The sequence below is a fragment of the Micropterus dolomieu genome, linkage group LG08, assembly GCF_021292245.1.
Source record: "Micropterus dolomieu isolate WLL.071019.BEF.003 ecotype Adirondacks linkage group LG08, ASM2129224v1, whole genome shotgun sequence".
Classification (NCBI taxonomy): Eukaryota; Metazoa; Chordata; class Actinopteri; order Centrarchiformes; family Centrarchidae; genus Micropterus; species Micropterus dolomieu.
This window is the reverse complement of record NC_060157.1, coordinates 26,212,029-26,281,656: the sequence shown is the minus strand read 5'-3', so window position 1 is coordinate 26,281,656 and position 69,628 is coordinate 26,212,029. Positions and strand designations below refer to the sequence as shown.

At 41.0% G+C, this 69,628-nt stretch overlaps 1 protein-coding gene, 1 long non-coding RNA gene and 1 other non-coding gene across 5 annotated transcripts; 2 read left to right on the top strand and 1 right to left on the bottom strand.

Annotated features, from left to right (window-relative positions):
- The first annotated feature begins 8,974 nt into the window (after positions 1 to 8,974).
- Positions 8,975 to 31,491, top strand: wu:fa11c10 (protein FAM110A). Of its 3 annotated transcripts, XM_046057026.1 has the most exons (4): positions 8,975 to 9,299; positions 19,314 to 19,381; positions 27,637 to 28,054; positions 28,406 to 31,491. In XM_046057026.1, exon 4 carries the CDS (start codon positions 28,416 to 28,418, stop codon positions 29,817 to 29,819), a length of 1,404 nt encoding a protein of 467 aa, XP_045912982.1. In that variant the 5' UTR covers positions 8,975 to 9,299; positions 19,314 to 19,381; positions 27,637 to 28,054; positions 28,406 to 28,415; the 3' UTR covers positions 29,820 to 31,491. The 3 variants fall into 3 exon arrangements, with proteins under 3 accessions (XP_045912982.1, XP_045912980.1, XP_045912981.1); XM_046057024.1 differs by lacking the exon at positions 19,314 to 19,381; XM_046057025.1 differs by lacking the exons at positions 8,975 to 9,299; positions 19,314 to 19,381 and adding an exon at positions 19,396 to 19,550.
- Positions 31,492 to 47,051: 15,560 nt separating this feature from the next.
- On the bottom strand, positions 47,052 to 47,122 carry trnag-ccc. The gene has a single exon. It is a non-coding gene; the product is annotated as a tRNA-Gly (tRNA).
- A 6,721-nt stretch (positions 47,123 to 53,843) lies between these two features.
- LOC123975451 lies at positions 53,844 to 55,816 on the top strand. The gene is made up of 4 exons (XR_006826060.1): positions 53,844 to 54,049; positions 54,190 to 54,314; positions 55,359 to 55,519; positions 55,734 to 55,816. It is a non-coding gene; the product is annotated as an uncharacterized LOC123975451 (long non-coding RNA).
- Positions 55,817 to 69,628: the final 13,812 nt, after the last annotated feature.

The following is a 69,628-nucleotide window of genomic DNA, read 5'->3' as shown; positions in this document are numbered from 1 at the left end:
TTTTTTTATGGAGAACTTTTATGGAGAACTATGCACTTCTCCCCCTAAGTTTAAAGGTTTGATTCTCCCAAATAAAAAAAAAGGTTTTGAGAGAGCACAATAACGTCAGAACTTCTTCAACTAGCCTAAAAAAAATGAAATGAAACAGTTATTTCCTGCAGTTATATATATTTATTTCAAACTATCAGGTAACAAATTATGATCAATGTGTGCCTTCCATAATTATGGTAGCATCACAAAATAATTATGCTTTCTAATGTAAATTGCTTCATTATTATTGCACTTAAGTCTATAACCATGTTTAGATTCCTTGTTGGAGTCTTGATAAGAATTAATGTATATTTCCATCTTCGCTACAAAGAACACAAACCCTTTTCTGCTTTATAGTTGATTGATTTTCAATTCCAGTATATTTGGGAAAATATTAATTGCAAATATAAGCATAGATAAATTTATTTCTTCTTTCTTTTACCCCGGAAAAATTGCAGGTGTGATGGATGTTGTTTTAGCCCTGAGTTCTTAAGCCTTCCTCTCAGGTTACATACAACCTCAACAATGTCCAGCAAGAAGATAGGTCAGCTTGTATGATGCCTGAGAGGCAAAAAAGTGACTGCCATTGCTTCTTGCAGAGAGTTCGTGGTAATAATTGAATTAGTGACTCAGGTGATTGTATCAACACTTTTATTATTTTAAACATTTTGACAGCTGGATAGCAAGAAGTTTAGAGGGGTTGTACATGCCTCCCCCCAAACTCTGGGCAGATAAAGCCAGAACTATCTGCATGACTAGATACCACAAAGACTAAGAGGGAACCTGTTTTTCTTGTGATTTTGGGTGAACTGACCCTTTAAAGAGCTTATCTTGAAGAAACAGATTGAAGGAAGTCCAAAGGGACAGAGATGTGTGAGACTTCTGTCCATAGTGTGCATTTTTACTATACAGTATATTAAGCTGTAATGATGTCTTCAAAAAAAATGTGTTTTATACCCAGTAAATAATAGGAACCACGTGAGCATGTCCATGTCTTTGTGGTTGTTGCCACATGTGAGTAGAAATTTGTTGACTTTATTGGGAGCTCATGGAGGAGATGAATGTAGTTATTTAGCAATGGCCTTTTTATATGTGTGTGTCAGTTTTTCCGTTTTTCTCACATTCCAGTGAGTGGAGGTAACGCAGCTGTACACTACCATTATAAAACCCAGAGGAACGCTGTGGTTGGCTCCGCTGGAAGTCTCGTCTGCTGCCCGGGCAATTGCTCTGTCCGCAACTGAAACTCACGTTTTAACTGGAGCGCCAACGCAAACCAGACTTATCCTGCTGCTCGAGACTTCACCCGATTGTGTTTCTCTGACTGTTTGTCTCATTTTGCTGTAATGCTTGTGATATTTTCTCCACTTTCTGAGATCCCTGGTTACTGTGTTTGTGCATTTTCTAGTTTGTGCTGTTCTTCTCTCAGTTTTTAATTTAAATATTCGTACATTGTGCCTCAATACTTGGCTTGAAGTTAATTAGCATTCTCAAAACAATAGAAAATAGTAAATCTTGAAGGTCACTCTTGTCAGTGCTTTATTTATGACGTGTCAAATGAGCAAAAACAACAGAACAGTATCCAGGAAAAATCATTCACACACAATAACATGATTACATGAATTCCAATAAGAAGTCATCAAAAGACGCCGTGTTATTTTTGAACTCCTACTTCCAAAGAAGTTACATAAATAGTTCTATGAAGGACTGAAGAGTGTTGATGAGGAGTGAAAGACCAATGGCTGGATGAGTCAAGCAGGAAGACTTTAGAGTGGAGCTGTCAGCTGTGATGGACTACCTGCATCCAGGCCAGGTCTTTCTCCAACAGAAGCCTCACGGCCCCTGAATAGCAGGAAGCCAGCTGTATAAATAGCTCTATGGTCTTATGCCTGATGGAAAAAGCTGATAAAAACAACACAAATCAACATAAATGGTCAAGACGAGAGGGAAACGATACATTTCCAGAAAAAAAGCTGACTGAACATTGTAATCCATGCTTATTTTCATTCACCATTCTTTTTAAATATAACTTGAGAGCAATGAAAAGGTGAGGTGAAAAGAGTGCATGGTTTTTCCTTTTCACAAAAAAATCCTGTAGGACCTATATCATAAAAACGTCGGCTCGTGGTCTATCCTTTGTTAATGATTTCTTGTGCTGGTCATTCAAGACTGGTCAGATGCTTCAACTTGATGTGTCGTTTTGAATTTGTTGCCGATGTAGCTAACGTTTGTGTCACATTCTGCCTTTCTGCTCTGTTTAGTTTAGGTCTCTGTGAGTTTTGTTTATTGGTCAGTTCGGTATCTGTTATTTAGTCTGTGTTTTGGGTTTCAGTCCTGTCTGTTGTCTTGTGTCCAGTTTACTCAGTGTGTTTTTGCATTTTGGTCTGATCCTGTCTGTCTTGTTGTGGAGTTTGTCTGCGTTGTTATCTTGTCTACTTTATCCACTCTGTGTTATTAGTTCGGTCCATGTTTTCTGTTTTTGGGCTTTGTTCCTTGTCTTGTGTTTCCTCTGTTTAGCCTTGTTTATTTCATTGTTCATTTGCATGTTCAGTTTAGCTCACTTAGTACCTGTTCTGTCTAGTATCTTAGTCCTGCGTTTTAGTTCTGTGTATTTACTCCTGGTTTGTATTATATATACCTTGTCTGCTTTGTGTTCTGTTTAATCCTAGTTTCAGTCTGTTTTCCCTGTTGGTTGTAGTTTATTTGTATTTTTTGTGTTCTGGATTAGCTCGTTATTTATATTATTCTGATCTGTTCCATCTTATTTTGATATGGTCTGTGTTTAGTAACGTGTTCTGTCTGTTTGCCCAGTAATCACTCGGTCTGTGTGATCGATTGTTCTGATTGTCTCTCACCTGTGTAGTGCCCTGTGTATACATTGTCTGTGTTTCCCTCAGTCTTTGTCCGGTCATCATTGCTTGTCATGCCCTGCCTGTTCCCTGTTTGTTCTGTGGATTTATGGATTATACCCGTTTTGGATAGCCTTGTTTGCTTGGACAGTGATTATTTTGGATTTCTTTGAACTCTGAAGTCTGTACTGATTTGTTGATAAAACTTCTTCAACTGTTCATATTAACCCAAGACTGTGGAATAAACTTCCCACTTTCATTAGATCATCTCCGACTACTAAGACAAGTCTCGTCTTAAAGCATATAAAACATTTTTATACTTTGGCGTTCAAGTCAGTCTAGGGACATTCATATTACCTGTCCTGGTTGCTTTATATTTCTATTGTTTTATTATTTCTGTATATTTCTTGTTGGTCTGTATTTGGTTTATTTGCATTACTTTTACAGCAGTTTGTTCAACAGTGGTGGTTTTAAAATGTGCTTTATAAAATTTTTTACTTGCACTGGCTTCAGCTCTACCGTTAGTTGTGTCTGCATTGCCACTTTCCCTCTGACTGCACTATCACTGACATCCGTTCAGTTAGGGAATGATAAATATATTGTTATTACATAAGAAAGCTCTGTATTTACTCAGATTGTGGTACAATACACAGTATTGCTGTTTCTCGTGGGATGCGTTGATTGGCTGTGAAGAATTTTCTGGTGAACTTTTGAAGAATTTCCAGGGAACTTCAAGAACAAGTTGTATGGTGTATGCTTTGATGGTGTCCTCCTCCCCCACACTTCTGAAAAACAAGGAAGAACTCTGAGGGAAAAGAGTGTTTACCCTAAATTTCTTTTGTTGGCACACACTGTTTCCATTTGGAAATGCATTATAGAGAAAACCCTTCGACATATACTCTAAAGCCCACTTCAGAGTATAATTCACATCTCATTTGCATCAAAGAGACAGCATCCTATGTAAGAACTTTTCCATTTACTCTGCCCCCACTGCTTTACTGTATGTAACACCCCATGTGACCAAAAACAACCACAGCAAAACAAATGACGTTGTGTCTTCCAAGGGACCCTGAATGATTTCCTCCTCTCTGAAGTCCAGCCGACCAAGGGGCAGAGTCTGAGCCCTCATCAGCTTCCTCCTCCTTAACTGGAAGTCATTGAAAGGACAATCCACCAGCACAGGTGGAGCTGGAAACAATAGCCAGCCTGCTGTTTAACTGGCTCTGTAATGACTGTGAAGCTGTGGAAAATATGTTAATTGGTTGGGAAATATTTGTTGTCTTACAAAAGAAGGGGAACTACGAGCTTTCTGGAAAATGCTCAAGTAGTTTAACTTTAATTTCTAAGTTAAGTGCCCTGATACAGTTTATGAATTCTTGCATGTGTTTTTTTAAGGTATGGTGTGTAGAGGGGGGGGGGGTGATTTGATGCCCAGGGCTCAGGTAACAGATACAAGAGATAAGACAGTTACATAACCATAGAAATGAGGACTGGCCAACCCTCACCGTACTAAGTTAGAAGGTGCAGTGCTCCAGACTTACTAAATAAAGGCACAATCACAGTCAGACACCAAAGAGTCAAGAAAACTCTTTTCCATGTCTGATTTCAAGCTTTCTCTCAACACTCCTGCTGTTGCTGCTTCAGAAAGATGAATTCATTTCTGAGGCTTCAGTTTTAGCACCAGACAATGTTCATACGTGTAAAACACTGAAGGCAACTTTACCTACTTTTTGATTCTTTTTATGGGTGCTATTTAGGTTTTGTGTTTCCAGACATCAGACAACACCTCTAGACTTCACTGAGGAGAGGTTCTTTTACCAAAAACACAGCCAGCAAAACAAAGAAAAGGCAGGATCATTTTAAACTCGTCTGCATGTATGAGTATAAAATGAGTAATACAACAGTGGAGGGGTAGTAGAGCATAATCTCACTACCTGCATGTGATAGGGTGAAGTTTTCACCTCTGTTGGGTGACAGCAGGGCAAAAGTCAACTACCTTACACCTCATCTGAGGGCTGAGAGGTGATGTTGGAGGGTTGTGTGGTGGTGTGACACACGGACTAAAGGTATACATGGTCACATTAGCCTTCCAAAGTGCCCTGCATTCAAACCTGAAAAAGGATGTCACTGTTCCAGTGTAGGTCAGAAATAAATATTGAAGTGCTCACAAGCAACAGTGAGAACAATGCAGTAGTCTGGCAGAGTAATAATGTGCTAAACAGGGTGATGACGCACTGAAATGACAACTTCTACATTATGAAACAAAGAACATTAGTGTTTATGAAAGAGATACGAGCCAGCACACATTTCTAGTAGATCACTTTGTAATGTGATAACTTTGTAACGTGAATGCTGTTATTTCTTGTGATCGCTGCAACGAAAGATAACATGACTGCGGTTGTGATAACTTTCCAGAGTTGCAAAAGCCTACCTGATAATATTATAAGATGCACTGATTTGGCATCTGATAATCCTTCAAAATCATGGATCTGTTTGTTCTTTTATTGGGATCCCCATCGGATGGGACCTTGGTAACTACTCTTCCTGGGGTCCATATAAAACCAACAAATGCATTGAACAATAACATTACATCATAACCATACATATATAAAATACTGAAACATTTGGAACAATTTAAATCATTTGGTAGGCAGACCAAAACAATAATCTCAGTTCATCTTAACTGTCTTCAAGAACCTCTTAAGTTGCTTCTTAAAACCTTCTCTTCTTGAGACGTAAAGTCAAACTGTTCCATTGAGATACGGATCATTACATTACTGTTTTGTTTTTTGTTTTAGTATTAGCCTTTCGTTGGGGTAGTGTAATGTGATCCATCTGCCTCGTTTAATAATGTGTGTATTTCCTCTAAATAATACTTTTGAATACAAATAATATGGTTGTATCAAAACTATTAGATTTTTTAACAAAGTTAACAAACTACATCTGAACCTTTCCAGCACATTTTATCTCTACTACAGTGGGGTGCTAATCGTGCTGCTCTCTTCTACACTGAGGCTACATCCACACTACTGCAGTGTTGTACAACAATTTTGCTACGTTTATGCCTACATTCCACACCAAAATAGAGAATCCGAACACTTAAAACGGAAAAATGTACGCGTTTTTGTTTCAAAATGTGAAAACACTGATGTTTGGCTTCCTCATTGGATCTTATCAATCATGACGTATACTTCCCTGATTCATCAGGCTCCTGTCACATGACGACGCCTCCTTTGTTTTCAAAGAGCATCTCTGTTGTCTGTCTGAACATGGCCTGATGCCTTGGGCATTGAGGAAGGTTAAGGTGGTGTTATGCTATATTCACATACAACGCAAAATTAATCTGTGTTCACACACAACGCGATAAGCAAATAAACGCAACCCGCGAATACTACACCTAAATGAACCCAAAGTAAACATTTTGCTGATTTGATTTAATTGCAATAAACGGATCAAACTGATGCCGAAATAACTACAATATGATGCCGATTCATTAGATATATGAATTCATACTTTGTCAGGTCTGTCAGCAAGTCAGCAGGACAACAACTTTTTAAATGTTTTTTTTTCTGAATGGAGTTCTGATCGATCAGGGCTATGTTATGCTAATTTGTTCACAGTAAAGTACAACGATAGCTGGAATAAAGTTCTCACCAGGTACTTCAACTTCCTCGCTTTCTTTTCTCCAAGCAATGTCCGGTTTTGTCCGGTTTTTATATAAATATGAAGTAGTAGTCCAGCAGAACTCTGGTACCATCTGACACTAACAACAACAGAGGAACCGGATGTGCACGGAAGCTAGTTGCTGAGAAGCATGAGTGAAGATAAATCAAGTTGTAATCCCAAAAACTAAAGTAAAAAGTTAATTTAATAAAAGCAGTTACCTCTGAACTCCTCGTAAACGTTGTTGTTGTCAGAGCATAATCCAGACCGACTACGGGGGTTTATTTGTCCAAAAGCTGCAGTGCTGCTCCCCGTATACTTCCCCATTCTTTAGCAGCCCTCCCTCGGCCAATGGCATTTCAATTCCCCCTCTCCCTGGTCCTCTCCAAACAACGCTCTGAAGCTGCCTGTGATGTTCGGACAGTCTCACCGCTGATAGGCTTTTGCAACATGGCGTCAAGCGAATTTCTCTCTCAAGTTGAAAAATCTGAACCAGTGAATATCGCCACAAACGCATCTTTGGCACCGCCCGCAGCGAATTCCCAACTTTGCATTGACTTTGTATGTAATCAAGCCGCCCAAAACGTTGGATTGGCTTTCAGTGTGAACACAGCTTATTTAACTTATTTTGTTTACCCGATTTTTAAACAGAGCTTGGTGTAATGTTCTTTCCATCCTAACAAGTATAGTGGGCTCCAGGAAAGGAAGGCGATGCTGTACTGCTTTTACTATCAACTCTTTCATCCCCTATTTCTTTTCAGCCCTACACATGTTTGTTTTGTCAAGATGTTTAGATGTGGGCATAGCACCATAAAATAAAGGGTTAAAGGTCACATGGCAGGTGTTTTATTGTTCTTTTTCCATAAAGTGAACAAAATCCTGTTTCTCACATGAAAGCCTGTCTGTTAAATCCACAGAAACTAAACATCCAACACCAAACACCTTCAATTATGATGTAATTGTACTATGATCGCCTCACACGCAGCTCCTGGCTGCTCTTTGATGTGTGGCAAGTACACTAATTGCATCACTCTCACTCTTATCAACACTTATCCAGACACTTAGCCTCTCCTCTTTAATTCAAAGGATGATGTGCAGAGGAATAACATATTTTTTGGGTTTGTGAAGAGGAGAAAACAACAATTGTCCTCGTGGGAACAGTGCGGTAAGTGTTGGATTCTCCTGTGCACGCACATGGAGAAAGAGGGGAAAACACACTCCTCTCTCCTTAAAGTTGAGGTAATCCTGAATTAGTTAATTAAAGCAGGCTGTTGCCAAAACATTAGTTCATCCCCCAGCTTGTTTTGTCATTAGATGAACCCAAGCCCCTCCACTGGCCCCCTGTCTTTGAGAAGGAGAACACGAAGGAGGCGGATCATGCCTTCATTTTGGAATAACTGCAGTAGAGCTCAAACCTCACTAACTTTCATCATTCAGCTCTACATCCTGTAATAAGTCTGTTTGATTCCTTACTGGTATATAGGATTATGCATATTATCCCTACAGATATAAGAACAGTACGGCGGAAGTTATGTAGGATTATGTAGTTATACAGAAGATTATAAAGGATGATAGGATCCACAGATTTTCCACTCACTGGGTTCATTTCATTGACTAATTCAGAACAGCCTGTGTGTCTGTGCTACAATAAGATAAGATAATACTGTGGTTAAAAACACACTCACTCAATAGTGTAATTCCACATAATACCCCACAATCCCTTTAAAAAACAAAGAAATGTTTACTTTCATTCACATCCAACAGTCAGCATAGAAAATAAGTTTTATGTTGTGTTTGATGATTTAGAGTCTAAATCATCAAACACAACATTAAACTTATGCTGACTGTTGGACAAAGATTTGCTTGTGGGGTATTATGTAACACAACATATTCTCAATAATATCACAAATCACAATTTGCCTTGAGGGGCTTTACAATCTATACAGCATTTAATCGATTAAATGAATGAATAGATTGTAGCCTGCTAGTTAATTCCCCCCTTGTTTGGGAGGAGTTTTTCTTCATTTGAATCTAGAGTCTAAGGACAGAGTTGTCATATGCTGCAGGCCTACAGATTGTAAAGCCCCCTGAGGCAAATTGTGATATTATACATTAGTGCTTTGGGGAATATTTTCTTTTGGTAGACTGACAAATAATGTAGGCCTACTAGTTCATTCCCCATGCTTTAAAAATGTAAATGCATTTTATGATTCCATAAAGGAACATTAAGGGGTGAAATTGTTTTGGTAAAGCTTCACAATGCCCATTACATCTGTGTAAGTCGGAGGGCTGCACCTGGAGCACGAGGGAAAAACAGGTCAACCTACCTGATGTTCTCGCGAGAAGACGTGGTTACCAAGGTACCGAGCACGCAGCGTCCTCCAAATCTGTAAATGTCCCTGGCTGACCAATGAGACGAACCCCGACCGTACCAAAGAGGGGACCGTTTTAGGGGAGCGCTAAATATTTTGTCTTAAATTAACTATGATGTAAAATTAAGTCAGCATCTCACAATGAATTGACGGTTAATGAAACGCACCAATGTATTCAACATTTTAAAGGATGTACGGGTCTGGGCTGTTACAAAGCCCAGCTAGCTGTTACGGTTTGGTTGGAGTTTAATTCATGGTATCGGCCGCGCCAACGTTGAAAGTTTCAGTGAAAGTGGTCGTTAATAAACGTTTGCTTGTATCCTGAAATAACAGTTACTCTTATACGAAAATTAAATACACCGACTTCCAAAAAGAGCTGTAAACACGGGTGAGTAGTTCTTCTTGTTTTAAATGAAACTGATCACGTGGAGCCATAAATGTGGCTTCACCTGTGTGAAGAATTCAGTTCACTTTGTTGTAACGTTAACTTTAGCATAATGGACGTTAGTTAAGGTGAATAAAAGGACAAAAACAATGAAAGCAACAGTTTGAATTCACCCCGCAGGCTTTTGCTGTTGGTTAAATATTTATTTGTAATAATATACAATCAAGGGAGGCCAGTGTTAGAGTATTTTGACACTGTGTGGCACAAACGTGGCTTTTCAGAAGTAGCTTTATTGCCAACATTGAAGGAATTTGCTTAGGTGTTTTGCGTAACAAAAAAAATTGAAGGAAAAATATAAGAAGTCAATATTCTTACCATTGAGCAGCAAATGGTATTATTCACATATTCACAACATGATTTAGATATTTAAATGTTCATGCCCATAACCTGCAGTGGGTCTGAGATCATCTCAGTTACTCCTCAGCACCAATGTTCTCACAGGGGAGATGTTGGTAAATCAGATCTGTCATAGACCGATTTCCAGGAGATGTGAGGCAACATGATGCCTATTGCATAAAAAGAGGAAGTCTACTTGAGTTTCAGAGGCTATGAGTCCAGAGTGGTTAAAGGTCAGACAAGGCTTAACACTGTTTGGCTGTTGATGTAGGTTTTCACCAGGGGGAGGAGAACAGTTCTTTCCTCTCAGTCAGAAGAAGAAGTCCAGGCCTGAAATGTGTTGCTGCTGTTTATTTGTGTGTGATAAAATTAGTCAATCATGTTGGAAAGTGTTCTCTCAAATGTCTGTTTCTGCTCCAGAAACGTACCCTAATAATCTGACTCAATTGCCATTTTTGGTTTGCTTGACCATGCCTCATTTTGATTGAAAGATATTCTGCTGAGGCCATCTCGTCACCTAAATGTTCAAGATGGCATATGAGAAAAGCACACAAGCCACAGTGTGTTGGCTTAGTAGTGGCTCAAACTCACAAAAGACCTGCAAAAGCTGTTCACCTTGGGCGACGGCAACAAACACACCACCTTGTAATTTCTATTCTTAATCATTCCCAGGCCAGGAACGTGCATCCTGCAGTCTAGAAAAGTCTTTTCAAAAGTTTTCATGGGCCCCTCAGCGAGCAAGCGTTCATCTTGGGGAAAAACAAGAAAACCAGTAAGCCGATGGTGGCTGGAACTCGGTGTCTATTTCTTATATCTGAATGGGAAAAAGCATACTACTTTTACAATGGTTAATTACAGCTTGTGTGAGAGTGCGTAAAGCAGTGGTGCAGAATACTGTTATTCACATTTGTCTTCTGACGAATTCTCCGAGACTTTGTTTCCTTCATTTAGACAAGGGGACACATCAAATGGGAGGAAGAGTATAGGTTGGTGATGTCTGGAAAGAAGCTTATGGGGGCTTTAACTGAAGACAGAGGCCCACCACATCCCACTTGTGTCCTGTGCAGGGGAGAAACTTTAACATCAGTTGGATCATAGCAGGAGATGGGCTCTCGCTTATGTAATGTATTCAGGAGCTTAGATTAGCTTGATCAGCAGCTTTGCAATGCTGGCGGGCAAAATCATTTAAAACTCATGCTTTTATTCTTCTGATTAATATTACTGTGAAATTTTTATGGAATAAGTACTTCAAAAATGCGACCCTTTCATTTTTAATGATTTGAAATTGATTGAGTAGACCTTCACTGCTCTTATGCAAATACTGCATGTCTAAAGCAAGGTTATTGCCTTTTTTCCAGTTTGCAACAGTTTTGTCCAGATGAAACATGATTGCTGTCTTTCTGGTCCTTTACTGCACGCAGACATAGAGCTGAAACAGTAAATTGATAATAATCATCAACTATTTTGTTAATGTTGCCTTTTATTAATTTTCTTCAAGCAGAAACAAGGAACATTTGCTTGTTCCAGCTTCTTCTTTGTAAGGATTTCCTGCCTTTTACTGTTTTAATATCATTGGCTTTTGTACATCACAACAGGCTTTTGTAAATGGTTATAGACAAAACAACCTATTGATTAATTAAGAAAATAATTGGCATTATATGAATTGTTAGTTGCAGGCTCACACTGACCATGTGTTGTTGACTTTGTGGAATATTGCTGATGTTTGACTTCTTAGCAACTCCAATGAGAAAATACTTCCTAAATGTTTGGGTTCAAAAATATAAGTAAAGAGATTAGTACTTTTGTGACAAAAATAAGTCACCAAGTCTGAGGTTTGGTTCGTGGTGTCAACTTTTCAGTATTTTGGTCCTAGTGGTGATGATGCCTCATTGTGAATTTAGCAGGCAAAGGGGAAAAAATGAGGAAATCCTTTCTAATTAAGGACTACGGTGGATGTCAGTGGTGGTAATAATATTACAGTGTGTGCTTAACATGGCTGCCATACTGACAGACACACTGGAACATTTAATCTTGACTGTTACATCAGGCTGCTGTGATGGCATCCATAATAGAGTAACTAACCACTGTTGCTAATGCTAGAGATGTTTTCTCTCAGCTCATCCAGAATGTCTGAAAGCCTGTGATTAGCTAGAAAATATGATATTTTTTTTCTACCAAACCTACATACCGTCTATTACAATGAATAGCCAGGAAATAATAGTGTGGCCTAGGCTAGATTATGCTCCACTAGCTGTGGCTTATAATATTATAGCCAACATTATTGTTGCAGAACAACATAGGAAAGTGTGGTTTGTTTTTCTTTGCAGGGTGCAGACTGACCATTCTTAGATTTTACACATCTGAAAGCAGATCTTTCAGAAGAGAAAACATTAAGTGCTATTTTGGTTTTCCCGGGAACACATGGAGAGTTTGGTGTCAGTAGGTGCCACAGTCAATTCCCACATTGCCCTTGTTTCAGAAATGAGTATTATTCATCATACTAACGGGTCTGAGTCAGAAGCTGCATGGCTTGCTCACGCTTACTGTCTGGCTGGTGTCAAAGTGTTGTTTTGCTGACTGTGCCAAGTCCTGCTTGTCTGCCTCTGTGTTTCTGTTCCTGTCTCTCTTTCTCTAGTTTCCTCTCTGTTTGGCTGTTGGCTGTCCTGTTCTTTTTTACACAGTCTGTAGGTGCTACCTGTATTAGGCCTTTACTGCTGCTCAGATGTAGCCTTGTGTGCGGTTTATCTGGACTGCCATACATATTATTTTTATTTTTTTAATCATTATACAACACGAGGTTGTACAGTGAAAGTTTCTTGTCCCTTCATGCTACACACGTACAACTTAACAGCTAATATTCTAATAGAGTAACATATAAAATAAATAACAACATAAAACAATATATATGCTATACACACATACTCCCTGAAATAATTCTGCAGTGCATTTTTTTTTATTTTGTGTCTGGGGAAATGTAGGCAGCAGTAACAAGATAGTGATGATAATATAGATTTCCTCTTCCCGTAGAAAGTTTGATATTTGGGAAACAGTGTCCATTCACTTTGACCGCGTTTGAGTCATCAAGGATCATCGACGTGAACACCGAGGGAAGCGCCTCTCATCTTGAGTGTTTGCTCCGAGATGTTGACGGAGCAGGTCTCTGTAAAGATGTGGGCACAACAGTCTCTGAGTTCCTGTTGCCTGGCAGCCTTAGTCCCATTTTGTCCAGACCGGACATTAACCAGGAGCAGTCTTAAGGCCAAGCTGGGCCAGCATGGCTCCTGTCACGGCTCTCTTTCCTCTCCGCTGGCAGTGGTGCCTGGTCCGGTGGATCGTCTGAAGGTCCGCTGCTCTTTAAACACCCCGGCTTCCTTTTCCCATGACTGTATTTCTGTCATAGGTAATATGTGTTCTACAGGTAAAGTCAAAAAACAAAAATGTAGCAGAGTTGACCTGAATTGCAAATTTGAGCAGATAAGTGTTTGGACCATAGGCACGTAACGCCTTGACCTTGTCACCTGCGCTTTTAGGTAGTTAAAAAGAGTTCTGTGCATTTTATAAACGAGTCTTTAGATTGTTCTCACTCAGCTCAGTCAGATTTTCTCAGGAGATGAAATTCCAGTTTGGTGCAATTTGGTATCCTCACCAGCTGAGGATGCAAGGTGGCAGCGACATGGCCTGCCTGGCAGAGTTGGAAGGAGCTACTGGCCTGCAGAATAGTCAAAATCTCCTGATCTAGTCGATTAGAAAATTTTTAGCTTAGTCCTTTTTTATGCATTCTTGTACATAGGTACAACATGTAGTGATTCACGTCATCATGGGCACTAAATAAGATGCACATTTAAATGCATATGTACACAGTGGTGGAAGGCGTATTGAGATCTTTTATTTAGGTAGCAGCACTACACTACAAAAATACTCAATTACAAGGAAAAGTCAAAATATACCTAACATTGCACATCATTTGTGCCCAGGTGTTTCCTCCTGCTCAGTGTTTCATTTCAAACGTAACTCTTGGACTTTATGAAGATGGTCTTAGCATTAGCACCAGTAACCACAGGTGTTGCCAAATCAACAGAAAGCTTAAGCATTAGCCTATTAACTGTAAAGTGACAACAGTAAAAGTACTCCTCAGGCAGAAGAATGGCCTTTTCACTGAGGCATTAATGTGTAAATATTATGTCAATATTGTAGCTGATTGAGTTGGATCTAATTTTGTCTATATACTGGCGAGTAGTTTAATCTGTACAATGCATCATATTTCATTAACTGATTATATATTTTTTTAAGAGAAATATGATCTTCAACGTGACTAGTAATTATAGCTGTCACATAAATGTAGTGGATTAAAAAGTACAATAATTCTTTATGAATTGTTTGAACCCCCCACACACTTTATCACATCATTTTAGGAGGAGATTAGGAGATTAAACTAGAGAGGCTTTTGTGTCCACTTTATTGGATAATTTGACTTTAGTGTTTCCACTTGATGCCATCAAGATGTGATGTCTCACTTTTAAAGAGTGCAGTTTGCGTTATCGCCAGCTTCACAGTCAGGTTAAGCCCTCTCTGGCCCAAATATCTTAGACAGTAGGAGTCATGTGGCTGGAGTTCCCTTCAGTCATTGGCCCTTTGGTGCTCCCAGTTTGGCCAAGTCTCCCTCTGAGGAATGAGGTCAGTGTGACTCCTTGTCCTGGCAAGCTGTGTCTCTGTTTGTACTGAGGTCTGTAGGTCAGCAGCTCAGGGCTCGCATGCATATCCTTCACATGCAAACATCTCATTTTGTGTGTGCTGAAGACGAACTGACAGAGCTTTGTTCGGTGAGAGGTAACGTAGAGAGGAGGCCCTGCATGACGTAAGACCTGTGATCACTTTGTTTTCAAAGCAGCGGACAGCTGAACTGGCCGCATGTGATACTGTTTTAGAAAAGGCTGACTTTGTCTTGCACTGATCTAGTTAAAAAGTTTTTGTTGTCTGTGTTTCTGTAAGTTTACCAGGTGAAGGAGCACAAGTGGTTTGTTGCTATTTATATGCCAGCAGCTCACACACAGAGTGAGTCATTATTCATGACTTAATTCTGAAGCTCAGAACCAGCCAGTCATATCTGGTTTGATGAGTTTGTGTGTGTGTCTTTGATACGTCACAAAGTGTGCGCTCATCACTTTGTCTTCATGAATCCCTACACACCCACTCAGTGTGAGTTAGAAAGGGCATTTGCATGTGTGTGCGAATATGTGCGGGTGTGTTGCTCATGTATTTTGGGAGGATCTTCCTTATCCACCATTTGCCCCACCCTCCCAAAACAAACGACAGCAGCCTGGATGCCAACCTTTCCTTCATCATTCCCTCCGGTTTTTTCCATTCCCAGAAGGCCGTGCTTCCTCACTGCACGTGTGAGAGACTCTGCCCTTTGCCTGTCACCAATGTCAACGTGCCTCTGGTTAACCATTATTTACCCTGCCCCCCACCACACTGGGACCACTGACCCAATAACTCGGAGAGCTCAAACACAGCTTTTAACACGTCTGTGTGTTAGAGATCCCAGCTGCTGCTGTGTCACGTTGGGATCGCTTTTACAAAACCGTCTTTTGTTGCTGCAACACTGTCTGTAGAGTTACACGTGAGGGTCTCACAAGAGGAAACGGTTATACACTGTAGTATTACAACATAAAGTTTTGTTTTTGCAGTTGATTTAACTGATGGATGTTTTCTTAACTGAAACATAGGTAATAAATAAAAAACATTTAACTTGTGTACCTTCAACACAACATATTCAAGTCAAGAGACTACATTTTAAATGGCCTCGTACAAGCCATTATACTAAAGGAATTTCTGCCTCTGTGGAAACTATATGGTGAAATCTCACCAGTTAAGTGAGATAAATGAGATATGGCCAAAAATGTTATCATGATAAAAAGCTTCATATCTTTCGATTATCGATAATTATCATGATAAATATCAAATCGTTATTTCTTTTGAGTTTAAAGGCTGACTTTTACTCCTGAGTGAAAGTTGAAGAAACCTGATGGTTAATTGTGGTTTAAACTCTTCTTCATGGTCAAAACATGACAAACACTTGATGCCAAACAGTGGATCACTTCACAAATCTGAGGTACAACATTAAAAAACTATTACGATAAAATATTTGTCAACAAATAAGAATGAGTAAAATTAAGTAAAAAGCTTTTTCTGCTAAACATCTTAATGAAAAATTAAGTACTAATTCGTGTGTAATTCAAGTGAATAAAATCAAACATTTATTGAATATTTGCTGAACATTTGTTATATTGTTATTGAAAAAAATTATATTGCGATAATTATTGTTATTGTTTTATTGCCCAGCCCTATTTAATAGCCTTAAGTAGGTCCAGGGTGAGATCATATGATGTGATAGGTGCATTGGTGTCCTTCACTGTGCCAGCAGAATCTGGTAATGCCAGGTAAGATGTCCCTCGAAGGATTGAAGAGGGTATTAAGTTAATTTAGAGGCTATGAGCGACACAGATGTCACTGCTCTTTTTGAAACTTCAACAACCCTTATTTTCATTGAATGCAGCGCTTTATCTGCTGCTGGCAGTATGGTTTGTTTATCTGCTTTCTTTGCTTTTAAAAAAGGGGGTCAGGGGCTTTGAAACAAGTCACATGTTGCCCTAAAGAACTCCTAAACAAGCTCAAAATATTTGCTTTGTCTGTTTGCACCACATTTGAGTATGTCTGTGTTAACAGGCCTGATAAGAAGTCCCTCTAGAAATTTGAATTTTAACTACCACTTATTAACATTCACGACGCAATCCCATTTACATGTCCAAATCCAAGACCTGAATTGCAAATTTGAGCAGATAAGTGTTTGGGCCATAGGCACGTAACTGCTCGACCTTTTCACCTGCGTCGTTAGACCGTTAAAAAGGAGTTCTGTGCATTTTATAAACGAGTCTTTAGATTGTTCTCACTCAGCTCAGTCAGATTTTCTCAGGAGATGAGATTCCAGTTTGGTGCAGTTTGGTATCCTCACCAGCTGAGGATGCAGGGTGACGGCGACATGGCCTGCTTGGGCATGTCGGTGTGTAATGTGAGCAGTAATGTGAGATGTTAGCCTGGAATGTGTGTGTGTGTGTGTGTGTGTGTGTGTGTGTGTGTGCACCGATTGACGGAGCTTATCATTTTGGTATGAGAGGAAGGAGCTACTAACTTTAGACCCCTCACCCTCCTTGTTTTAGTGGCCACCATACAAAGACATTTCAAGCTGATGAATTAAAAAAGAGAATTGTGAATAGGGCTAACGACGTGTGTTTAGTAAACATCCAGTGTGGTGTCAATATAGACTCATCATTGTGTGGGTAAGTGAGCATGTCTGCCTCTGTGTATCATGGCTCACAAAGTATTTGGCCAAATGAAAAGGCAGCACACACTCACACTAATACGCTTAATCCACCTGCCTCCGCTGTGTCTCCGAGCGAAGGTGTGCGTTCTCATGGAGGTGCATTACTGCTGCCAGAGGCAGGGATGCTCACAGGGTATTGTGTTGGAAATATCCCCCACCCCGCAGCACAGAGATCGTGTAGCTTTCAGAAGGCGTGAGACTGACAGGAGAGAAGGATAAAAAGTTGAAGAGAGAGATGAGGCAAAAGGTAGAAAACAGGGAATTTCAAAGACAGGAAGGAGGTGAGGCGGGAAAGTAAGAAGAAAATGGATTGGATGAAAGTATGTTTTGCAAAAGAAAAAGAGAAGAAAGAGTAGAAAAGATATACGAGAAGCAGAACAACAGAGGTGATAAATATGTGATTGTCAGCCAGGCCTAGTGCACGGAAGGAGGGATGGAAGGGAGGGGAGGAAGGAATGGGTGGAAGGAGTGTGATTGATGAAGTTAATGGAGGTAGAGAAGGTGTTGAAATTTGTTGACCCAGCTGAAATATTTATTGTCCCATCCCATCCACTCCCTCTGTGTGTTTTTAGACTTCAGAGCTGCCAATTGCTTTTCCTCCACAGTGAGTGGAAGTCCGCTCCCTGCTGCTGCCTCCGGAGAATGACTGACCCACTGCATGTGTTTGACTTCAGTCTGTAGGCATGAGTGCCTGAATCTGTGTGTCGCTTTGTATACATATATTTTAGTGTATGTGTGTGTGTACCACAGGGAGGTTGGTCTGGTGCACCCCGCCCTGCTGACTCCTTTAAATAAGCACTGCTGCGTGTGTTTTTGGACTGTAAGGAGCGAGGGCAGCTCAGCCCTGGTGTGTAGGAAGTGGAAAAAAATATATTAGTGGGAATGGATACACGTGCATTTACAGAATATTTTTTTGTGTGTGTTAATTGCACCCAAACCTTTTATATACAAACTCACAAGAGTACTCTTGAGGTTTTCCAGTAGTTATTAAAGCTTCTCCTGAATCACTGTTTTGCAGGCCGTAATGACAGGATATCCTCGACCACACCTCCTTCATAATGATATTCCTTTTTTCTTTTTCATTCACCAGCTGTCCGTTTTCCCGTTTCCCTTCCCCTGACTTTCTCACTTAGAATACATTGTTTTTTATCTCAGAAGTATCTAGTAGAAAGGAAAAGGCTAGTGTTATCTGGAATCATTTGGATAAATCAGTGTTACTTTTGGATGTAGTCAAGGGTCCACCTAAACTCTAGGGCACAGAACAGTGTAACGTCACACAAGTCTTGCTGTTCAAAACACAGGAATAAATAATTTCCAACCTCACAGTTAAGTCGAACATTAGGGGGATGGCTTTACTAAAATCAGTCCTTTTAATGGTTACATTTTAAAGGCAATGTCTAGCCTTATTCATAGAATGTAATGTCAAACTGATTAATTAAGGTCAACCGTAGCTTACTTTCTCACCTCACCTCAGCACAGCTGGCCATTGATGGTGTGAAGTGGGTGTGAATGTCTTATTGCCGGTTTTAGAAAGTGAAGAAGCAGTTACACAGTAGTCCCATTCAAATGAATGAGAATAAGGAAGTTGTGTGTTTTTTCCACACAATGCTGTTGTCTCTCTGAATTTGAATCTCCTACTTGTTGAAAGTGCTTGATTTGGATTCATTTCTCTACTTTCGTTTTCTGCCATAATGTTTTATCAGGTAATATGTAGGGCTGCAACTAACGACGAGTCCATAAAATGTTACAAAACAGTAAGAAATGCCTGTACGATTTTCTAAAGCCCAAGAGGACATCTCCAAATTGCTTGTTTTGTCAGACCAACAGTCTAAAGCCCAAAAATATTCAGATTTACGATCAAAGAAGAGAAAGAACTGCTGAAAACATTCTGTGGATGGTTTTATTGATTCAACTGATCAGTGCAGCTCTAATTTGTTGAGTCAGATTTATAGGAAGTGGAGTCAAACTTGTATGTCTACTCAGCTACACCTGTCTTTCCCAGGAAATGCCTTCTTATGAACAAGAAGGATGCATATTATATTTTCAGTTACTTTACCCACTGCATCAGCAGGGTTAAAAAATGAATCACTGTTTCCTTATTTTGTATTATGGTTGCCCCTGCCATAGGTAGAGGAAATGACACTTTAAAAAGAAAGACAGGGAAGTGAGATAGATCATGTGACTAAGAGGGAAAGCTCTTGCTTCCTGCTTTCTCAGCTCTCTTCCTGCTTCTAACACAGAGGGGGCGGAGTCTTTTCCAGTAGTGGGAGGAGGAGTAAGAGAGCACATGAGACCAAAAGACGTTCAGGTTAGTGTTCATTTGGCTTGCACACACAGGGACACACCACACTCATACCGGCACATTGGCTGGCGTAGCAGCTGAAAGCAGCCGTGCAGACTCCGAGCAGAGCAACCCTGGTCTTGCTGTATTCCAGAGACCCACTTTAAGAGCTTACTGGCCGACTCGTATACATCATGTAAGTAAACTTTACCTTCTGTCCTGTTTGAGCACATCAGAGTGCCTGCAGTGTGTAGACATGGGGTTGAGTCTGTGTACTTAAAAGGTGGGGGGAAGCTTGTTGCTGTGGCAGGTAGTATCGACACCGAGCCTAACACTTGTGAGTGATGTTCTGATTAATTGATTTTTGTCTATGTCTTTATTGAGTTAAGCATTTGTTTTTTTGTTAGGGTCTGTTTTATGTCAATGCATTCAATCATTTGTTCCTAAAAATCTCTTAAACATCGGATGTTAGGAAGCAAGTCTTTATTGTGATGGTTTAGAAAACCATACAGAGCAATAAAAATGCTCCGTTTATATAGAGGCAGCTATTGTCTCTTTCTGCCTGAGCTTCCTTGTCCTTGAGATGGAATGCCAAATCTAAAAATACTGGTCTTGATTATAACATTTGGCAGCTCTGCTCCAGGACTATTTTCATTCTCTCGGCTGTAACAGGGTGAGAAGCTGCACGACAGAGTGGCAGAGTGGATATGTTGTACCTCTAACAAGTTTGACGTTTTATTTCAGGCAGAATAGGAAAGTATTTCAGAGCGTTGCTGTGAAAGGGGTGCTTCTGTTTATCTCATACTGTGTTGATAAGGGTCAAGGATCTTTATGAGCTGTATGAGCTCATCCGTCTCTCTCTGATAAATGTGTGGTTTGAAGCCTGTATGTGAGAGAAACAATGTTGTGAGCATATCACAAACTATCAAACTCACTTTTTCATCACCGCTTTTTAGAGCTCTTTCTGTCAACAGAGGGGTAATCAGTGATTTTAAAGGGTTAACAGTTGGAGAATAAGTCCTGTGTTTGCACATGCAAGAAACGGTGTGTGTGTGTGTGTGTGTGTGTGTGTGCGCGCGCGTGTCAGTGAGTAAAACACTCCCGTATCCAAGCCAACAGTGAGGCCTAGCCATTGAGGCGACTCCACAGTGACCACTCTCCCTCCTCCACCAGTGTGTGTATGTGGGGTGGCTCTGTAGCTGACTGTGGACAGCAGTATGTGATTGCGTCCATGCCTGAGTTTCTTTGGAATGTGTTCATCACCACGTTTTATGGGGGGATATTTTCTCTCTGTGTCTTCAGGCTCTACCATTGCTGCATAGAGCGGTGTGTGTGTGCACGTGACTGTTCAGGTATGCAGTTGGCATGTAATTGGGTTAGTGTGTATGTTTGTCTGTACGTGCACATAATATTTCCCCAGGTGTGTGGGTGTGTGGGTGTGTGTGTGTGTGTGTGTGTGTTATATAATAGATTAGCTACAGCTGAGATGCCTCCAGCCCCTGATCCAAACGCACACACACTTTTCACTTTTCACACACACACACACACAATTACACTCGTCTCCCAAAAGACACAGATCAGTTTGGTGAGTATCATCACTGGTTCCATAATCAGCAGAAATTCTTTGCTGGATCAGAGTTATTTCAGCCTCTGGAGGCTCAGCGATGCCAGAATCTCTACGGGCATTGTAAATCTGAGGGGTTGTAATCTTGCGTTCTAGTTATCCAGCATAGGGAAAGAAAATATTCACCTTCTTATCATTACATATATCTTACAGAAGCTGACCTTTTTATACCTCAAACAATATTAAAAGTTGCCTGCTGTCTTTGACAATGCACCAGAATTGCTTGAGTTTTGTGTTGTTAATCATTTAACATTTAAACTACAGTGTTGCGCTCTTGAAAATGTTAATTTAATGTGGAAGAGAAAACAGCAGTGCCGTAAAATATGTTCATAATGTTGTTTGGGAATCCTCTGGCTGTCTATCAATGACTTTTCCAGTGACAGTTTGCGAGATGCCACATTTAGTTGTTGTTTTTGAGTGTAGGTATCTCATTTATGACTTTTTAAACTCCAAATACAGACGAGTGGATGAAAACATGGCAACTTTTTTTTTATCGTGTTTTTCTGATGTAGGCATATCGCAGATGTTATAACATGTTTGTCTTTGCTACTGGTTTTAGTTTTCCTGAGGGAAGACTTGGCCACCTGCTCTCCACTGATTACCTACTCAGTCCAAGCTCTCTTCCTGAGAGAGAGAGAGACACACACACACACACACACACACACACACATAAATGAGGATGCTGATGCATTCGTGGATGCACAGCTTCACATGTACACATGAGACAAGATTTCATTGGACCCCTCCTCATCCCCCCCCTTGGGTGTAATTGTGCATGGATGTGTGTTTTCCTGGGGACACAGACAGTGATGGGCAGGGGTTAAGGGGAGACCAATGATGGAGAGAGTGGGGGAGGGTCATACAAAGATGGAGCTGGATGCTATAATAACTGTCTGCTTATGGTTCAGTGGATGTTTTTGCAGTTGACTAGACCCTAGTGCACATAAGAGTTGCATAACCCTGTAGTCCAAACTCTTCAGTCATGCATGCCAGTCGAGTTCTCCACCTAGCCGAGAGCTGTTTTCAGCAGGAAATGAGCAGCATGGCCAGACCTGATAGCTGCAGAGCACTGTGCGGTCAGGTCAGGGCATTACGGGTTGAATCCCATGAGGTCTGGTGCTCCGCCTCTCTGTCTTCATTAACTGTCTTTGGAGCTCCCTAAATCAGCCCTGAAGGGGAGTGGGAGTGATAACCTTTTGAACTCTTCTTTTAAGCTTTTTATTGTCTTAAAAACTGAAGCTGGGTGTCCCAGTTGGTGTTGCACGCACGTAAACTGATCAGTTCGATTGGTCAGATTATGGAAATGTAAAGTAAAGGTCCTTTTATACTTGCCCTCGTATTTTCTGTCTGCAGCACCGTCCTGTTCTACAGTACATAAAGCTATATCATAAAGACACACATTTCTATGTGTTCCGACTTTGTATTTTGGTTTACATACTCAGCTGTACTTTGTGTTTAATGCTAATTAGCAAATGTTAGCATGCTCACACACTAAACTAAGATTATGGTAAGAATTCACTTGCCAGCATGTTAGCATTTTCACTGTACATTAGCATGCTGGCGTTAGCATTTAGCTCAAAGCACCGCTGCTCCTACATCCAGCCTCACAGAGCTGCTGGAGACACTAAAGTCTTGTTACAACTATTCACAATCAGCCAAACTGTCCTTGAGCCAGACACTGAATCCCTGTCATGGTGTGCTTTTCTGTATTTGATACTAACCTCTGACAGAGAGAAGACAATTTTCCAACAGACATCAGAAAGATATACTCTGTAGTAATCGTATCTACACATATTATGTGCATAGACAGGATAAGCTCTGGAAAAAGCCTGACCTAGTAAGTGGGCTGTGAGTTGGCTGCTTTAGTTGTGTTGTCAACTCTTTTGTGTTATTTTTGCCTAATAAAGGCAGAACTGATAAAAATAACAACTAAACATAAAAAACAACATTTACTGTTAGATAATTATTCGACAAGTGTACTCCTAGTTGTTCCAACTTTTAAAAAATGAGTTTGATAGAGCAGGCAGTATCACCCTGGCAGGAGCTAACAGGCTTTAGTGAAGTCTATACTTTGGCCCATTGGGGGTTTTTTAGTCGTGTGTGTGTGTGTGTGTGTGTGTGTGTGTTTGTTTTTTTTGTTTGTTTTTTTTAAAGCAGTGGTAGGATTGGACAGTCAGTGCTACAGCACACCTCATTATGTGATTCCTCTGTAGCATTTGTGTTGTATGCAGGCTAGGGGCAGGTACCCAAAAATAGATTGGCTAAGGTCACCATAAAACAGATACAACCTGCTGGTCACACACACACACACACACACACACAGTCGGAAGCAAACACTCCAGCCGAGCGAGTTTTGTTTGTTTTTCCCTCTTTCTCACACATTTCCTGTCATGAAATGCGTCATGCTTCCTGCTTCTCCCTCCAGTGGGGGCGACGAACCTGAGAAATCACTGCTGACTAACTCGCTGCAGGTACCTCCTCCTCCTCTCTGCTTGGGGTGAATGTGACTCTGTGATCACGAGATATTTCTCAGAGAGTTAATGAGTAGTATTTGCTAGTATCTAGCTGCACATTGATACTTTTTAACAAAGTGAAAGTGAACTGAATCGCTTCTAGCTCGGGGAAAGATGTTTAGCCCAACAGGACCTCTGAGATAGCATTAATCGCAATGACCTATCTTGTTATCTACACTTACTTCAGATTGGACAGGAGGGGATTTCTGGTGACATCTCTTTAGGGTGGGGTCTCTGTTGTTTTCTGTACTATCTGGGGTCCCTGTCTGCTGGGACCAAGGACACTGCGATTGCCAAACCAGCTGCGTCACATAACACACACACATGAACGCACCTTGTTCCTGTTCAAGTGATGCATCTTGCTGTTAGTTGTCGTGATTCAGGACATTTATGAGGAAGAAAAATATGGTCTGCGTTTCTCTTTCCTCTCATACCAAATCCCATTTCCTCACGTGTTGCTGTTTTGCTATTTAGTCACTCACTTAGTGCTAGAAAATATTGGCGAGTCAAATTGCTCCCAGTCGTGGGCTCTTCCTGTAATTAGTCTTAAGCTTGCTGGTTGGCAGATGACCATAGTCAGCTGTGGTAAGAAGTTGGTCATCCCTTCCTTTCAGCTGCTGCTTCCCCTGCAACCCTTTGCAACATTTCTGGTCAAAGAGATCCGAATAATAACATGCACACTTTTATCTTTCCTTTTATTCTTTCTGTTACTCACCCGCTCACACACCATGAAACGCAACCTCTCTCTCACACTCAGCAGACATCATAAAACATTACCAGCATATCATTACCAGCTAATAAGGCGGTCGAAAAGCCGACTGAAAAGGCAGTCAGATTCATAACAACACAGCGGTTAGCATAGTTTTGTGATAATCGAACCGAGCAAGTTTCCATCGTGGAATAGAAATATCATTCCTTGGTCTGCCACTGTGGTTGGGGCCTGCGGTGCGCTCGTCACTTTTGGAGACATCAGCTGTTTGTTTGACTGTAGAACAGGACATGAATGGAAAGCAAAATACAGAAAGTTTGAAAAACAAGACGGACAAGCTGAGAGATGATTTTGTTTCCTGTGGAAGTTATGCCTAACGCACACATAGACAAACACATTTGTGGATTCTTAGTGTCGCTTGATCAATTCACACCGTGTTTGGTGGCAGGCAGAGGTGTGTGTGTGTGTGTGTGTTTACATGGGTTTTCAACTGTAGTAATTATACTTATTAAAGTGTGTGTGACAGCGACAGGGAGGGAGCCTTTAAATTACATTATGTGGAAAAGGCAGAGAGCAGACCACGGGTGTATGTGTACACTTTCTAGACCATTACACATTGAATTGGGACCTCTGTCAAAGTATTTGTATCATGTCCTTGTACCCCCAATGACTAAAGGTTGGCCATTCTTTGAGAAATTGGTCTTTTTGTGGACATGAAAAGGCTCTAAATCTGGATTAAATGGATGCGTTGTTGTTTTGTTTATTCAGTAGAGGCCTGTGTGAGGGTAATGACAAGGCCACAGCATACTAAACGTGAGGTGGCTGTGGTTTCAGCAACCAGACGGTCGTCTTTGCTGTTTCTGGTAAAGTCTTTCTTTAAGATGAGTTTCTATGAATGGACACATACAACCATTTCTATAATTACCTTAAGTTATTGGTCTGAAGCTGGTGTTTTCTTTGTGAGTGACGAGGCAAACTTTTTCACACCTGATGTTTCAAGGTTTTACTGGGGGCTTTTCAGTTTCTCAGTAGTTACTCTTTTTAATAGATTTTCAAGAATAGCGTTATTGAACCAAGAATGATTAACCAAATGCACTTTGTGTATGTCATTGTATTAATAAGTGTTGACATTGACATCATGTAGATGCTTATTTTAAGACAGGAGATGTTTTACCTGTATTCAAATATTCTCTAGGCTGGATACTGTGCGGATACTGTAGTGTAAAGTGTCCATGGTTGGCTTTTTACTGTGGTCTTTTGTGTGTTTACTGTCTCTAGCAGGTGGAGCACAAGTCTTGTGTCATGTGCTTGGCTTGTTGACAGACACATACTTATATTTGTGTGTGGAAAATCCACCGATTTAACGCATGAAAGTGTCTTTACAGGTGTTGGGGAGTACTGCATGTGGGGAAATAAGGTTTTTGTAAAACTTTGAGTTTTCCAGAGGGAGCTGTGTGAAATCTTTATACTGAGACTGCGTCAAATGATGTCCCTTGAGTCAGCGCCAGTTGAAGCTGCTGAAGACTAAAAGTTTGAAAATGAAACAAACCTTTGGTGTGGCGTGTGTGTGTGGAAAGATATAAGCTCCCCAGACCTCTGTAGCCCGCCGTTCATCTCTGCTCAGGGCTAGCACCTCGAAGTCTGCGGTCATGTTGCATTGTGGGTAACGTATGTGCCAGGATCTGACTAGGAAGAAGAACGATATCCCTGGTTCTGCTGCATTAAATTTTATCCCTTTTTCCAAACTGTTAATCATAAGTCTGACAATGTTAAAGAAGTGCTTTGCTAAATCAATGGAGTACTCTTTTGAGAGCTCAAGAATTTGAAGACAGGTGTGTCTTGGCTAGAAGTCCTGATTGTGATGATGTCACTGTCTCTTGAGAGTCTCACCTAGCGGGTTTCTGTCTTCCTGTAACGATCAAACAATCCGTCCTTTCTTTGCCAAGAAGACATTAACTTTTTTTCTCACTCAGATCATCCTCTTTATTTTCACTTTCACTGTTTCCATAATAGTATTATTTTGCGCTCTTTCCTAAAACTCCCTAGAGGTCTGCTGCCTAAAGGCTTTTTGGTCGCTTAATGTTTGTGAATCATTATTTTCTGTGATGCAAATGTGTTTGTAATTTAAGCTAGACTATTTTAAACTCCTCTTTGGTTTGTCACATGGTTTAGATGAAAGCACATTATGTGACTGTGTGTGCATATCTTCGGGTTTTCAGTGCCTGAAAGCAAGTGTGTGTGTGTGTGTGTGTGTGTGTGTGTGTGTGTGTCCAAGTCTAAGCTGTCATGGTTGCTTTTGCTCTTTCTCTGTGCTGCTGATCTGCTGTTCAGGGATAAGAGGGAGAGAGGGAGATGTGGGGGGAAACAGGGTCACATGTTGAGGGAGAAGTGAAGAAAGACGGCTATAAAAAGACTAATTATAAATGTGCGGATAGATATGTTGTAGGTGAGGAGGAGGGAGAGAAACGGGCTCACTGAGTGTGATGTAACCCTCGAGTGTTCTGTTGTAAATGATAAGAAGCAGTGGAGGTATGAGTAGCGGTGAAGAGTGGAGGGGTGTTTGGGGGTTGTAGAGAGAGGGAATTGTTTTTCTGTGAAATTAAGCTTGGAGAGAGAGGGGAAATAGATGAACAATGTGGGTCAGCAATGCTTTGAACTAAATAAAATAGAAGTAACCGTGTGTTGTAAAAAGTTTCACCGTCTTTGTCTCTAAACTTGCATTTGTCGGGCTGGTTTTTAGACTGTAAACATTAAGCCAACTGCCCTGTGAGCACCAGCTAAATAGTTAAAATACACTTTTAAGCACAGTTAGACTTGAGATAAGATAATCCTCCATTGTTTACTGTGTCTCTGTTGTTCACACACTTTGTCTCTGCTGTGAAGAAGACAAAGATGTGAACAAGAAGAACAGTTGTGTGGGCTTTCAGTTGTCTTTTCTTCCTGCTGAGCTTGATGCAAGTCAGTGTAAAAAATTGCAGCTGTTTTGCCCGTTGTCCCTCTCTTTTTCTCTCCCCCCCCCCCCCCTTTATCCCTTTCAAAGAATTTTCATTTGAATGAAAACCCTGCCTCAGTGTTTTGTTGTGCTCGGAGGGGGGAGGGGTCCAATTGGTCAGAATCCCTTTTGTGGTGGACCAATGCGAGCGCACCTCCCGCCTCCCACCCCGCCCCCTGTGCCTCGCTGAGGCTCCCGGCCTGACGTGTGATTGGCCGGCTGGGAGGAGCCAGACGTGGTAATAAAGCCTGTCCCGTCTGCTCCACTTCAGTGTTGAAGAGAGTTCCTGTCTATCAGCCGGAGAAGTGTGTGTGTGTGTGTGAGAGAGTGTGTGTGTGTGTGTATCAGTGTGTGTGGATGCTTTGTTAATGAGAGGCAAACAGAAAACAGAGAGCTCTGCCATTATCTGATCTGGACTCCCATCTCTTTTTAAACCCTCTCCAGGACTGTGGGACACTCCAGCTGATTTGCCGGCCTGCATTTTGTCTCAGATCACAGCTGGACAGGCAGACGGGCTTGACAGACGAGCTGGACAGAGATTGTGAAGGGGATCATAAAGGCTGTTGCCGGGTATCATTGCCGGCAGATCTACCAGACCTGCATTTTGGATAAAGAGCTCGGCTGCACTGTGGCTGACCGGTGACCCCGATCTGCAGCCTAACCCTCTTCTGGGTCACCACTGAGCTAATAGAGGTGGTCTGGCCGGGCCTGATGTGGAATTTGACCCCGACTGACCCTGTACCACAAGTAATTTTTCACTGAGCCTGTACTGGGAAAAAGGGAAGGATAAAAGAGCAAGAGGGGCGACAAACAAGAAAGGAAGAAGAAAAGGAGAGCAGTGAGAGCAGCAGCACAGCGACCGGTAAGGAAGTTAAAGGGGGCTCTGGGAGCGAGGGTGGGAGGAGGGGGAGGAGAGTGGGAAGAAAAGAGTACAAAAGAGCTATTTTCTTAAGCTTAGAGAGGACATGTGGGAGCTCTAAAAGGATGTTCGTTGACCATTAAAGCCCCAATTTCTGTCAACTCTCCTTCTGTCAGTTCTTGTGTTTGTCTGTAGTCTAACTTATATCTCCTCATGTCCACAACATTTTGGTGCTATAAATCATTTTTTATTACATTTAACGTGAAAGATTCTCTTGCTTTACTCTCGACTCTTTGCTTGTCTTTCCTTTTTTCAAAAACCTTTTGATTGATAAAAAAAATCTTTCTTTCTCAGCTCTTCCAGCATGCCGGTGGAGACCTTGCGGCCATCAGACGGGCGTCTGGCCGGGGTTCCCTTCACCTCTGCCATGCCCTTCAGGATACTTAACAAGGGTCCAGACTACTTTCGTCGCCAGGCTGAGCCCGGGGCCCGTAAACTGAGTGCTGTAGAACGTCTGGAGGCCGACAAGGCCAAGTATGTAAAGAGCCAGCAGGTGGCCCTCACCCGTCAGGCCCCCATCAAACCACCAATCATCCGCAAGCCCCTTGTTCCTCCGGGGATGATGCTCCAGTGCCAGATCAGCGCTCCTCCAGCCCGCAAAGTTCCCCGCTGCCCAGCTGATGTGGATAATGGTGGAGGGAGAGAGGGACCTGGAGGGAGAAGAGGTCCTGCTCTCAACTTGGATATTCTGAATAATCTTATCAATGATGTATGTGATGGACCAATGCCCTGTTCCCAGTCCTCTTCCTCCACCTCCCCCTCCTCATCATCTCCTTCGTCAGGAGCTAAGAGCATCGGCAGCAGCCTGTCAGCAGAACAGGAGAGGAGCAACCGACCCCTCAACAACCTCAAACCTTTGAATCACGGCACCATCAACTCGTCATCCACCTCCTCCTGCACTTCCTCTCCGCTCAACAACAACCCCCATGCCCCTGCAGCAGAACTTACTCGCCGCCCACCCCCTATACCGACAAGAGCACCCCGCATTGGGGTTCCAGGGCCCTATAGCTCCCCTAACTCAGTGACAGTGCGCAGGGTGGACGTTCGGCCTCAGGCTGACTTAAAGAAGCCTCAGAGGGCCCAGCTGCAGCCCCAGCTCAGGCCCAGACAGACTGCACAGGGCCAAGTGGCACACCCCCAGGTCCCACCTCCTCCACCCCCTCAGAACCAACCCCAACCCACCCCTCAGCTCAACACCCCCTCCCAAATCCTCCCCCCACCTCCAGCCTACCTGCCACCCAGCCCCATGCTGATCCGAGCAGGCATGATCCCGCCAGCCTCCCCCGCTTTCACCCGTATATCAAACGCCAGTTCCAAGGGGTCAGCCCGTAAGCACCCATCTTTGCACCGCTCCAAGTCGGACCTGAGCGACCGTTACTCCCGCGCCACAGCCGACCTGGAGCGCTTCTTCAACTACTGCGGGCTGGACCCAGATGAGGTGGAGGGCATGGGAGGAGTGGAGCGCTTTACAAGAGCCAATTCGGACATTGTATCCGTGTCCAAGCTCCGCAGCGTCAGTACGCCCAGCTCGGAGGCTGACCGGGTTAGGGAGGACGGAGGAGAGGAGGATGACGAGGACGGGCCAGCCAGAGCCAACGAACGGGTCCCCTACGGCATCTCCGTCATTGAGAGGAACGCTAGAGTCATAAAGTGGCTATACGGCATCCGTCAAGCGCGAGATGCTAATAACGCTGTCTCTAACGTATAGACTAATGAGGACTTGAAAGGTGACAAACAGGGAAGCAGTACTTTTTATGTGTATACATATGTCTGAAGAAGAGAAGCCCATGTGTTCATCTTCTGCTGCCTTACATCACATTTTAAGGATAATCTGGTAGTTGTTTTTACTGTTTCCTGTGACGACTCACACTTTTTTTGGAAATTACACAGCAGTGTTTTTTATCCGGGCTGCAAGTCAGGACTGCTTCCCTGCAAGACTAAATGGACGATACATTTCTCTTTTCCTTCCCTTGATCTTGTAACAATATTGGTATATGAAAGCAATAATAGACTGGTATAAATGATGATGGTGAGAATGAAGGCAGAGGATGTTTGCAATTGTGGTTCCTCACGTAAAGGTACTGTGTGTGTGCGTGTGTGAGTGCGTACGTGTACCAGAGATCTGCGCAGGACAAAGCCAGACTCGAACTTGGCTACAAACTGCTGGAGAGTCTGATGCTACACAGTGCAGTGACTGTCGAGAGAGCCAGCAAGAGAACCACGTTGATACTGTGAAACTAAAAGGCTTCCATAAACACGTTTGTATTTTCAAAAAAACAAAACCTTTTGGCTGAAAGACTGTTATTATACAAATTTCTGTTAGCATGCGAGTGAAACGTTTGTACATTTATTTTAGGGTTTGTCATCTCAACGAAGCACACAAATTACACTCACACAGATAATCACTTCACGGCACACACGTACATTCAGGTCAATTACAGTGAATATGGTAGCAGCTGCAGTTAGTGCTGTCTGTGTATCTGGCTGTAACATTTGTCTAGTTGTGTGTTTGCATCTGAAACATGGTCTCATGTCTTGGATTATGCTGCACTGGTGCAGCGAGAGAAATCTGTTTACTATGTATGTCTTTGGCACAGATGAGAGAGCAAGTCATATGAGAAGGGATGATCTCATAAGTGGATGGTTGAAGCAAGTGTAGCATGTAAAAGTTATTTTGCCTCCAGAGAGACGGAGAGAGAAAATCAAAGGATGGGCAAAAGGATGACTGAGAAGAGTATACTCATGGAGAGAAAAATCTATGCTGTATAAATATGTCTGCGGTTCTGAAGGTGTCTCAGGAAGATGTACTTGGCATACTAACAGAAATGGACCAATATTTATTTGGAAGATGTAACTTAATGTATTTTTTAATATTGGACAACATTGTGTACAGAATCCAGTCTTTGCTCTTAAGTGCAATCTGATAATATCTACTACAATTACAGTAAATGTAGGATCACATTTAAACACATGCAAATACATGCACCGGTCACATGATAAGTGTGAATTTTGTAAACCTGGGGGCTGCTACGAGTAACGTGTGCCCTGCTGCTCTGTGGGGAGCACTAAAGAGACTGTAGTGTATTTATTTGACTTCCTGTACAAGTTCTCCACCCTCTGCATCTACTTCCTTTTAACGTTTCAGGATATTCAGTATGAGCAACAGCCAGGTTTTCCTCTTTGTACATGTACCTATCGTAGGTAGATGAAGAGCAGCGCACAGCGGCAGTCAGATCAGAGGGCTGGAGAATGCAACAGCAGCGACCGTGAACAAAGTGTGCTGTTGAATCCGGCACTGGATGCCCAAAGAGTCTTCAAGTGAGATCCAAAATGCTTTACCATGGTGTATTCTAAACAATTAATAAAAATATTGAAGTACATTCTTGTTCTCTGTTTTTCTTATTTTTCTGGTCTTTGAATTTGGCTGTAAATATGGTGATTGGACCCACCTGGTTCCAGCATATGGCTGCAAACAGCCACTCCCCTTATTTCTTCAGTGTTTTGAGAGTTGATGCATCGCTGCTGCCAAATCCTTGGTTTATAATGTGAAATCTGGTGCAGGTCCAGTTCAGCAGAGGCAGGTGTTTGGCCCGTTTCAGCATCAATAATTGACACAGAGCACTTTCACTGAGCTCCCTTGGATGGTTTTTGTTTACTTTGATCGCATTTGAGTCGGACCGCTACATTATTTAGATGGCAAAATGTGGACACGCAAGCTCTCACTCTACTCTTGGACGTAGTTTCTCATTTAGTCGTTCGCATGAAATTGCACAGGTTGTAATATGACCGTGGGCCCACTGACTGCAGTCGGGAAGTCTTTTGGATGGCAAACACGGAAATTTATTAAGAATATTAGAGGAATTCTCCATTAAAAATCTTTTTACCTCCTGTAGGTTTGAAAGTTGAGTTTGTAGGTAACAGATACAGATGAAAACAGGTTTGATGGCAGAGATGTAGATTATGCTGCAGGAGAGGTTTCTTTGGATGTGACTCTGGGTCACTTTTGGATTTCATTGTAACTGTTTTGAATCCAAACTGATTATCTAAATGCAACTTGATAACTTCTTCAGTGAGACCCTACAAGCCTGGTAAACACTAACATCCTTTCAACTCAAGACTACTAAACCTCCCTGCGTGTCTCAATAGTCTGCGATCCAATTCACCATCACCACCAAGTTTTCCTCCTTGTGCTTATTGTCCCTGCACAGGATAGCTCCCAGGATCAAATGCCACTTCTGATATTTGAAGGCTTCCGCCGCACATGTCAGAAATCCCAGTCCCTTCACATAATGACATCATCGCGTGCATGATCTCCTCCAGAACGTGGCCTTGATTTACTGAGCTCTCAATTTACGGGTTTTGAGGATGTGGATGGCTAGAGGATTGGAGAAGTGTGGTGGAGTGGAGCCCGCTGTTGCAAATGATAAATATTGCTGCCTGGAGCCTAGGGCTGGGCATCTTGACAGCAGCCGCCTGATGTCCCAGGCAACTCTGATTAACAGCCAGCAACACTGAGGGGGGAGAGAGAGAGAGAAAAACAGACAGATCGCAGCAGTTTAAAGGCTCGAATATGGAACGGGACGAGAGAGGAAGTTGGTAGAAGATAGAAATGGGAGGAACAGAGAGATTCTGGGGAAAACTAGACAGATGCTGTGAGAGTAAAAGTGAGTTTATGCTAATCGGTACACAATGTGTCAGCTTTTATTAGCAAATAACCTCTTGGAGGTCTGAGAGCAGCTGTGCATCTCTGGGACTTTAATGTCCAATAAGTGAGATCAGCAGCTCTGCATTGGTAGGATACTGACTATCAATTTACATTGAAATTAAATCAGAAAATGTTTTGCCACTAATACAGTGTCACTGGCAAATGGCTTTAGTCTAGTCTTTTAGTAAATATGTATCACTTTAGTTATTTAATTATTGTTAATTTTACTGTAGTTTTAGTCAAAAAACTTTGTTTTAGATTTAGTCTTACTTTTGCTGTACACAAGCGCCTCTTAAAAACAAAAGAATTTCAATGAGCTGCTCACTCACTGTTCTTGTTAGCATTATTGCAACTAGCTGCGTTCTCCAGATCAATCAGAACTGGTATTAGAAGGTGTTTCGCTGCAGGCATTATAGATTAATTTACTCCATACATGTAATCCTTTATGCATGCAGGTAGTTGAATAAAACAAAATATATTTTCTAATACATTTTGTCACAGTCCTAGATTTCAAAAGTTGCTTTTAATTTAGTTAAATTAATCAGTATTTGTTTTAGTTAGTGTAGTATTGATGATATTAACACTGAAGTGATGAAAAATGATTGGCTCTGGATCATACGTTGGTACCAATCAATGACATATACGTAGATATGTCCTTCGTTGAGAAAATTGTATTGTTGACAGAAACAGATAAAGAGAAGCAGAGTCGTCTCCGTCCAGGATCGACCAGTTGCTCTGGTATGGTACGCGTCTTCACAACTAGGCCACTGACATCCAGAGAAAATGCTAATATTTTACCTGACGGGATTCTCTGTGGTGCTGAAATGTTGAAAAGTGAATTGTGTTTCCTAACAATTAAACATCTTTATTGTTAACTTCAAAGTGTGAAAAATCAAGGGTTTTGATGCAGATATGAAAGAAAGACAGAGATCCCAGATTGACTGTAGCTCCTAGGTTTTGTTCTAAGCTGTCACAGTTTTTTGTTTTGACCAACTCACTACATGATGTACACATTACACATCACCTTACATAAGTAACTAGTCAGTCTGGCATTGCATTTCCCTTGTTGAAATCGCTTAACAGTCTCATCGTTACATAACCAAGAGTGGCCACCTCTGACCTGCTCCCCGGGGTGATGAGAGGAGTCAAAAAGGCTAAATGCTTCAGCTTTGGGAAAGGAACACATGTCGTGGGAGGATAAGATGTGTCTGCCTGCCGCGGTCTCCCTGTGGACAGATGAGGACAACGCGCCAAGAACCATCTCTGTGTCATCCTCATACTCTGTCTCTCCCCACAGAGGCTGACCATATGTCCATATTTACTGAGAGATCAGCTGGGTTTTGGCGCCCAGTCAGGACACACACACACACACACACACACACACACACACACACACACAGTTTGTCTTTGCCTGTGCATGCTCTGTTGCGTGTCTCGGTCGTGTTTGTGTTCTTTTTTCAAGCAGTAAGTCCTCTGCTTCGAGTTTGTGTGCATGTTTAATGATTTTTGTGAGACTTGCAGAGGATGTTTCCAATCTTTGTGGGATGAAAACGTGTATGGCAGTGTGTTTCCTTTGCATGCATGCATACTTATGTCCGAATTTGTGTTTGTGTGCATGTTTGGCGTGTGTTGTCAGTTTCACTGTGACGGGGGGTGCTCAGTTAGGAACTGTATATTGCTTGATCCCAGTTGTACCGCTAATGTATGTCAAAGCTTGATATAGTCGTTCTGAACAGCCTCTGTGCACGGAGTGATAAGCTGATTAAGGCGCCGGGGCAGATGGGATCTCTGTGTTTTTGACTGTATTTGTGTGTGTGTGTGTGTGTGTCTTTCACTGGGACCTTCAGTATATCCCACGGGAAAACAAAACTGGGTTGTCTGTGTTAGCTTAACGTGTTGTTGCAGAGCGCTGCGTTGCTTCGCTTATCTCTCTCGGTCTCTATCTGTTCATCTGAATCATATCAGCTTTTGGACGCTGCCTGCTGCCTAAACACACCGCAAACTCTGTTTATTTATACTCCTCTATACAATTGGACACCACCCAGCCCGCCTTAGACAGGATCAAACGGCAAATACCCTCAATCTTAATTCAGGCTTTTAAATGTGTCTGGTGACAGTGAAGCCATTCACATTCATAGATTCATGTGTAAAAAAGGTAAAATCATCCATCCGAGTTTTGTTGTGAAATGTCAAAACTCATCTGCAGCAATTAAAACTAACATAATGATAGGTTTGATTTCCTGTACAGATGAGTCTTTGGGGTTTTTCTGGGCTGCAGTGGTGATGTGTTGGTCCAAGCGTGTGGACCAGTGAATTGGAGAGCGTACTGTCTTTGTCTTTGTCTTCTTTCCAACTCTGCAGCCTGCAGGGAGACACTATTTTGTGTTTTTCAAGGCAAAGCAATGCCTCTTTGCTGATGTCGGTAGAAAATAACAATGAAATTATGTTTCCATCCCTTCTAAGCTAAGCTTTTGCTGACACATAAATTGACGCTGTGGTTCAGACCATCGAGCACACTAAACGGACAAATCAACAAACCACTGAGTTGTTTACAGTCGTTGCAGCCTTCCACCTTTACTCTTGATGAAGCATGGTGTTAGTTCAAGCAGAGCACAGGCAGACACTTGTATTACTGTAGGTGATTGGCATCAGGTGTTTCAGTCATGCTTCACAGTCACTGGCTCACTCACCGACTGTGTCAGCTGACTGGTCATGTCCAGTCAAATCCATGGAGGTGCACAGTGCGGCCTCCGTAACATGACCCATCCCTACTGCTCTGTGGATACCCTCATGCCATGTTTGTTTGCTTTATGTGCTATTTGCTACAATTCTGCTATTTCTAATTGAAGCAAGATTCGCGTTCATTTACGTATTTATTAATCCTCATTGCTTCTTGGATTCTTGGAGAGCGTCCTCAAACAGCAGAGCCATTCCCTCCGAATCTAACTACCCATGTGCTTCGAATGACTAATGTCAACATTATTATAAAACCTTTCTCTGATTGATTTCAAAGATGACCGTTGTTTTTAGCCATGCTAGCTGCGTGGCTCTAATAATGGCAGTGTCGGTCCGTCACCACTTTGGTCCAAATTAAACTATCTCAAACACTATTGGGCGGATTGCTATAAAACTTTGTGAAGAAAGCTCATGTTTCACCAACAATATGTCCTACTGACTTTGGTAATCCCCTGACTTTTCATGTGGCGCCAATGTAAGGTCAGATATTTTGCTTTATTACCAAATACCTACATTTCCATCAGCCTCAGCTGTACTTTGTGTTTAAGGCTAATTAGCAAATATTAACATGCCAACACAAAAACTTCTGGTGATGAACAGGGTACACATTATACTTACTTAGCATCGGCATGTTAACGTTGAGCATGCTGATGCTAACTCGCCGTGCCTAATTACAGCCTCACAGAGCTGCTAGCATGGCTGTATAGACTTTTAATCATGTTATCTTCTTTCTTTGTTTTGTTTTTTACCACCAACACATCTCCCATCCTCTACCATCAGAGGTATTACAGCAAATCTGGGCCAGGACCTAAAGTATAATAATCCTTAGCCAGGGTTTATATAGATGATTTTAGTGTGAATATTTGTGTTTACCCTTGCGGATTATCACTTGTGTAGTACATTGCCAAGGGATTCATTATACAACTTGTGCCTTCATAAAGTAACTGAGCACTGGAAACGATACTTTACTGATTTCACCTCTTTTAATTATGAGTAATTATAGTAAATATGTAATAGATTTTAATGGAACAATAAAATTGTTAAGTTACAATAGTAATATAATAAAGATAATAAAAATAAACATAGCCATTAGGTATCTTTAATTTACAATGGCGTCCTGCTCAACCTCCTGAGCCACAGCCACCACAGTAATGTGAATCCCTCTAGGTAAGTAATGGCACTAAAGGGTACTTGAATTGTTCAAGATGTTTGGTACATTCACTGTCTGTCAGCACACATGTGGGTCCTGTGTTTCCCCACAAGAGAAGACAACAAGGGAGGATGAGCTGGAAATCATGAGAGGGCGTTGTGATTAAGACTGTGACGTTAAGATGCGTGTGTATAAAATGAGTTTTAGTGAGGTGAACTGTGGATGTTTCCCAACACTGACATACTCACAGACCACAACAAAGATTAACATTTCGTAACACACACACACACACACACACACACACACACACTTGCTGAGGTGCAGAGCTGAATTTGAACTGTAACACACAAACATCCTCACAGGAACCACATTAAGCCTGTTTTAGGAGAATAAGTGCACAGAGATATTGTTCATTCAATAATTTATTTTGCTTATAAAGTGGTGTGTGAAAGCCCATAAGAGACTGCACCACGGAGAACATGTCAAACCTCACCAACAAAGATTATCACTTCCTCTTGAAATGTTTTCTATTTAATGGACTTTAACCATTCCATGTGAAATGTGGCAGTTAGACATAAGTAACAGCACTAGAGTAATTTTAGTAATTTTAGTAATTTTAGTAATCTTCAACCTGGTTCTTATTCTCACAATTGCAGCCATTTGGACTACAGCTATGCACACAGGGAAATGCAGGGTCTAGTAAAAAACAAACTGGGAAAGCACCTCCTTTCCGAACTTCAATTTCACATAATTCATTCAAGTTCAACTGAAAGTAAACACAAAAATAGACTCCTGCATAGGCTGTTATTCTTCATCTTTTCTCCTTTCGATTGCACTTACCTTTCTTAAATTTATTAGAGGGCAGTAACATAAACAATCTTTTTTTGCTACTTCCATAGCATTTACACTCAGTAAATCAACAGCAACCCACAGCCTCACATGTAAAAAAAATCTGGTGTTTTTTTTTTCCGTTAGCCAGTAAGTACACTTGAAGTAAGTAGACACTATGCAGTTAGCTACAATAACTAATCCAGGGGGCTAATTTCTGATGTCTAATGAAGTCCAATGTCTTTCACTCTTGGGTATTTTCTTTCTGTTTTATGTTTCTCTTTCTGTCAATTCTGACTACTTTGACCTGACAATTTTATGACTCAGTCATGGTGCTTGGACCTAAGTGAAGACTTTCCGACCGGAGGTGGACTGACCTGTGGGTTTCAAGGCCTCAGACTCAGCCAAGCAATCTGGGAACAGATCTGCTGGACTTTGACACGACAACAGTCGCACGTGCAAACACTAAGCAGACATGCCCCGCAGGCTGTGTTTGGATCCTCCACAATCTTTTGCTCTCATGTAAATTCTCTTTCATTCAGTAGAGAGTACCTGCAGGGGAGGACAGAAGGTGGAGAAATGAGTCAAGATAACTGTGCTTTCTTGACAGAATGGGACATTCAAAAAAGCTAAACAGAAGCAAGGAAAATTGGATCTGAACATACGACATAGCAAATCTTAAAAGCAGCGTGAAGGATTTTTTTTTTTGTGAGTTTGGAAGGGAATACACACCGTCCATCTGCAGCCAAAACAAAATCTTTGGCCAGCAGCTCCACAGCAGCAATCAGCGGAAACATGGAGTTTACCCGCCTATAAAGGCTGCCAAATGCACATAAAATGTGACTGGCAACTGTGTGAGAGAGAAAGAGAAAAAGAGAGAGAGGCTTAATATTTACCTAACCCCTGACTCAATGAAAATTCCCCGTCTCTGAATGACAAACATCATAGCTACAATATAGGAAGTTTCCCACCCTGCTGTTATTTCCAACTTTCAGGTCTCCTGCCACTTCAGATTCACAGAACTGAAGTTAAATTTCAGTCGTGGTATTTAACTTATTATATACAGTAGGTGCTGATTATTTTAAGCCTTTACAACAAAGTGGGAGAATAAAAAGCACTTTGTAAATCCAATTTATAACCTCTGATTCCTCTGAAAGAAAAACTGTGAATGGAAATAGTTAAAAGAAAGGAGCAAACAAGACTGCAGGCAAGGATATAGTCCAACAAGGGACATTTCTGTGTAAAACAATTCTTTTAGTGGTTGTGTGTTAAGTTGCAGTGCACAACTCAGATTTTTATGTGACAGAATTGAATAGAAACCAAAACGTGGTTGGGATGGCAAAATTCCTAAAATATAGTAGCAAAAAGATTAGTTTTCTTGTAAAGTGATTCATAGTAAAAGGACAAAAACACGCAAAACTACTGTTGCAGTTGACACGATTTCATCCTGTGTCCATTAGTAGCTCTAATGAGGCAGAAGGCTGGAGGCCTCGACACGTCAATGGAACTGATGGGATCTTTACAGCTGAACATTTGACGTGTAAACGTATGACCTATTAACCACTTCTCCATACGTAAAAAGCACCATGATACTGACTCAGTGTTGATTGACCCAATCTGTCCCGCACTTCTCTGTTGATTTCCACAGGCAACCTTTTGTTTTGACTGAGACTTATCCAGAACTAAAATACCCTGAAATGATGATTCCACTTCCTTTGGAGTAACTGCTTCTAACCTGGAACGAATATCTTTGACATGACGTCCAAAAACACTCACATGCAAGCCCAATCAAAGCACACAAGCTGAATGTGTAGTTGAGTCAGACAATGAACCAGCACATTCCCCTCTGTACCTGTCCTCTCCTGTCACAAGTCTTATTTCATTCATAATCATCTTCCTCTTTCCACCCAGTCTCCTGTTTTTTTATTCCCTGTAAGTATCAACTCTGACCCGATTTCACATGTGCACACAAGTCAGGCACAGGCTTTTTTTCACGACTGCGTGTTTGATAAGCAATCAGAAGTTTTGCCTTTGGTTGCAGAAATAGACGTGTCTTTGGAATGAGAGATTTCTGAGTGCCTGGAAAGTTCAAAGAGCAAAAGAGTCATTATTTTGCAGATGTGTACAAAATGACTTACTGAAATGAAAGTGGAACTCATTTTTAAAAAGCACAGGGAGTTGTCACCCATTTACAGAACCTTCTACTCCAAAGTCGTCGTAATGCTTGAATTTTTAATCAGTGCCTGATTAAAAGCCTTTTTTTTAGTTTATCTAGTTTAAAGTCAAACTGAAATTAAAATTCATTTCTGCAAAAGAAACCCCAACAACAACAAAATATAAGATACAAGTATATCGTTGGTGTTAGTTTTAACAAGCACTTACCTGGTCAAAATAAAACAAATGCAGCCATGTACCATTTCAGCAGGTGCTGAAACAACATGAACGAAAAGTACCGACTAGTGGGAATCAGGGCTAATATTAGAAATGTAATATAACTGGCTGCCACTTTCTGAGTTGACTCTAGTTCACCTATTAGTAGGACGGTTATATCTTAGGCCAAATATGTTTAATAGCTGTAGCATCATTAAAGTTTCTATTTCCTTACACAAAATTTCAGAGAATTCAAATTTCAGATTTTAAGAGATGAGGAGATTATTTGCAAGTAACATCTAATACATTCTGTCATATGGTCAGGTCAGTCACGGCTGGCCACAAGTGTTGTCTTTAGCAGAGTTGTTTTTCAGAAATCTACATAGTGATGTACATGTGTGCCTCGATCGCCTTCTCATGTGCCACTATAGTCATTATGACGATTGGTCACGGGGCCTCATGTGCTTAGAGAATGTGTGTATGTGTGTGCGTGTGCCAGTTGTCTCTTAGAGTGGACCGTTGAACCACAGCTGGTACTCAGTGATACAGTAAAACGGTCATGAGCAGCTGTCATTCGGAGTGAAATGAACTGTGGGAAAGTGTCTCATAGAGACAACAACCAGCCAAGTACAGTGTGTTTGTGCCAGTTATGATGTACCAGGTTAAAACAACACACAGCAGACTGTATGTGTATATGTTTGCCTGTTTCAAAATAAGTTGAACTGATTTGTATGTGTGGACCAAATTTAAACCGTTTCCTTGTGATCAGCAACAGCAGCACAGTGAGCGTGTTGAAAAAAACTTGCTTGATGGCTTCATCTGTACTTGAAGCATGGCCGTCCCAGTAGAGCAGTTCCCAAAGGATAAAAATGGGCCTGATGCTTTTACAACTCAAGTTGAATTCAAGTTGATTCAGCCGCTGACTCCCCACCGAGATGGTAAAGTGTCTGAAAACCTCCCATGGAGAGAACTTCGATTTCACAAATGGAAGGGAATTAGTAATTAATTGAGCCCAAATCTCTTCCTCCATCTCAAAACAGCCTGGAACAAAGACAGACAGGAAGCCCAAACAGATACACACAGAGACAGAATCACACTCAATGTAAATAATGCACACAAACAGCAAATGTCTCACAAACAATGACAGCCCTTTATTTCTGTATTTCAGCTCTGCTTTCATCCTCTTTTGTCTTTTCTCCCTCTTCGCTGAGGTAAGGAGCTTTTTGTGGAGTAGAAATCCTGCTCTGATTACACATGCACGATGTAGCCCACTTTTGGCTGTAGCTAATGTCTGTAAAACTGCCTCCGTAAGGCTGCAAAGCTTATACTCGGCTGCACAATGAGGCTCCTCACCCTCTTTTCTTTGTTTCAGTTAAGCATGCAATATGTCACACAGACAAACACACAAGCAAACTTCTCTTGCATACTAATGTGTCATCTTGAACGCACACATATGCATTACACGCCCATCACCTATTCCCTAACATGTCAGATTATAGTAAATGAAGCACTGCTCTGATGGTGCAGAAGCTAGAAAACACTCTGCTCATGACAGAGCTTTTGACGCAGTATCAGTGACATCTCATGCACAGAGAATGAAAGATGTTCTGGTGAATCAAACACTGTTTTAGCTGCTGCACCCTCTCACATCCAGACTGTGTAAACGTTTGTCATGTTGAATCTGTGTGTGGTGAAATGGTGTTGGAAGACTGGTGTTCTTCCAGTTTTCTTCAGGAATCTGTTCTGTCAAATGCCAAATTTTCAGGATCATAAACTGATTTAGAGGGCTGTCGTGGCAGTTTGTCACACTGATTTTATTTTATTTTAACACACTGCCTTCTTTTCATCTTCCATCCCAGGCTGCACAGAATAACACAACCAGACTGTTACTAAATTAACAGTGCAATGAACTATGGTGAAATAAGTGGAGCAGTTTTAATGTGAAATAACCTGGTGATCCAGCAGGAAAACCTCCTGATATGTAGGTTACTGTAGGATGTTGTTTCTCATCTCGTCGCCCCACTTCACCACTCATCTTTCTGAGGAAGAGTCCGTCTGTGAGCCTGGATTAATATTTCACTATTGTTGTACAAGGGATTTGTGTGAGTGTGTGTGTGTATGTATTTGTGAGAGTGTTTGTGTCCATCATATATGTGTGTGTGCATGCGTGCATTTAGGTGTGCATGTGCAGAGGCTTAACTGTGTCCGTGCGTGTGTGTGTACAGATTCATCAGTGCAGCATGGTTGCATCTACTGTACTGCACGTCTGCCTGACTGCTTCTGTGAATGCCTTCATGCACTTGCATGGGTGTGTTTGCTCAAGCGTATTTGCATACATCACACTTGTGCTATTTTATTTAACCATTATCACTTTATCAAGTCAAAGGTCACTGATTTGTTCTTGGTTCTCGATAACAAGCCCTGCAGACAAACAACAAACCACACACTGACTGTTATCTTCAAACCTTGTACTACACATAAAAGTATTCAGACGCCTTCACTTTTTGGATACTTTATTGTGTTATAGATTTCATTGATCAAATTGATGTGGGACCTGCCAGAAGGAGCACTCTGAGTAAAAGCTGAGGGCACCCTGGTAAAAGGTGTATGAGTGCAGCCCTGGAATCTGTCAAAGGGCAGTTAAAGGACTCACTTAAAGATCATGAGGAAAAAGATTCAACCAGGTTCTGCTCATCCGCTGACTAACACATCCTTATGATGAAGAATAGCGGTGCAGCATCATGCTGTGGAGGTGCTCCTGGTCAGGATTGAGGGAAGGATGAATGCTACCAAATACAGAGAGGTCCTTGAAGAAAACCTACTCCAAAGTGCACATGCAGGGTTCACCCTCAGCAAGGCAATGGCCCAAAGCATTCAGCCCAGCTAAGTCCAACATAGAGGAAGCTTATTAGCTGTGTCATTCCATGAAACCGGCACTATTTGAGTCCCTCTGACCATTTTCAGTGTATTTTATCTATAGGGTCAACAAAATCTACTTTTAAAAGCTACTTATATCAATTAAAATATTCCCTTTAATATTGTGTAAAAACATCACATACATTCTGTCTTTACATCAAAAATTCTCTTGTTTTGTCAGTTGACAGCGCCTATTTTGTCATGTTCCTCATGACCTTCTATGAAAGTGTACTTGGGATATAACTAATAGAATTTTAAAAAGGTCCATACATTTTACCATTTACTTAAATATTTATCTGTGCTCTTTTGCTGTTAATGGTTTTTTTTCTAAATAAATTCACGATAATTCATTCAAATCACATTATTTAGCTCTGTATCTCAGTAACCCCTCAACCCCCTCACACAAATCATTCCACTCCACATAAAAATAATGAAGTGATGATTGTGTGACAACAACAACAGTAAATTACGTCATATAAGTCTTATAATATATATGATTTCTTAATCTCACGCAGACTATATACTCTCCTGTTATTCACCACATTTAGAGTAGGGGCCATCTGAGGGAAAAAATCACAACCCCCGTTACTTTTTTCATCATAGCAGAGTTGTGAGATCGGGTTGTATTGTGTTTAGACACCTTGGTTGTGAAGTTGTCCAGTTATTTAAATGAATTATTGTATTTGATCAACAGTCTTTTATACCACATGCCTATGTTAAATGTAATGATGTTTATGTGAAAGCTGCATTCTGCCTACATTTTCACATATCAGTGATAAGTCAATTTCTCTGAAACAATGTTTGATTTAATCATATCACATCATCATCAATGAGTCTATGATGGCACCAACAACAGCGGCACACACACAGGCATCTTTCTTTACCACGCTGGTAATGAAGGCTCGGAAATGACTGTATTTCTCAAGGGAAATCAAGATGGCTAATCTCCACCCATCTAGTGTATACAACTTTTGCTTTTTGTGAGTAGCCTCATCTCATTATACAACTCTGCATAGCTCCAACCCTTATTGCAAACTGAACCTAAACCCAATTCTAACATTGACTCTAGTCCAATCCAGACAAAATGTCCTCACTTTCACTTTTGGGTTAATAAAACTCAGTTCAACTTCAATTTAATCGATTGCCCGTGAATGGTTAAATACTTTAACGCAATGTTTATATAAAATCATACAGTGAATTTCATTTAAAAAAACAACTATTTCTAATCTATGCTGTATGTGTCCCTTCAACCCCATTACCAGTCTCAACCCTGTCACACCTACATTTTATTACTATTATTTTTTTCATTTTAAGAAAAAGTAATTTCATATTGGTGGATCTATGTCTAAAATGTTTAGAGCTATCATGATTTTAGTTGAAATTCTAAAGTTAAACAACATCTTTGATAAAAAATGATAAGGTTGCTGTCACAAAAAGTGCCAATTTCAGGCTTAAAGCAGAAGTATGAGATTTCATGTTGCTTTTATATTTGCAAGAACTGAATTGAAAAGTTCTGAATACTTGGTTATTGTGTGTATGTTAAATCTACACCACAATAAACTGTGCAAAAAGTCAGAATGCCACTGTAGGCTACATGTGGTGGCACTGATTGAATGTTTGTGGCTTTACCATTACATTACACACAATAGCCTGTGGTTTTCTTTATGCCTCTTGTAGCATTATCTCATATTCATAACAGTTTAATTCCAACTTGTGCAACTTTTTGTGGCCCAGGAAAAATCGTCAGACAGTGTGTAGGTGTGTTTATGAGCCCAGCAACCGATACAGACCGATACAGACTCAGATATGGTACTGTGAGTCCACTAGAGCTTCCACACTGATGATGTCATATTCATGTAAACTGTAGGCTGTACATTACACATCGAGAGAGAATAGATTATTGTGTGCAACACTTGAGAATATTTATTATTGAGTCATAAAAACTGATATGGTTAAGTGAATAGTGCACATTGCTTTTCCCTCTACTTGCCAGTTGGTAATTGAGCGATTTCTCCTCCTCCGGCTCTATAATGGGCTTGTCATGCTGTGCTGCTCAATGCATCTTCAAAAGGAACCAACTCTCTGTGGCTCAGAGGCGAGGGTTGTAAACTAGGTCGCCAGAATGAGCAAAGGAATTTTGCAAGACACGAAAGAAAGTTTGTGTGTGTAGGGGGAGCTAAAATAGTGCATTATTAAGGTGTAATGGTGTGGGCCTGAGCAAATGCTTCTGGTTTGATTTATTTGGGTCTGGGGAGACACTTCTAAATGTGGCTTGTGTGCTTTAAAAATGCCATAAAGGCATTCATTTATCCAAGTGGTGCATTTCTATCGTTTGTTTAAGAGAGTTAATGTAAAACTGAGGCAGAGTTGAAGGTAAGATGAACAGTGAAATCGCGAGGGGTGCAGTGGGAAAAGAGGACAGAATGTGCCTCTGCCAGCATTATCAACAAATTCAGACAACTCTTATCAAGGCTGACAGTCAGATAAGGGTATGTTTTAACCTCTGAGACCTTGTGCATGAGCATTAAAATGTGCCACTGACTCATGTGTGTAAGAAGTGTATGATAATGATGATTGTATTCTCCTCATCTCCATCCATTTTTGTCTGATCGACATTGTCACGTCCATAAAAGGTGTCACACCATTAAAAGCCCCCTATCATTCCTTACCCTTATGCTGGTGGATAGGAAGAGGCACAGGTGTGTGTGTGTGTCTGTGTGTGTCTGTGTGTGTGTCTGTGTGTGTGTGTGTGTGTGTGTGTCTCTAATGGTGTGAGACTGAGGATAATAGCCTAGTTGAGTGCCAGACATTGGAAGCTTTTACATTTAACGAGGTGAGATCCCATGAGCCTTTTCAACATCTCCCTGGCAATCAGAGACCACAAACTGCAGCTGTGTGTGGACATACAGTAAGCAATTATGTCTATCTTTGCATTTATGTGTGTGTGAGAAAGACAGAAGGCTGTGAAGTGTTAAAGTATTATTTAAGGTGTTTGTGAGTGTGTCTTCGGAAGTGTGTCACAGTAGCATCTTCCTTAAGATTGTATATGCATATGACCAGTAAAACAGAGCTGCGTGTTTAACTCATGAAATATGTAAACAGAGATTGGGTTTGCAGTTTTGTCTTAAGCCTGGCCCTTTGTGTGTGCGTGTGTGTGTGTGTGTGTGTGTGTGTGTGTCTGCACGCATGCATGGGTATGTACTGTGTGTGTGTTTGTGCGTGCATGTGTAGAACAGGTGTAGATGAATTATAGAGAGGCACAGGTTTTCTGAGATCAGGTTATCAGAGAAGAGTACCAGCTGTAGCTGCAACTAATGAACACGCAGCCAAACTGACAGTGTGACGCAGTGATACACAGGCGATCCATTTAGCAGAATCTAAGTGTTAGGGTTAGGAATTTAGCAGTTTTGTCATTTTAAAATCTTCAGGTCAAAAAAAAAAACAAATATGAAAAAGTCAAGACATCTCTCATGGCAATAAAAAGAGAAACTAGTTGTTCAGATTTGGCTCATTTACCATGTAAATGAAAATGGTTGTGCAGCGGAATTTATTGTTGGAGGGACAAGTATGTAGTCCATTAGCATGGTTTGGCCATATAGCCTGTGGTTGTGGGATCAAAAGGAACAGAAAAAGGCAAATTCTCATGGTTGTTCATGCGAGAATTCTCATATGAGAAGTATACGCCTCAAATAGGACTGGCTAATAAAATGGCCTGGAAGTGAGTAGACATAGCATCTCATATTTCAGCTGATGCATGAAAGTGGTGGAAAATGAAGGCACTGCATCAAAGGGAAGGTCGGGTGAGAATGTACTTCAGTGGAAATCATGGGAGGGATTAGAACAATCTGGTGATCTAAGATAGTGACATATTTTAATAGCCTGTATTATTTCTGTGCTTTTTACATTGGGTTGATTCCTATTGACACAATATGTTACAGTAAATAAGTGCAGTGGTAGATCAAGCTTCCAAGATTACTAATTTAACAAGACTGAGAGTCTACAGCCACACTAGCAGCTCTGTGAGGCTGTACTTAAGCACAGCTGTGCTTGTTTTTTTCTTAGCTAAACAGCATGCTAATGTCCACAATGACAAGTATGTTCACCATTTTAGTATGCTAACATTTACAGCTGACGCTGATGGGAATGTCAGTTGCAGGTATTTGGTCATAAATCAAGGTAGATCAACAGCTGGAGCTGATGTAGAGAGAGAGACACACACACACAATTATAAGGAGTGCACTGCCCGGGAATCGAACCCGGGTCACAAGAATGGGAATCTTGTATGATACCACTACACTAGCAGTGCTGACAGCAGACAAAGCCCTGCTGGGGATCCGGCTGAGAAGTGAGAAAATGGAGGCGGAGACAAAGCTGAGGGTAAAAGGGAGGACATTAACATGGGAAGAGGGAGGCCGAGAGGGGGTGTGGGGGAAAAGAGGGTCAAACAAGAGAGGATTAGAGAGAAAAGGGGAAAAGACGTGGGTCCAATGTGGAAAGATTTTATTAAAATTTTAATTTCTTTTTGTTACGTGGAAATGGAAAGGCCATTGGTGAATTGTGGAGTGGTGACATCAGGATTTAGCCAAACACTGCAATGGTTGTGAACACGTGCAAGAAATCTGTCTGCTCATGCATAACATGAGACGGGGGGAAGGGGGGCGTTGTATATGTCTCTGTGTGTCTGTGTGTGTGTGTCGCTGTTGTGAGCATTGAAAAAAGAGGCCAGTTAAACGTGGAGTTGAAATCCTTAGTACGAGTCCAGATGCAGAGAGGACTGCTGCTTTTGATGTCAACATACATTCAGTGTGTGGGGAGAGTGGTGTAACTGAAACAAAGCAATCTACATAAAGTATCTGCTTTGAATTGTGGTAGAGATGAGACCCAGGTTCATCTACTGGCTGTCACTTCAAATAATTACGCGCATATTATAATATCATGATTTTAAAAGGATGAATTAGACAGCTCATTTTAATCAGTTTTTGTTCCATACAATAAATATGATTTCATCTGAAGGAATAGTTTGGCTTTCCCTGAAATACACTTTCTTTCGAGTTAGATGAGAATTGATGCCACTCTCATCAAAGTTTTAAAGATAGAGCTAAAGCCTGCAGTCGATTAGCGTAGATTAGCATGAAGATTGGAAGCAGGGAGAAACAACAAGCCTGGTTCCCTTTAAAGTAAAAAAAAATATACCTACCAACATCCTTATAGCTCATAATTACCCTGTTGTATTGTTTAATTAATCCACACACTAACAACAAAAAACGAGGAGTTACGTGCTGTAACTATAGTGCACTAGTTCCACACAAAGAAATAACCACAGCAAATGCGGTATGTGTACAGATTGAACAAAGGAGATACAGCATGTTAATATAGTGAGCGTATATAGGCGTATTTTTTTATTTGGGCAAAGCCAGAAGAGCTGTTTCTCAAAGCCTCTCCAGACTTTATTCTAAGCTAATAGACTCCGGGCTCTAGCTCCATAGTTAGCAGATAAACATCAGACTGATATCAATCTAATCCAACTTTCAGTAAGAAGAAGAGTGTTTCCCAAAATAAATGATTCCTTTAAGTATACTGTTTAGAAAACTGTCAAGAGGATGTTTGCATATCAGAGTCAACCCAGCATCAGAAGTCATTTTTCTTGTTTAAATAACAAACAGAGATATTCTATCTTGTATCAACTGATATGTGACTGTTAATGTAATATTTCATTTCAGGTATTTAAATGCATTTTTAGGGACATTTTTCTTATTTTCTACAGTGTACTCGATGAAAGCAGACTATATCCACATCATATTTCCTTTTTAAATTCCTCTTGACATTTGAATGTGAGCATGGCTAACGGGACAAAGATCTAAATCCATCGAGATATCATCCTTAATTCTAATAAACCAGGCAAATGATGCCATTTCTCAATTTTAAAACATCAGCAGTGGTGCTTTCTGTTATGGATTTAACTAGGGGCTTCTGTATGTGAAAGGCTGTTCTGATAAGTTCAGCTCACAGAGGCTGATTCTGCCTGATGACCTACAATTTTCCTCATTATACTGAAGAGAAATGGGGGTACTTAGAGGGGAAAGGGTGATTAGATTGATGATTACAGTAAACCTCTTTCATATTGTCTGCTGGGTACATAAGAGAAGCTGGGTGTGAGGATATGTGGTACTAAAGAGGATGAAAAGTGGGGGTGCAAAGAAGGAGAAAGGGGGTGACAATAGAGGAGATGACTAATGACTACAGAGGTTGGAGAGCAAAGAACAATGTAATGTATGGAGCAAATCCACCAGAAATGGTTTCTGGGAATTCAGTGATGAGATTCATTGGAAAGACATATTTAAGGCAGACTTTCAAGGTGAGGTATCGTAGAAAAAAAAGCGATAAGCAGAGTTTGCTGGCTGAAGAGCACTGAAGGCAGATTATGATAAACTGTTGTTGACTCCCGGCTTACAGCAGGTTGATTGTTCATCTGTCTGTTTTCCCCACAGACTATTGGACACAAAACCAATCCTCTTACATATACCCGGACTTGCAGCCATCTAATCCAGGGCCTCTTATTCCCAGTCCGTTCCACACAGTCATGGAGAACTGTGGATTTTTTCCCAATCTGCATGCATCAGTTATTGATTGGAAAACCTTAACTGAAAGCATTTACTATAACATGCAGAGAGTAGTACAAATGCATTTGTACTTTTTAGCACTTTTGGTTCCATTTTGCTGAAGTCTACTGATCAATGCCAGTAGAAACAGTCTTTTGAAAAAGGTTCTTCTGCACTCTTGGACTCAATCTGCTATAACCTTGAACCACAGACATGTATCAAGCTTTTGGTTTGCCAATAGGATGGAGACATGTAACGTAAAAATATACAAACAATTCAAAAGATATAGCGATTAAAATCCATCCATCCATTAAGTATAAAGCTAGAGCCAGGAGTTGATTAGCTCAGCTTAGCATCAAAATTGGAATTGTTAAAATGTGCCAACGCCTGTTAAGCTCACTAATTATGTGGTTATGTTGTTTCAAAACTATTTCTGGTCAGATCTGGCAATCTGATGACAAGACTCCAGAACGTCACTGCACCCAGTTGTTTTTACATTTCTGTTAGTCTACAGATACCATGAAAAAATACCATGTGTTGTGCAGGGAACTCAGATGTGCAAGCAAGGGATTTAAAAATTTTGTTTTGATGGAGCCAGGCTAGCTGTTTCCCCTTGCTTCCAGTTTTTATGCTAAGCTAAGCTTCATACTTTACCCACAGACATTTGTGGTGGTATGAGTGGTATTGATGTTCTCATCTAATTCCTGGCAAGAAAGCTAGTAGCATGGGTCCCAAAATGTCAAGCTATTTCTTTGATTTATGTGGACATAAGGTCAGAGGCACACGGAATAAAGTTTGTAAACAATTCAGAGTTGATTAAGTAGGATTTAATTTATTGAAGCTGTTAACACAACATACAGGAGACATAGAGCAACAGTATCATTCATTTTAAGTCGCGTTTGTGTCCACCTGACAAAAGTCCAATATTCACTCTCCTTTTTGCTCTGTTTTCTGTCTCCACCAACTCCTGAGGGGAATAACGGACTCATTAGCTGCTAAAGGATCCAATATGTTCACCAGCTAGTTGCTAACTTTGTCTGTTTGCTGTTTGCTGCTGGGCAAGTTGCATACAGTCGGTTTATCGGAGCTTTACCCACTGAAAAAAGCTGCCTGTGTAACAGTAGCCAGCTAGGCTGTGCAGTGAGTAAACCTCACTCCCCAATGCCTTAAGAGACATGCTAAAGACAGATGCTAGCGCCCATAAGTTTTAGACTTCTTGTTAGCGAGTCCGCCTCCCAGACCCCATGTCGGAAGTTTGAGTCCGGCTGTAAAGTACAACCTCGGGGCCGGTTACACCTGCTATGACTGAAAATAACGCTGATGAGAGCAGAGAGAGTGAACATCAACATTAAAGTTATGTAAAACCAAAACAATAAGCTGAAAGACTCTAAAATGCTCCAAAGAGCTGAGGGGAACTGCTGAGTACATTGGTCATTAGATGCACAATTTATGCAAATACATAGATAAGAGCATCCTTAACTACCTGATTAATTTGTCAAATGTCAATGCTATAAAGAATAGATAGACAGCTAAACTTCATCGCCAGTCCTTGGCAGGCAAAATCCACAAATGACATCAAATGTTCTAATTCAGACAGAGGTACAGAGAATAAGCATTGCATCACACAAAACTGAAAGCCCTTTCCATCATTATCAAAATACTCTTTGTACTTTGTGGTTAATAATCTCATGATTGCTTATGTTCCAGCCACGATTTCAATTGTGATTTAACACTACAGTAGAGCAATGTCTGATAGTGCTGAGTTTGTGTTCCAAAAGTTTGGAGCTCTAATAGAGAAAGCTGACTGGCCAAATTCAGTGGACCTGTGCTGTGCTACACAGTCGCCTCTGGTAGATACCTGATGTTATGTGAACATTTGACTGCGACACTTCTTGGATTTAACTTAGATTATAAGAGTAAAGCTGCCCAGATGTGGAGTACAGCTGTGTTTCAGAGGCAGGTGTCTTAGGTTTAGTGTAATCAAAGCGGAAATGTGAGCAGCCCTCATGGAGGGACTGAGGCCCGACGCACAACATTCATCACATGTATGTTATTAACACTTTAACTCCTTCACACCACGTGTACACGTCCTAGCTTTATGTAATGCTGTAACACTGTCCACTAACTAATGGTGGCATGTCCACATAGTTGTGTTGTGGTACCACTGTGAATCATAAGTAGTACTATTTTTCCCACTATTTCTTCTGTGTGAGTACTTTTCAAACATGTCCAAGTTTACATAAAGGACAGGAAAAATCAATAACAAAGTCCCTTTCTGTACAAACTTTCTAACATCAGTGCTTTTAGGAATTGTCTGTCTTTTTATCAAACTGGTTTCATCTGGCAAAACTCACCTAAGTAATAAAATAGATTTAGCAGATAACAGCTTTGGCTCTAATAACGTGTTGGCAAGCTGAACTGGCATCCACGTAGTAGATAGTCAAACCTCAGATGGCGAAAAACAATGCAGAAAAAGTGATAGAAATATCTTATTTATGGTTGTTTCATGTATTAGTGTGAGGAATGTTACAGCCTCCTCATCGTTCCACACAGGTGTGATGTTTTCAGCTCGTCAGTGGAAGCTTGAGTGATGTTTAAGTCACATGCTTCATGAACGTCATGATTTATACACTAAGTCTGTTTCCATTCCAATCCACCAACTTTTCTACCTCTATTTGAAGAGTAAGAAATGAAAACATTTGAAATGTCATTCGAAAATGAAAGCAATTGAAATCTCAGCCGACATGCAACTGTTGAAAATTAAGTTGAAGAGTTAAGGCCAATTTATACTTCTGTGCTGTAGGTACACCATGGCCAGACACGCACCTCTCCAAATATGTAACTACACGTTGCGGCGAAACAGCCTGCTAGAACCGTGATTCGTTGGCTTGGTAGCGTCACATTTCCTCCTACGCATTTCCAGCTCGGCCTTCGTCTTCTGCATCAATCGGTTCAAGGGTCGTACACACCAACTCCTTCGATGCCTTCTCTTGTTTCTGCATTTTAGTAATTTCACTAAAGTAACTGCTATTCAACATCCATCAGCTCCAACTCCAACATGCTCTGCTCAGTTTCATTCGCCATTGTTTGTAGTCAAGTCAAGTCGGCTTTGTGTATATAGCACATTTAAAAACAACAGGAGTTGACCAAAGTGCTTTCCAAGAACACAACACACACACAAATATAAGTATAAACAAACAAAAGAACAAAGAATATATACCATTATGTATCCAAATACACAATAACACACGAGTCCAGCAATACACAGCAATAAAAGGAATATGAGTATGAGGTGAGAGAGAACAATTAACAATAAGGGACAGAATCAGGTAAAAACCAGAGAAAAAAAGTAGGTCTTTAAATTAGATTTGAAGTTCTTAATGGTGAGGCAGGACTTGATATTAGATGGAAGACTATTCCAAAGGCTGGGTGCAGCAACAGAAAAGGCCCGGTCACCTTTAGTTGTAAGACATGAATAGGGTACTAAGAGGAGTTGTTGTGAAGATGACCTGAGCGACCTAGGCACAGAATATGGAATCAGCAAAACAGTAATGTATATTAAACACAAATAATAAAATTTTAAAATCAATTCTATATTTTACAGGTTACCAATTTGAACCATTTGTAGTCGAGAAAGTGTTGAATGGGTCAACCCCCACATACAGGGAATTACAGAGGTCTGGCCGTGAGGTGTGGAAGCCTACACCAATGAAGAAGAAGAAGAAACTTACAACAGTGGAACATAGAAACTACTAGACACCCACCCACAACGGCATGTAGTGGCGTAGACTCGGCTCAGAAGTACAAATTGGCCTTAAAAGATGAAAGCAGTTGAAGTGTCACTTTACATGTCAGTAGTAAAAGTTGTTCATTTCAGGTGAAGTGGAAGTGCTTTCAGGTGTTGAAATGAGGTGTGGAAATTGAATTGTCAGTTGATTGTCACTTATGCATGAGTTGTGAAAGACATCACAACTCCAGTCACACAGACATCCTAAATGAGCTGACCACTGTGAATGTTTGAATGAAGAAGTTATTGGGAAGTTTCCCCCAAAAAAAGTGTACAAAAGAAGAAGAAGAATACAGACATAAATATGAGTTTAAGAGTGTGGTTAACAGAATTTGGCACACATATTAACTTCAAACCTCCCTTCTGCCTCTATTAAAACACTTTTCTCTGTTTTGAAAATTGTCCTCATTTGAAAATGTTCTCATAAGAACGTTCCAGCAGTAACATTCAAGTCATTTACTTGTTTTTCTAAGTCAGTTCCATCAGTGGAATTGCTGCTATTCATACACCACAATGTAAGCTGAGGCAGAACAGAGGAACGGTGTGGAATTTCACTGGCGAGAGTGTGCGCGTCTGTATCTGCACGTGTGTGGGTGTGTGTGTTACTGACTGCTAGACAGTGTGTGCGCTGTATCTTTCTATCTGTGCATATATATGTGTGTGTCTCTCTACGGTTGTACTTCTGTAATGGTCACCTCCAGGCGAAAGAGAGCTAATATCACAGTGCATTGGTTTCTGTTCCTGGTCGGGACATGTTATTATAGCCTGTCGTGTTGTCATGCCCTCTACACTGCAGGGCCCTGTTCTCTCTGCTCCCTCTATCACATTCCCACATCACTAAAGCCAGGTAAGAGATCGGATCCAATTGCTGTTTCTGTCAGAGCTGAACATTACTGCTCCAAGACACACACAACCTTATTTTCCACCGTGTCTTTTTTTAGTTCTCTCTCAAAAATGATTAAATGATCTCCCTCCATTTTCTCATAGGAAAATGGTTTTATCATATCCCCCTCCACAGGGAGGTTCAGAGGTCAGGTTCTTCCTCAGAACTGCAGTCCTGGGACTGGAAGGGATTCAATGATGCATCAACAGGATGGATACTTGCCCAAAGTGTGAGTCAAACGCTGATCCTCTGGTTAACGTATGAGCTGTCAAACCAACAGGCTGAATATCTTCCCTCATTCATTCTGTCTACCCTCCTTTCCATTACATTTGCAAATAAATCAACTTAATTACTAATTTCACCTTGTTTCTAAAAACTAGTTTTGCACATATATGCCAAAGGCAAGAGACAATTTCACAACATAGGTCTGTTTATTTCAAGAATTTCCTTGAATTTTGTCATTTTCATGACACCACTAGGGTGATATGCTTATTTTGTCTATTTTCAAGGCAGTGTTACATGTTTGAAGAACATCCCTGAAACAAGTGAAACTGCAGGAAAACAAAGTGCTTCTGCTGAGCTCCTTTATCCAGAAACCATCTTTAGGTGCCTCTTAGTTAAGAATTGTTCATCCACAGAAAAATATTTTATTCAATCTCTCGCTGTACAGGCCTTGAGGCCATGAATGAAGCCTATGGGTTCTCTACTTCCACCTCTCTCCCTCTAAAATGCCTCATTAAAAATCTAACACATCAGGCTCCAACACACACACACACACACACACACACACACACACACACACACACACACACATGACTTAGAGGCTGAATCACCTGTGGCCATCACTGTGACATCAGCTGAAGGGAGTCAACTCTGAGCTACACACTCTCACAAATATACAAACATGCTTTTACATGCACAACAGCACAAGCATGCCGGTGTGAATGCACAGCTTACTTACACTTTCACATGCACCTGCACACAGACAGTCTCCCCAGGTCACAGGGAGTGTACATGAGGGTGTCTTATCAGCCCTAAAACATTTGCTGTCTGTACTCCCAGACAGAAAACTCTCAACAGATGCAACACTTGTGCAACTTTTAACACAATAAACTTCCTGTATTTTTCCATGAGTGTTTTAAGTTCCTCTGTATTCTTTTCTCTGTGTTTGCTCTTTTACTTCTTATTTTCAAACGTTATTCAGTCTGTTTAATCGTCACAGACGTCACTCTGTCTGGCTAACGGTTGCTCTTCCTCCTTTATGTTTATGCAGGAGAGGCTTTGTGGTGCAATCTGGGTGAACTGTGGGCTGCATAGGTCACATAGTTCAGTGTCTGACAGTTGACTCTTCAGGAGTACGGACCCGGGAAAAAAGGTCAAAATATGTTTTACAAGAGCTGAGTGATAGACGTCATCTTAATGAGACAGACAGTTGTAAGTATGTTGTTGACTGATTTATTTGTACATCCATCATTAAGTTTGTGTGTTAGGTCCTTCCTATGTGATTTAGTACAACTAGTTGCATCATTAAAAACTTGTCTCAGCTAGCACATACTTCAGTCATGTATAAATTGGAAGCTAGGAAATATTGGTAACCTATTTACTAACCTAGCTGATGTTATCTGGTCATTTTGTCTGACATTTTTAGAATATAATTTTGCAATTTGAGGTTGTTACGTTCCTCCGGAAGGTAAGTCCAGTGGGAGGAGGAGCAACAATATTTGAAATAAAACCGGGGCAAAAGAGGACAGAAAGTCAGGGTTATGTGCAAACTAAGGAGTATTTATTCAATATTCAACAAAGGAAAACCAACTCAAAACTACTTTCTCAAAAGGAGACAGCGAGCCTATAAGGTAAGGCAACAGTAACACTGGGTAAGTAACTGAGGGAGCAAGATTCGAAACTAAATGAACCGGAGGTGACCAGAAACTGTTCTGGACTCACGGAAGCTCTACGCTGATGTTCAACCCACTGGCTGAACAGGCTGCCTCTGTCCGCTGGGCTGGCAGTGGTCTGCTCACGGGTGTTGTCTTCAGTGTGGTCGCAACAGGTAGAAAGGGAAACAGACCACTGCTGTGAAAAAACCAAGCCTTCTTATGCTCCAGGCACTGAGTGGTGACCTGCTGCCACTCACTCATGCAGCTGAGGCATGGGGGGGAAGGGCCACTACCTGAGAGGGAGAAGGAACACACAACCCAACCCAAACACACGACCCTGGGGTCGTAACAAGGTATATTGTGAAATGTTATTTTAAAACCTTCCAGTTTACAGCTATTAACCTGTGTCAGGTCAAAAAAGTGTCAGGTGAGAGATGTTGACCACATCCCACTTCTTTTACTCTAAATGGGACATACATAAAGCAGCAAGGGCTACATCACAGTTACACCTGGCAGTAAGTGGGTGTACATATGTAATACCAACTATTCACTACACTTTGTGGTGCGACCCCTTTTAAGTTAGTGATGAGTGAATCTCCATTTGCTATACTTAGACACTTACAGTATAACTTGGCTAAGTTTGGCTAACATAAAAAGCTGGTGAAACCAGCTACTGTTGACAGCACTGCATCTGTGGACCTGAATGTTTTATGCAATAATATTTCTTCTGTGTAATTAAAATGGCATTGATCAAAGCTGACATGGAGCTGAATGCATTATGGCTGAAATATTTAATTTGCATCCCACATGATCGGTTTACCTGAAATGCATGATGTAATTATAACTGTTAAATCCATAAACACACACAAATAAGATAAGGAAAAAATGGAAAGGAGGCCTCTTGAGGTCCTTAATTAAAAATTGATGCTGTGCTCTTGGCTGTATCTGCTGAATATTTAATAGACAGTCTGATTTTTCTTTTTACATTGGCATCATTATGTGGCCCTGGGCATGTGGGACAGGAAGCCACTCTCCACTACTTCCTGTCTGATAATGGCGATCGGAGGAAACCGCACCAAAAGAAACAGGGCTGAGGAAGAGGGAAGGTGGAGCGTCAAGTTGCTGCTTGGTGATAAAACAAAAACAGGAGTGTTTGAGATAATTGGAGAAGAAGCTGTTTTATGGTTGCATTTAGAAAATACTATATTTACTCCCATTGTTCAGTTATTCTGGATGATGCAGTGACAAAACGGAACCTGCCACGCAATTGTCAGATCAAATCAAAAATGATAAAAGGCTGAGAAAGAGTGGATGTATGTCGAAAAAAGGATAATAGGAGAGAGGGGGGTATGGGATGATAGACAGTTTGAGAGAGCAGCAGTAAAAAGACCCAGACAGCAAGAAAAACATACAAAGATAGCACAGCAGCAACGGTGTCACAAGATCCAAGGACTTGTTTTGTCTTTGTGAGAATCAGAGAGAGGTGGAGGAGGGAGCCAGGAGCTACATGCGAATTTGTAAAAGAGAGTGAAAGACAAGGATGAAGTGTGTGCTGCTGTGTGTGAGATGCCTGGTGTGTGTGTTTGTGTGATAGAGGGTGGAGGGACTCCAGGGGAAAAGAACCTCGACTCAGTCTCCAAAAATCCCTTTCATGTGTGATTGGGGCTGTGCCGCTGTCTCCTCGTTATCTCCACACACAGGCCGGGTATCGCTTTCTCTGCGCTGGCTGACTCTGTAACCCACACAAGTGTCTGCAACACAACTTTGGCCTGCTTTCCTCAGCCCGCTTCCGCTGTCTAAACCCATTTGAATGAAAAGGATGAAAAGTAAATGGTTCAAAAAAATTCTCAGTGTTACCCCTGTTTTGTTATATTTACCTAAAACATGCATAAGCATTTGAATATTATTACCATATACGAAGCCCTACATTTTAACAAATTAAAAGGAGGAGGTGAGGATTAGATAAGACTTCTTAGAGCAGAGGCAATCACATAACCTGAGGTGACAAGTTATATAATCTAATAAACTTGATTATTAACTGAACCAAAGGTATCACACGATGGGAGCTGTCAGCCTATGCACTATACAAAAATCTCCACCTGCTGTAAAAAAAAACATATATATTTTGGACTTTCCTGAACTCAAGTGACCGAACTGGCTGTTAGGAGTGATCCATCCTGTGATTCAAAATGTTTTCACTCATATTGTTTAAGAAGATTTGTGAATCAGTGAAGTTATCTCCAACAGGGGCAGAACATGTGACAGTGGTAATATACAGCTGTGACTCAAATAAAGTGCACACATCAAAGTAAACTCACCACCAGAGTCTAAGGAGCTCCTGAATTGGACATCATCAAGTCACTGTCTTCTCTCTCTGCTGTTCAGCTAAAAGAGTAACTTAACAACCCCCCAATCTTGAGCTCCAGTGGTTCAACTTATGGTCTTGCTGCAGTGACATACAGGTGTACACGACGAACCCCGTGACATCACAGTTGTGCATGGTTAGAGGTGGTGAAACAGGCTTGAAACTTTCAACCAGTGTTGAACTGTGTGGAGGAGTCAGTGAAATAAAACTAGATGGTGCAACAGAGCCAATAAATTACAATACCTTCCTTCCACTCCCTTAAAGATGAGCACTTTCAAGACAGACACTGTCAACACCATGAATTTGCATGTGAACGTTCACCAAAGATCAACTTGACATTAAAGATTTGTGCGGATAAGTGAGACAATTCCACTGAAACAAATTGATTGTACTGTGAAATGTAGTTTTTTTAAATAAAGTGATTAATTATTAATTAAAGTGGTCATAATATATATATTTATATATATTATTTTCAGGGTCATAATTTTATTTTGGGGTTGTACCAGAATAGGTTTGTTGACTGCTGCGCTTCAGCTACTGACAGTGCATGCACAGTACTTAGATAAGGACCTCCAGCTAATCAGAAGCAGAGTAGGGCGGGTCCTGGCAAACCAGTAACCAGGGCTCCAGGTTCAGCTGTACATTTTCCTGAACCCGCTTTGCAACCTAGACTGGAGCAAGTGTTTCAGAGTGGCAAGTTATTCATTTGTAACAAAATGATCTTTCATACATAAAGTTTTAAATGTGCACTGTCTCTACATCAAGGTAAAAACTTAATGTGAGGGTGAGGTGAGGCAGCGGACAGATGTCTTGTTACTGTGTGTGCTGCAGTATGTTTCTCCAACGGTGTGTTTGAGGGCGTGCTACACTAGCCGCTAGGCAAGTGGTATGACATCTGTTACAAAGTGACGCTGATAGGTTACAATCGAGCTGTATTCAGGCAGTTCAGGAGCAGTGTTTCCTGTGGGAGATGGGAACTCCCATTGGGTGGACTTTTCAATTTGCATTACATGCACAAAAAGATATATAACACAATAAAGGAAATGGAAAACGACCTCTTTAATTTATACACGGTGGTCGAATGATGACATGGGAGACTTGCAAGAGGTAGATTAAAAACAGAACTATGAATATGTCTACTGATATAGTCCCTGGAACGGGTCAAGCTCCATTTCTTTTAAATGTCTTTTAAACCCCACACGCCCAGTGTGTAATGCAAGCTTTCCGTTAAAAATGTGTTGTCTCAAAGCCAAAGCTTAGATAACACTGATGACATCATTGTGACATAATCACGATTATTCTCAGACTTTACAAAGCTTCTCCGAGCCACAGAAGACATTAAACAACTATTGTCACAATGCTTACCATGATGAGTAAACAGATCTTCATGTGTAAATTGCCTTTATGAAACTGTAAGAGACATTTTTGTCTGCAGACCTCTGTTGTGCCACATATGTTTACTGACCCCCAACTTGTTTATCATCTACAAAGAGATGTTGATGGAAAAGTTTTGTAAAATCAGCTGTCACAATGACAAAAGCTCTTTACAGAAGTAAAACATAGTTACTGATCCACTGCAGGTGAATATCCTGGCGCTGTTAGGGTATTAATTGATAAAGTTAGAAGGCTGACTCATTCATCAGTGAAGACAGTGATTTGTCAGACTTTAGCAACAGTCATGCATCTACATAATCCTGTTAATCGCTCTCAGTCTTTCCAGCTCATTGCTTTGTCTCTCCCTCTCTCTTTCTCTCTGTCTTTCCTCCTCACTCTCTATCTTCTTTTTCTGCAACAGTGCAGTGTCAGTGGCTTACATAAGCACATGCGAACATGCGCAATAACTGAACTAGAAATTCAAATACCCGAACAAACTGGGAAGATGAAAAGACGGAAAAAAATTAAAAGAGAATCTTTAATTCTGATAAGAAGAAGACATTTGAGAGCATCTGTGTTGTGTGTTAAAAGGCCTAGTTTGGATGAGGCAGATTAATATTTTACTCTTCATCCCAGCCGTAATTCACCATATGCAGCTTACAATATAGTGGAAAACTAACTAAAACAAAGCCAAAAACCCACAAAGGTCTCAGAACATGAAAGGCTTTTCATAGGAGCCAGTTATGATGCATCCAAATGTTCTCATTGGACTCAAGTCATAAACAAATAAAGATATTCATATATCTCACCTTAAACCAGTGGCACCATCCCCTCCCCCTCCCCCACCCCCACCACAAACCCATCTACTGTACACTAATTCAGACACACAGACTCTAAAGGCTGCCAAATGTCAACTGTGATCTGGGGCATTTTCCTCACAGGCATGGCACAGACGCTTATGCACAGCCAGATGAGGTCCTGTATCCAGCCGAGCATGTGGTTTCCACGGTGACCCTAGTCTCTCTCCATCCCCACCAATAAAAATGCTGGAAAGCTGCAGCGGGGGGGTTTAGTGGAATGTCATGTGGTATTACCCCAAACAGAGTGCGTACTGGTGTTGTGTGTGTGTGTGTTTTAAAGGGTTTGAAAGGGCCTTGGAGGTTGTCTGGATGCTCTGGTGTGGTCATAAAACACACACAAAGAGACGGGGTTGTTTAATGTCCATTTATAGGCTGTCTTTTTTATCTGAGTGTGATTTAGGTTTAGTAGCCATTAACAGCAGCACACAGCGCCTGTGGGCTTTATTGCACTGATTACACAGGCTCATTGACTCTCTTTTTAAGTTCAAGTGTGGATGCACTGAGTGTTATTAGGTGCTATTTAAATGGACACATGTGGCCCTTAGCTTGTTTCTCGGTCAATGGCTATTGATGGTAATTGCCTTCACCAAAACACAAATAAAAGCATTCAAACATGATCTATACAAACATTCTTTTTAAAAGCAGTATGGCTAAATTTGGTGCAGTTGTGTCCGATATTGGGTCTATATGTCAGAACAACATTTGATGCGCATACCAAGCTAAGTATTTTTAGTTGGTTGTAGTCTTTTAACAGGTGGACAGATTTTTGGTTTCCCACACTGAAGTTCATACTCTCAGATTTCAGTTTTGCAAGCAATGGACTGTGAAAGATATTTTGGGGGGGGGCTTAGCCACCAGGGTATGTGTAACTTACGCTTGCAAAATCTTTTGTAACTGTATTAGAACTACACTTATATTAAAAACCAGTGAAGAAGCAAAGATGTTAATTATTTAAAAAGCAAAAGACATATATTCGTCTTCCATTTCTCCTCTGTTGAACAAAAGTTACTGCAATGTTAGCTTTTAGACACATCAAAGCTGCATGGGGGAAATTCACTTAAGCTGCATTTCCCCCAAAAGTACACGGGACTTTTTCGTCCCCAGATCTCTTTTCAAGGAACTAAAAGGTTCCTTCAGCCCATTGTTGTGTGTGTTTCCACCGTGGTCTAAAGACCTGCGAAGTTAAGGCAAATTAACCAGCTGACATATACGCTGTAGCCTACAAAGCGATGGACTGGCATCATTATTTAGTAACCACGATCCATGAGCAAAATTTATAAATGAACATCAGATTTGATTGGAATATAATGAAAAACTACAGGCTATGCTTGACCAAACAAGCTTTTTTGTGTGGGAGTATGATGAAGAGACACACAGTAAAGTTTGATATAAATTTAATAACAAACTGGATAAAGCCATCAAGTTCATAAAATAACTCCAGTACTCAGAAAGAAACACAAAGACTTGTGTGTGCTATTTAACTCTGTGATTTATTGGTTTGCAAACAACAGTGGAAAAGAGAGGAGCAGTAGTAGAAAAACAGCCGACATGCTGGATTTCACAGAAAGGCAAGCCCCACCCCCCCAAAAAGTACCGGTATTTTTGGAAAGACCAGGTACTTTTGGAAAGCAAAATCTCTCCCGAACTGGGACTTTTTGGGGGGTGAATACTTGGACCTGAAACTTTAATTGAAAATTTAATTACACTATTTACTAGTTACTGCACTGTAGATTAGTTCAACCAGAGTGTAATTTTGCTCTGTAGTTTGGCTTACACACAAACATACAACTTTATCATGTAAGCTGTTGATAAAGATCCTATTTAAAATGGCTACTGTCTGAATTTAATGACCAGATGGTGGAAGAAGGAATAAAATATTTGGATTAATGATTACTATATGTTTTTATGCATGTATGTATGATTATTTTTATTTTATTTATGTGTATACCTGTGGGTATATGTTCATGTATAGCCTACATTTAAGCAACATCTACATATTTACTTAATTTATTACAGCCTATAAATGCATAAAGTTAAGTGGGTCAGAATATAGCAAATATAATAAATGTCATGAAATAATTTAGTTTAGACTATGCCTTGGTGCCTAAACCTGCCAACAAATGCCTATTGTTAGAAGAAAATAACCCCCCCCCCCCACACACACACATTTCATTAGACCTGTAGACCACTATAGATCTGTAGACCACTTCTGCCAATCTCATTCTTCTCTCTGTCTCTCCTAAAATATCTTCAATATCCATCTGGTGAAGGATATAGTCCTAACAGTACAACATCATTAACAGGGACACTATAATAATTTAGTTTTCAATATTCTATATATATTGTTTTGAAATACTATAGAGATGTGCTAGACTAGTGTTTTCCACAGCCAACTAAAATATCCCCTTTACTTTACCCCAAGTAAAGGTAGCTAAAGTCAAGCTAGTAATTTCATTAACAACAACTTACAATTTCACTCTGTAGCAGAGCAGCCATGAAAAGCAGCCTCCCTCAGGGTCCTAGTGCCTGACGATATTAGGGATTTGAATTGTGTAGCAGAGGACACAAACAGAATAATTATTTCAAGTCAATAAATACAAATTCTATTTGTATTTTTCTACCATAATTATCAATATTCTTATTTCTCTTTGTTGAGTACAGTCTGCACTTAAAAAAATATATTATTATTATTTGGGGGGGCTTAAAACCATTTTAGGGTAGCTTCAGCCCCCCTAAAATAGGCCTAACAACGTCCATGTACTGTAGTAGTTGTCAAGACATCTTAATAAAAACTACTTATCTTGTAACTTAAGGAGGCAATAGGGCATAGATGTGTCTTCTGTCTTTATGTTTAAAAAATAAAATAATATCATAACAAAAAAAAATCAAAGGTTGTGTATGAACCAGAAGATGTTGTTATAAATCTTTTAATGCACCTGAGCCAATTAGATTAACCAATTCACACATCACTTCTGTCCACTGTAAATAAGCCAATTACACAATTATTACATAGATTGAGCTTCTATCCACATTACCCAAATTTAGACTTGAAAGTGCACGTCAGCAAATTCAGTACCTTTTCCATTTAATAAACTACATTGATATTTTTTTTTACTCCACATCATTCACTCCCATCATTTGCAGCTGGTCTGTCAGCTGTAAATCATTGTGGGTTTAATTAGAACTTGTTCACTGCTGTCAGTGTGTGCCCCTCAGTTGACAGAGTGCTGGGTGCTTGACCCTCAGTAACACTGGGATGTGGAGAGAGAATTAAAAAGAGGTAATGTAGCGAAGAAATGTAGCAAGGAAAAGGGCAGTAAAGGAGAAAGGAGACAAAGGTGTGAAAACAAAGGGAGAGGAGAGGAAAGAGGAAAGGGTAGGCTGCATGCTGGTTGTAGTAAATCTCTCTCTGGCAGTGGAGAGAGGAGAGGGCCATGTCCAGATTTATAGCTGCCCGCTGGAGTAATAAGAAAATGGATCTGGATCCTTTTCAATCGCCCTCTTCACAGTGTTGCAGCCAATTTCAGAGCAACCTTTGCTGCTGCTATATGATGATCTATATACTGAACTGCTACAATATGCAGAGTATCTGATACAATGTGATTTACAGTGGATATACTCTTGTCATATGTAGGTCAGTGGCTCCTGTCTGGTCCCCACAGACCCGGTCCTGCCAACTGTATCAGATGATTGTCTGCTGCCATGGAGATAGAAATGGAGCTGGCTCTGGTTTTCTTTTTTGGAGAGACAAGCAGACAGACAGTTTTCAAGTATGTGCACGTGCAGAGAAGCACCTATTTGGCAAAACTAATTGGCAAGCTAAACAGTATAATGGCTACAGAGATGATAAGCCACTTCCTCTTTCGTTCTTCCTGTTGATACCAGGCTGTTCCTTTTCCTCACACTGAACAGCCTAAAGCAAAACACAGAGAAAACCAGAGATGATATTGTGTGGATATCTGCACTGCCCTGCATAACTCAAGGGAAAACTCACAGTGTTGATTGAGAATGTAGATTTCATTTGCCTACATCAGCATTGGATTATTCCTGTGTAAGATTTTGACAGTGGTGGAAGTTAATCAGTACATGAATGATGAATATTCCCTTTTAGCTCTGATTTGGTCTGCACTAACTCCTGAGAAAATATCTGACTCTTTACCTGCTAAATGCTCCATGTTGACCACATTAACTTTGTCTGGGTGCTGTTTGGTGCTGAGCAGGTAGTGTACAGTGGGGTTTTTAGAGCTTTTTTATTGAAAACAGATGCCTGCTGGAAACGACACTGAGCCGGGAACCATTTTGATCATGAATGCAAATTAAAGCAAACTTTAAATACAAAAAGTCAAAGAAATCTGGTGTCCTCACATAATTTCTCCCATTTTTCTTGTGGTTTATTTATTCTTGGCAAGTGAGATAACAACGAAACAGAAAAATCATGGCTTCTGCTGCCTACACCATGCTATGAGGCTGTACTTAGGCACGGTTGTGCTTTGAGCTAAATGCTAACGTTGACATGCTTACAATGGCAGTGCTAACAAGTTCAATGCAACAGGTTCAAGTGCTTGCTCAAGCTCTGCTTCATGTTTACACCGGCACGTGCATGCCCAGTGTACCTGAATGGCCAATAGATGTGCGTTTTCAGTTGTTTTAATGTAAACGGAGATCAACTCTGATAGGCAGCTCAAACGCTGGTGTGGAGGGAGATCGTATTCGCTTTAATTCTCCATTTGTAAACTAAAACGGAGTAGTCGTGTGGATGGGGCCTAAGTAGGTCCCAGTTTGGTTTGTTGAATGCACTCGCATGAGGACGCAGACTACCCTTCATTTCACTCTATTCCACTGATTGACAGTTGATAGTGGTAATATACAAAGAGCAGCAATGTGCCAACAAAGTCAAGGAAGAAGACTACAAGCTAACAGACATGTATGATCCAATCTCATTGCGCACATACACAGACTCACACACTTTGAGGTGCGTTTCTGGTGGGGCTGTGAGGGCTTAGGGTCGTCCCACTGTCAAATCCCCAAGTGCTCTCTTGTGGACAATTTGAGCCCTTATTGCACCCTTCTCGTAAGTCTGCATTTCTGCAGACTTTTTCCTGACGAAACTGCAGATAGTTCATAGTGTTGTGACGTGAAATGCGGGAGTTACCAGGAGAAGCCTGGAAGCGACAGAAAAATCATGGCAAACCTGCCTTTTAGGAGAAGAAGAAGAGTAAACAAACAAACATGGAAGGAGCAACCAACCCTGACGTTAACATGGTTAGAAAAAAGTTTCATAGATTTAAGATGACAGAACACATGAAATCAGAGGAATGCATTCACCTTATTAGACACTTAGTTTATTGAAATATTTATTTCAGTTTTTGCTTAATGATGCTGTTTTGATGCTCGTGCAGACTAAACGACTTTTATCAGCCAATCACTGTGCTGTTCACACACAACTTGCCTTGTTGTGACGGGATCTTGAAGTCGTTGTGGCGTTCACTCTAAGTGACTGATCGGTGACAGGGGGTCACACACTAGGCGAGCTGACAGATATTTGGCATGCTAGTTATCTGGCTGGCGTCGGCGATGCGCCATTGAGTAGTTCACACATAACGACTGGCGGCTGCCGATCGATCGATGATTTACCCATGATCACAGCCTGATGGTAGCCGAGCTCACCGACCGGCAAATATCATGTAGTGTAAACTAGGCTTTAGTCTGTGAGGGTTCAGGGCTTAGGGTTTAAGGGGGCTATATAAACAATGCAATATTTGAAATATTCCAGAAATCGGCTTTGCAAGTGCAAAACAATACATAGAGGTGACATGATGTCGGAGCTGTTACTTTTGCCCAAATCTTACAATTTTACCTTTAAGTAAAATTATGAATGTAGAACTTTTACTTGGAACGTAGTATTATAACACTGTGGTGTTCACTGACAAAGGAGTACTTTTTCCACCCATGTATGTTGATATCCTATTTTGAGATCATGCAAATAGCTACTGCTCATCTAGTCAAGTGTTTGTATCTGTTTATGCATCAGGAATTAATCTTAGTCGATAAACAATCATGACCTGCAGCTCTTTGGTTCTTGGTGTTTTCATGATGGCAGTACTGCAGATATTATTGGTCTAAAGCATCTCATGAATGTGAACCACCACACATGCTTCTTCTAGGGCCCCTTAATCACTAATACTCAATCACTTTCCACATGTTTAACACATTACAGATGATGTAAGGTATGTCCCAGTGGTATTATGTCAGCCACATCCTAAGAAATAGGTTTGACAGTGTGCAATTATGGTTAGGCTGTTGATGGGTGGGAACAAAGTCCCAGTTGACAATGAGCCTCAGGGCAGCCATTGTTGGAGCTGACTTCACCTGGACTTCTAGGATGGCATCTGTCTGGTTGTCTAAAAAGTTCTCCTAAAGGGAAATACCGATGTAACATTGTGAATGCACTAGTGGTTTCAACAGACTAAACCACCGTTGGTGTTGACATTGATACAAGCAGAGTAAGTATCAGAGCATGGGATCCAAAAATCCTCTGGCTCCTTGTCACAAAAAGATCATAGCAGCCGTTGGCTACATATTATGTGGTTAATTGAAGGAATGAATACGATGATCTACTTTTGGAGACAAAATGATGATTCTGTGTTGCAAGGAAAATCAAACTGAAGGCGACTACATGTCATGAGGCCCATGCAATTATGAGGCAACACAGACAACCAATTGGAGAATGAGTTGTTTTTCTTTTACGCGTATATCCCAGCATCACCCATGTCTTATACCCATACATCATGTGCTGTCTTGTTTTGTTACTCTTTAAATGGTTTGTGACGCTGTTGACCTTTAGCAGGGCAGTTAAGTTACCACAAGGCCTTGACCCGTCAGACAGCATTCACCATTTGCTATGGCCTGCCTGGAGGGAGAGGAGGAGGAACAAGAGGAGAAAGATGGCAAATTATAGTAATGTAGTCTAATGTAGTTCAAATGAAAAGTAAGTATAAGGGAACCACTTCTAGTGTCTTCAAGTCAGTATCAATCAACAGTTATAGTGATGCATGCTCAGAGAAAAGAGCAACTTTTTTTTATAATATTGTCTTATTTTAATGAGGCTCCTACATGGGCCTTCACCTTCCCTTTGCTCTCCATTAAGTATTTTTTCCAGAGTGCCCTTCGGTCAAAAGGTTAGGTGCTTTCTGGAGACTGACAAGCGATTGGGATGGGGTTAGACCCAGCCTTCACTAACTAACTGCCAGAGTCATAAACAATGTTGTGGTTCTCTTTACAACATGGTGCCATTGCCTGAGGGAGGAAAGAAGAGCAAGGTAATTGTACAACTTGTGTTTATGTGATTTAGAGGAGTGGGGTGACAGGAAGGTGGAGGGATGATCTTTGGTCTCCAGGTTTATGGATGCTTGTCCTAATTAACCTCCTCCAACAGCTTCACTTTTATGAGCTGTCATTTTACCTGACTTTCACAATGCTCTGCTGGTCATTGACCTCCTGCTCAAGGTTAAATTACCATGCATGGCTTTGTAAGGTACCTTAAAACAGGAGTGTGTTTGTCTTCTAATAGCAAAGTGCAAGATGTTCTCACATTTGAAAACAAGTTGGGTAGACCTATACCACCTGAATATACAGCCTGATATATTTTAATAAATAGTTTTGGGAAAGACGCTTATTTCGTATTTGTGTGCTAAGTATGGGGCTGTAGCCAGGAGGCAATTAGCCTAATTTAGCTTAGCATAAAGACTGGAAGCAGACAGGACACAGCTATCTGTACCTAACACCTGTAAAGCTCACTAATTTACAAGTATTTCCTTTGTTTAATCCATCCTTAAGCAGTGTTGCCTGTTTAGCGATATTCTTGCAAGATTTAGCACCCTTTAAAACCCCTTTTATTTGTTTTGTTTTTCAAATAAGAGAATAGTGACAAGTCTAGCAGCTGTCTGGGCAGACCTTAATTCCTTTCCCCTTTCATATATATCTTCAGTGATGTTCCCATGTTTTAGTGACTGTGAGTGAGCAGCAGCACATTCAATTGACCAATCGGCCGCCAGACAGAAACGTGGATGAGCTAGAAACATGGATGTTTTAAGGAGAACTGGATACAGAGAAAGATTCCCCCTTATTCATCCCAGTGGAGGTTGCTCATTGAGTGCATATGTCAAAAAAGCCTCCATGTCCATCATCGCACTTCTGCGTTTATGGGCCTATAGAGCATGCGCACTACAGTTCTTCACCAGCCGAGCTGGTTGAGAGCATGCTGGTCTGAAATATCCATATCCCAGCTGACTTCCTGAGACAAAAGCATTTAATCATTTGGCTCTACTAGACTTTCCAAATGTTACTGGACCGAATTGATCAAATTCTGTTGATCATTTCTGAGGGTTTCTGAGTGACTATATTTAATCACATTCATACACCTTCTTTCCACCAGGTTCATTAAATAAGTCCCTGGATATGTCTTTGCTTCTTTTTAATGTTGTCTGTCGTGTCTCAGGGCCTCAGACACTTCTCCCCATGTCCTGACATTTGAATTAACCTCTGCTGACATGTCACTGTCCACTGTCTGCGTCCAACCATTATCAACTGTACACTGGTGGTGACATTACACTGCAATAACATCAGCCTCAAATCTCATGGGAACATAAAGCACGTATGTACACATACATCAACACACACATGCCTTTGGGGTTCCTGAGGCGACATTCAGTGCTGTCAACCTGTCACTGGGTTTTGGCCAAACTATTACTGTTATTGTTGTGTTCTGTCCTTTCTCCTAACTTACAGTATTTGTGTGGGTACACAGTTACTGCACAGTACTATTTCTGGTGTATCACTGTTGCCTTTTGTGCTTCATTTGTGTTGTTTTTTTCTCAATTTCCTTCACATACAAATTTTTTCTTGCTCGTGACGTGTCAGTCTGTAGGCTTAAACATCTTTCTCTTCTTGCCATTGTCTTCTTTGTCTCTTTCTTGCCCTGTATCTGGGTGCTGTTGCCTCATCACACAGACCCTGAAGCTAAAAACACCCAGAGGGGAAACAATATATGATCACTGACGCCTAAACC

Coding starts and splice junctions, on each gene's coding strand:
- wu:fa11c10 (XM_046057024.1), top strand. CDS start 28,416: ATGCCGGTGGAGACCTTGCGGCCATCAGACGGGCGTCTGGCCGGGGTT.